Below are 50,988 nucleotides of genomic sequence, written 5' to 3' on the forward strand. Positions count from 1 at the left end.
AAACTATTCTGACAGCTTGTCATTCCTCATGGCATGTCCACAAAGTCCCAAGAGAAAGAAAGGATGCAATTTCAGAGCGAGGGGAGGGCAACGATGAACAGATTTTTTGAAGGGGAGAAAAAGAAACTGGGATGCAATGATCACAAACTTCAGTACTGAAGGCATCATGGACCTGAAAAGGCTCTTGGGAGAAGTCAGGGGGGAGAATATTTTAAGGTTGTGCAGGGAGGATGTGTCAGGCAAAGGACGCTGGCCCGCGCCCACCCCGGTTTCCTGTTCGGACTCCCCAGAACCCTCCCTGAACCCCTCCACCCGAACACAAGTAGCCCACACCAAGAGACTGAAAATTTTCTAAACTTTATGGAAAAATCAACAACGACAGTGTTTTAGGGTCGCCACGGTCACAGTTCTCAGGGGTCCTGGTCATCTCCCCAGCGCTGTGCTCCAAGGGTCCACGTGACGGCAGGTCGGGAGAGCCCCCCGGACGAAGCACTTCTGCGCAGGGACGGCACGAGAGCCCGGGGCCGCGGAGAACCGGTCCACCGGGTCGGGGGCACGCGGGAACGCCGGCAAGCTGCAGGCACGCGGGGCGGCACCGCGGCTCTCCCGCACGGCGCCGACGCGGCCGGATCTCAGTTCTCCTCGGGCTTGTCGGCCGGCGGGCCGCACGGCTGCAGCATCTTCTCCATCAAGTTGAAGCGCACTCGAGCTTTGCTCTCATTCTCCGCAATGGCGAAGTAGTTGAGAAGGTCGAAGTGGCCCATGTAGGAGCAGTAGGAGTCGCGGTGCTGGTTCACCAGCCACTCCCACTTGGTGGTGTCGGCGTGGCCCGTGCCGATGTACTTGGACTGCAGGTGCTCCAGCTGGCTGTGGATGGTGTAGCGGTCCGTCATGTCGCCGCTTGCCTCGCAGCGCTCGGGTCAGGGGCCGCGGCCGAGAAGGAGCCGGCTCTGGAGAGTAACGCGGCAGGGGGACCGCACCGCCGAACCTCCGGACCGGCAGAGTCGCTGGCGAATGACGTCACCGCCACCTCCTCGCGGTTCGAGGACTCGGAGACGGAAGCGGAAGTGTATTCTGTCACCTAATTGGAGCTGCCTAGGCGACGCTATAAGTCGGCGGCCCCTATCGTGAGCCCCGCCCCCTTCCGGAGAGCGTTGCATGATGGTCCACTTAGCGGCCCTTTATCTCACAGGGAGGGTTGCATGCTGGGACTTGTGGTCTCCGAAGCTTCCTGCGTGCGAGCTCCCGGGAGCCCTGGCCTAGTCGTACGAGGCCTCGGGCGGCCTAACGGAGGGGGCTGTCAGGGCGGCGGGTAATGTCCATAGGCGGTTTGGGGCCGACAGGAAAGGGGAAACTCTAGTGGCACACCACGGGCAACTTGGAAAAGGAACTCGCTATAGTTTTGATGTCGGGGCTGACGTGGCTGCACGGTAGCCCCTTCCCAGTGGGCGGTAGGTCACCCTGAAGTCGGCGGGCTCGGGTTCCGGTGCTTGCTAGTCGCGTGCGGGGCCGTGGCCTGCCTGCCGACCTAACGGGTACCAGTTCCCGCGCGGCCGCGCTCCCGCCTCTAGCGCCTCCTTCCTCGGGAGCCTCCGAGCGGGAGGCCCCGCCTCCGGCCGCCCGGCCCGCGCTTCCGGAGGCTCGCGCTCGCCCCCCCGGCCCAGCGCCGCTCCCGGGCCGGGAGCGCCTGTGGACCACCCTCGCCAGGCCGCGCCCTTGATGTCAGCTCTAAAGCATCTCCTTGAAATCGGCTTTGGCTGCCCCAGGCAGATGTAAATTCTCCTTCCTCTTTGCAACGTGTATGTCATCTCTTCATTTTGATCGCTTTACACGCCCCCACCCCCTCTTTTCTTGGTTTAACAACTTTCTCACGCGAATGCAAACTACTTGAGAAAGTTTACTTTTTTGATAGCTTTTATCATATGCTGCTTTTATGATCTCCTCGTGGCCTCGCAGAGATCGGATTCGCGAAAAACATCCGATGAATGGATGAACAATTGTATGACAGCCAAACAGAAAGAACTCTTTACTGGGAGAAAGATAACTTTAAAATAGTTTTATTCTGAAACAAAGGTGCAGATTATAGTTAATACTGTATTGAAAACGAAATTTTCTAAGTAGACACACACAAAAAGGTAATTATGTGAGGAAATGGATGTACTAATTACCTTGACTGTAGTAGTAATCATTTCATTATGTTGCACACTTTAAATATAAAGTTTTTATTTTAAAAAGAGATCAAAAAAAGAAAACAAAAATATTCTTTATGAGATCAGATGCCTGTACCAAAAATGAAAAGGTTTTTATCCTTCGGATTGTCAAACCTTGTTATAAGAAGCGTTTCATTCCTAAAACGTAGAGACTGTTAATGAGGCATACCTGTGGATTCACCATCCAGACATGGCAGACCTTGCCGTCTTCCCATTTTTGTTTCCAACTTTGTTTTTTTGTTTTGGGCTTTTTAAAGAAATAAAACTATGGAAACAAACTTGAAGTTCTCTGTGTTCCCCTCCCTAAATTATTCACTTCAGGATACTACCTTGAATTGAGAGTTAATCATTCCTGAGCCTGTTGATTGATTGCTGATAGTTTATGCATCCATAAACAATAGTGTTGGTGTTATGCACGTTTTAAAGCTTTATATAAATGACATCCTGTATGTATTGTTATGAAAGTTATTTTTTCCCCTCATTGTATCCATGTTGATATATGTAGCTTTAGTTCATTTTTACCTTTGTGTAGTATGCTGCTGAATTAGTTTACCGTTGCATGCCCATTTTCTCAAAAATGGACATTTAATTTTACATTTTTATGGTAAGAAACAATGTTGTAAGAAATATTCTTCTATATGTATCTTATACATGTGAAGAAGTTTCTTTGGAGAATATATAAACGAATAAAGTTGAGATTCAGGGATGAGTGTCTTCAGGCTTTGCTAGATATTGCCAAATTGCTCTCCAATTCCACCAGTTGGCTCTCCCGCCAGCGAAATGAGAATTCATTTTGATCCATATCCCTCTCAAAACTTGGTGTCCTGAGACATTTTAAAAGTTTTTAGATCAGATGAGTGAATGGAATTTCATTGTGCCTTTAATTTGCATATCTCTGCTTACTAGGGAGTATCTTTTTTATGTGCTAATTGACCTATTATATTTCTACTCTGTGAATTGCATACTCGTATCCTTTGCTCATTTTCTTATTGGGAATTTTTTTTAGTAATTTTTAAAGAAGATATTTATATATTCAAGACACTTGGGTTATCAGTTATAATGCAATGAAAATATTTATTTATTTATTTATAAAGCTTCTATCTCCTTAGGAAACAGAGCTCTAATGAATGTCTATTACAGCTTACAGAGAACTTTAGTCTTAGGTCACAGCGTTCAGAGCTCCTGGTTTTGATTCCACAGACTCTTTGAAATGGCCTATATGAAAATAATTTTCCAATCAGTGGGTCATCTGTCCCTTTTTTTGTGGCATCATCTGTTGTACAGAAGTTAACTTTAAAGGAGTCAAATGTATCAGCCTTTATGTTTCGTGCTTTTTGCATTTGTTTTAAAAAATGAAATCAAGTAAAACTCTTTTCTGTCCTTGGGCCATAAAAAAGAGTTTTTTCATTGTCTTCTAAAAGTTCTACAATTTTGTTTTTTTTTTAATATTTATTGTTTTAATCCACCTATAAGTTCTTGTTTTGCTTTGTTTTGCTTTAGGGCAGCTATTTTCAGCCGGAACACTGGCAGGAATTTTTAACACATGCAGTACCTGACTATTTAGTCAGGGGCACTGACCTCTTTTCCCTTAGATTGTTAAATAAAAAAATGACAACAGCCAGCACAACAATAGCCATCTGGTGAGAATGAATCAAAATTACACTTTTTTTTTTTTCAGAACAGCAAAAAATATTTTTTTGGTGTCCCATAGAATTTTAGTGATTAGTTTATGTGTGCCAGGAGATGAAAAAGGTTGAAAATTGCTGCTGCAGGAATCTAATTTTTTAATACTTCCCTCTATGGTTAACTAGTCCAGTGATAATCAGTCATTCACTAGATGGTACATCCTTTCCCTACTCATCCTTTCGGCTTCTGTTGTTTAGGGATAGGCCTGTCTCTGGGCATTCTGTTTCATTAGTTTCTTAGCCTGCGCCCCCAGTAGTACCCCAGGACCTTAACTTCTTAATTATTGTACCTTTATAATAGGTCTCGATATCCAACAGGGTGAAAGCCTATACAGTTTTCTTCTTTCATAAATGTTTTAACATTTTTGATTCTTTGCTCTTCTACGTGAATTTAGAATTTTCAGTAAAGTTCTTATGGAAATTGCGATTGACCAGTTAAACAAAGCCATGAAAATTAATATTATTTCCATATCATTACAAATGATTCTAAGGATATGAGCGAATTCCTCAAATTCAAAACAATACATATATGTGTATTAATTAAGAGCCAAGGTGTATTAGTTTGTTTGTGCTTCCAAAACAAACTGTCACACAGAGTGGCTTAAACAACAGAAATTTATTTCCTCACAGTTCTAGAGGCTGCTAGAAGTACAAAATCAAGGTCAGGGTGGGGTTGATTTTATTTTGAGACCTGTCTCCTTGGCTTCCTGATGGCCATTTTTTCTCTGCATCTTCACATGGCTTTTCCTCTGTGTGTGTCTATGTCTTAGCCTTCTCTTATCTCCAAATGTAGTCACATTTTGAGTTACTGGTGGTCAGGACTTCAACATACGGATTGTGAGGTGACATAGTTCAGCTGTGGAATATATGATAACTTGTTTCTTTTTACAAAATTTAAATTTTATTAATTAGCTTTGTAAAAATAATTTAGGTATGCGAAAGGATTTTATTTGTTAAAACAGACAATCCCAATATTTACAAGAAAATGTAATATATTACATTAACAAGTGTGATTTTAAATGTTTAAGAGTTGAAATTGGGAGTAGAACTAAATTTTACCCAAAGGCCCCTTAAAAGTGATTGTGAAAATGTGCTAGATTTACAGTATAGGATTTTTAACTGAACTTAAAAGCTTAAGGAGAGAGGCAGTTTTTCGATTTATAACTTTAATAAATTGAATATTAATTTTACAACCCTAAATAAATCTATGAATAGTACTTTCTGCATTCCTTCAAATGATTCCCCCAAAGTGATACTCAAAGGCACCAAAAAACAAAGCAAAACAAAACAAACCACCCAGCAACAACAGCAGACTGCTTCAATTTCAATTGTAATTACATTGAATTTATAGGCCTTTTGGGGAGAATTGTCATCTTAACTATATTGACATTTCTCACCTGCGCACATAGCATGTATTTCCATTTACTTACATCTACCTTTTTGACTTTAAATAAAGCTTGTATAGTTTTCATATGGGTCTTTCACATCGTCTCTTAGATTTATTCCTGGGTATCTGCTATGTACAGTGCGGGGCAAAAGTAGATTTACAGTTGTGAGTACACAAAACAGAGTTTACTCTTGTATTATTATTTATTAATTATTGTATGATTTTCCTTACGAACAATTGTAAGCCTACTTTTTTACAACCCTGGTTACTTAAAGATACTCCTTATGAGTCTTAAATTGTGACCTAGTAAGAAATATCACAATTCTTTACACTATGGACAATAAAGAATTTCAGTCTGGAACCAGCGGACGTGCTATCAAGACATGCCAGAGCAGCTGTTACGGTTTCCTGCTCCAAGATATACCCTCAAGTTAATCCTGTCCGTTGGGCTGCTTCTGCGTAACTATCAGATGCTGCCTCCCTGCTTGGCATTTGAGTAAGAAAAAAATATGCAAGAAAAGATTCCATGGGAAAAGATACAGAATTAAAGATTTATAATGAAAAGTGTGTTTTAGACAGAAAATTATATATTGTCTAGTCTGTTTTTTAAGTCTGGAAATGCAAGGCAACATTTTCTCTCTTTCTTGTGCTGCTGCTGTCTTTAACTTTTTAAAAAAAGTCATTTAATATTTTTGAGTAGCCAAAGCACCTTTCAAAATACAAAAGTATACAAAGGAATGCAGTGCCTGACATCTGTTCATTCCCATCCCATTGCTACATGTATCTTGCGTATTCTTGCAGAGATACTTCATGGATGAATGAGCTAATACAAATATATGTGATATTTTACGCCTTCTAAAATTCAGATAGCAGCCAAATGCTCAGTACAGTTTTCTACTAGGTTTTTTGTTCTTCACTCTTTGACATATAATAGAGATGATCCCCTATGAGTACGTGAAGAGCTGCCTCATTTTGTGTCCTGTTTTACAGCCGTGTAATATTGCATTGCATAGGTGTAGCATACTCTCTACTGTCCACCCTCCTGTTGATTGTCAAATGCCTGTGCATCCAGAAATTATGCTTAAAATTTATTATAATTGCAGAAAAAGATGAACTCCAAGCTGAAGTGAGCTAAAGTTACATTTCCTTTGGTGAAATATTATTTTAGATGCCACTTTTGTCTGTAAACAAGTTTTAAAATATTAAAAGGATTTTCTACATTACAGGTACTGGTACCATGTTTCACACTAGAGGTCGCCCAAACAGTATTTAACACCAACGAATACACAAGTGGTTGAGAACGTTTTCTAATTAGGCGCCTTGAAGAGCAATTAAGACTTTCGTAAGTTAGGAGAAAAGCAAACAACCTTTCCCTTTTCAATATAAATTTTATATTTTGGGGTTTTATATTTAGTTAGCTTCAGCAGTGCTGTGGAATTTAGGTGATATTAAATTTAGGGAACTTATTTTAAAAATGTTTGCTACACATGTCATTTTTCTGTGGTTAAAAATATCTTCAGCTTCAGTGTTTTCCCATCCATCATGAGTTTCATATCTCTGAGCAGATCTAGAATCCTCAATTTTTGGAGGAACTTGCCTCCAATTGGGCATATACTTCAAAAGAACAAAGGGTTCTGCACCTTTTATAATCTCTCCCAGGGCAGGTATGATTGTCACAGGCATGCACTCTACAACTCATTTGAGGTTAAGTAAGCTGGTCCGTCTCTGTCCTTTAGAGATAACATTAAATCACAAGCCTGTCCAATTGTTGAAAAAAGATTTCTCACAGGAGAAATTTCACAAAGAAGCTTTGAAGTTTTATAAACATGTTCCATTTGTTACAGTGATATGAAATCTTGCAGCACTAAGATGAATGATTGACATATCATAGGTCCTAAATAGTTATTGAATAAATGAATAAATGTTTCCCTGATAGCATCTTGAGTGATAATGAAGGATTGGAAACAACTTTAGTGCCAACGATAAAGAAGTAATTACATAAATTACCATGTAATCTGGCTCTATATGGCATATCTCGTTTGAACGTAAGTTCCTTTGAAATATGTAACTTTTTTCTTTATTAATTTAGCATAATGACTTACCCATCATCAGCACTCAATAAATACTTGCTGAATTAGAATATTGTTCTCACACTGGATTAGGCGGGGAGATAGCCAGCATCTTAGAGCATCCCCCAGTAGTTGGAACTGGCCACCTCAAAGTCATGACCACCTTTTCCCCTAAGCCTAAGAGATGTGGATCACATCAGCAATTACAGGTTAGAAAATGAAATCTTAAAAACAAGAAGTGAAATGGATGGGACTCGCCTTCTATGCAACATTTCAAGCATCGAATGAGCCATGTGGTCTACCTAGAGTAGAAGTCACAGGTGAACTTAAAGGTTAGGAAACCCGAAGCATCTGTGTTGATATGCTGTGCATAGTGGCCCCCAAAGAAAATGACACAGAAGCAGACCTAATAATTTTAATGCTGTTAATTTGTTTATGATTGTTTCAGGCAGAAAAAGAATTTGGGGGTGGAACAGACTGGCACACATAGCCGTGGCAAAGTACCAATGGTGCCATCTCCCACCTGTTTTTCCCACATTTTCTTCAGCTTACTTAAACCACTGTGCAAATGCAGTTTCAAGTCTCCCCATTTCCAACGAGATTACCTGCCTCTAAGTCTCTCTTATAAAGAAATTCTAGCATGACGGCTGCTGAGGATTGCTTTAATAATAAATTTCAGCAAGTTAACTGCTTTAGTTGTTTGAGGAACTGATATGTTCTGTAGAGCTATAAAAAATATTCCAGTTAAAGTTCCATCTATGGGGCCCTCAAGATAGCAAAATGCTGTTGGCATACCCTCTCATCTCTACTTTGTGTCCCTTAACTTGCTAGGATAATCTTTATATTTGGCTTAATTACTTTATTTAAAGATGTAAGAAAAGCACTTGTTCTTAGTTTTAGTGCAATTTTGCCCCTAGACCAAGACAAGAGTGGACCTTGCCCTGGGCCCCCTCACTTTAGAAGGTCCTGCTATGTCTCCCCACTAGCTACACCCTCCCACGAGCTGGAAAGTTCATGGGTCAAGGAGACATACCCATCCATGCTCCCACTCCCCCAACTGCTGGCTCAAACACAGACAGACTGAGCTTTGAAACACAAATTCTAAGTACAGTGGGCCCCAAGCCCACTTCCGGGGCCTGTGCAGGCTTCTTTCCTGGGTCTGCCCTCCCAGAGCTGACCTTGCTGCTGATGTGCACCCCCCCCCCCCCTGGGCCTACCGGGTGCCCAAGGAACGGCCCTGGCTGGTGCTTACCTCGTGAACTCAGACAGGCAGGTTGAGAAATTCCAGATGAAGAGGTTGGGCTTGGAGGATGCTCTTAACTTAGAAATGATATTTAGAAGCACCCAAAAAAGGTTACCCTGTTCTTAAATTCCCCCCAAGTCCCCATCCAGTCTCAAATTTCTTACTGGTAAGTAATCTTAAAGTCATAAACTATATATAAGTAGTAATAATGGCTTGTTCTGGGTAGTAACCTCAGTTATCCTGAAATGGAAATTTTGATCACCTTCATATTAAAGCTGCTTTATTTAAAGGGTGAGTGACTTTTCAATCACAGGAAGATTTATAATTAAATATGAAGGTGATAAGTTAAATCACACCATTAGTATTAAACCTCAAGTTTCACTTGAGGTTTAGGAATAATCTACTTATGTATTTAAGGTGTTTGTAATACTTAAAATATTTGGACATTTTAGTCTACTGGATAGATTAATGTTGTGATTCTGTTTATTTAAAATTTGTAATTGACCTGTAATTTCAAATGAAAAGAAGTAAGAATGTGAGCAAGTGTGTGAGTGGTATTCTAATATTTAAGGGAAATGGATTTACCTGATTTATAAGTTAAAATTAGATTTACAAGAGCCTTTGAGATGCTTTGGAAGCTTTTTCTTACTAGGAACATGGACTTGCTTGGTCAGGCATTTGAAATGCTTAAAATTAAACATATTAAACCCACTAACGCAGTTTAAAATACTTATGGGAGGTTGCTGGATACAAAATCAATATAAAAACAATAATGGTATTTCTATATCCCAGCAACAAGAAAAAAAAAAGGCCCACACACAAACCGATACTTGATACATGACAGAGGCATACATACTGCAGGGAAGTGGGAGGAAAGACAATCTTTCCAATAAGGGGAGCCAGGACAACTGTGCACCATGTGGAAATAATGAAATTGGATTCCTAATTCACATTATACACAACAGTCAGTTCCAGGTGGATATGACATCTAATTATAAAGTCACTCGGTGATTAATATAGAATATCTTTATGACTTTGCAACAGAGAAGGGTTTCTTAAATGAGACCCAAAATGCACTAACCAAAAAGTAAAGATTAGGAGAGCTGAGGAAGGCTCCCAGCAGCAGGCAACACTTCAAGGGCTAGTTCCAGGGTCATTTTAAGTCCAGAAGAAGCTGTTTCTTCAAGCAGGCCCAATAGGATGGCATCTACTTTTTTTAAACCAACTGAAGTACCTCAGACATACCTCAAAGGACAAATTCCCCAGAGGGAGAGGAAATAGTATTTTACAAATCAGTGACACCTGAACCCACCTGGTGGGAAGACCAGTGATGTTTTGGGTCCCCAGTCTCTGCCACTTCACCCTTGTGACACCCAAAAAAAAAAAGGTCATGAAGGAGAAGACCCAAAATCAGACAGGAAAGCTGCAGTGGCTGAAGAGAGCAGACCAGGCCCAGGGGCAGAGCCCACGCCCAAGACTGACAGCCTTAATGCATTTCACAGTCGAGGAAACCCAGACGACCAGTAAACCTGGAAATGTTCTCAACACAATTAGTAAGCACAGAAATGATAATGAAAATAATCAGATGCCACTGCATACCCACCACATGAGCAAACTTTTAAAAGTTTTATAATACTACACATTGGAGAGGAGTTCTAATTTTTGGTGGGCACATACTATAACTTGTACAGCCACTTAGGAAGACAGTTGGGATTATCTAAGTTGAAGATAGCCATGCCCTGCGTCCAAGCAGTTCCACTCCCACTCCTGGAGATGTCCTTCAGAGAAGTGGTTCTCAAAGTAGGTGCCTGGATCAACAGCAGCAGCAGCACCTGAGCACAATTAATTAATTAATTAATTTTTAATATACATCTTTATTGATTTCAGAGAGAGGAAGGGAGAAGGAGACAGAGAGACAGTAACATCAATGATGAGAGCATTGTCATTGATCGGCTGCCTCCTGCACACCCCTGACTGGGGATCAAACCCACAACCGGGGCATGTGCCCTGACCGGGAATTTAATCACCATCTCCTGGATCCTATGTCGATGCTCAACCGCTGAGCCACGCCCAGCTGGGCAACTGAGAACATTTTAAAAATGCAAACTTCGTGCTCATTATTGAAATTATACCTGTGTTGAGTTGGGTAGTAAATAGCTTCTGTTATTCTGGGATCCTATCATCTCCAGGGTTATTAGGAGTCCTAGTTAGGTAGCGGCATCTCTCATCATCAACTCGGGCCTACAGAGGAGAGTCACCAAGGAGCTTTTCAATGGCACTGGTGCCCTCTTCCTCCGGTAATTTTCTTATTGCTCGATACATAGAGCCGTTTATGCTCTTTCAATGATCTTAGTTATCTGCAAGCTTTCCAGTCTCATATAGCAGACCCCCTTTACCATACTCACATGTCTTGACCTTTCAGTCCCTTCCTACATGGTCTGACAGTTCTGGCATCTCTATGTGATCTTACTGCTTTTCAGATCTCCCAGAGAAAATCCCAGTTATGCCTTAGAACCATCTCTGGGGGCCCATACAAGGATATTGAATCCTGTATCATGGGAGAGTGCCTCCATGTTGATAAATTTTCCCTTTTATTCTGCCTCCTTGATCCAGGACCCTCTAATTACTTTAAGGCATCCTCCACAGGCTCCTGGCAGCACATGTTAGTAAGATTGTGCAGTGACTTGGGTGTGTAAGCCCTCTCCTTCCCTAGCAGGCTCTGCACTCCAGTGAGGTCATGCTGAAATGTGGCCCTAGTTATCAGTTTGGTGAACAGAAAGACAGGTGGGTACAGACCCTGAGGGAGTGCAAGCATTGTCTTATAAGGTACCTGTCTTTCTTGAGGCATTTGCAAAATCTTCAAGAGATGACCTCTATCTTCCAGCCAAGTGCAGTTGCCCACTTCTAGAGGTCCAGAGAGTTCAGGAGGGTTTAGGGACTCAAGGAACTTGAGGGAGGCCACCCAGAAATCTCCATCCTGAGTCTCAGGGTCCTGTTCCTCTCTGATGAGGACCCTGAGTCTGGAGTAGGAGATTGGACCAGGCTGTGAATTCAGCCTTCTCTGAACTTTTTTCTGATTGCAGGTGAAGATCTCTCTAAATGCTGCCAAGGAGGGCCTCTGAAGTTCACGCTTTGCTCTAAATTGCTGATTAATATATTAGACCTGCTATTTTCTCTCTGCAGTGTATCAGTGTCACTTAGCAACAGGCTCCCGATTCCAGAGTTTATAGTTACTGTTTGTTTCCCCCAGGAATCTCATACTACAGAGACAGTGCACTAGCTGTTGTACCTCTGTCCTTTCACAGGCCATCAAATTCACCACAGGTGAAAGCCTTAGCAATCTCACCTCTACAGCATGCCAGGAGCCGACAGCACTCCTCCTCCAACTAGCAATGGGGTTCTTGCTGCTGTCTGGCCAGCAAGTGAATCAACTCCGGAAACTCATTCCAGAATCTCCTTAGAATTAATTCCAGGACCAGTCGTCTTAGGTTGAGATCCCTAGTACCAGAGCTTCAGACTAGGACTCTCCTGCAAGTGATGTATTGAAAGAGTGCTCTCAGCAGAAAGGGAGTGAGGACAGGTGGACAGGGCAGGGGAAGGGCTAAACAAGGTTGTGGGCTCAGTTGGAGGTGCGCTTCAGCCTGATCCCGGGGGAGCTCAGCAGCACTCACTGCACCTGAATGAGTCCATGAGTCACCACCCGAATGATTTGTCTTTTCTTTTGTCTTCCCCTGCCCTAGAAAGCTAACTGTGTCTTCTTGTATTAAAAAATGACTCAGCATTGGATATGGAGTCAGAAAGAAAAGTATTAGCCTTATAGTTTATTTTCGGCCCACCCATATGCTTCCCTAAATCTTCTTTTAGCTGGAGTGATGTGTGCTCCTGAGCTCTGGTCGGTGTCCCAATTCTTCCCATACTACCAGGGTTAATACAAAGTGCACGAAATAGTTTTAATCAGATCAGAAATGATAACTATGAACACGAAAAGAGGCCAGAGAGGGCACAGAGGGACAAATAATATAAAATTACAAAAAGGTTAACATGAAAACCTATATTTTAGGACCAGGTGTCCTTTTAAGTCTAATGTGGGGTTGATTTTTAAATAATTTATTAATCATAATTACAAATTTATTGTTTACTTCAAATTCTATAGCCGTACTTTTCCTGCCTGAACCTAATAAAGAGCTAATGAAATTGGCCAACATGGACAAGATTAATATGAAATAGATCTTGTCATATTTTAACACACAGACAATTCAATGTTGAAACTATTTTCATTTCTACCTTCAGTCACAAGAAAATTAGCAGCAAGCAAAATCAGAATTTTCTTTTATTATTTCTGAATAGGCCTGAGGGTTAATAAAAGAGAGTAAAGTAACATAAGTGACACACGAAATGACCTAGCAGTGTTCGACGGAGATAAGTTGTAACACTTCTGCTAACGGTCACTTCCTTGTTAGAGCTGAAAATAGCTCTTACAAGTCCTGATGCAAGTCCATGTGAAGTTCTGTATGTAACACAGATCACTCAGAACAATCCCAAACGAGTACGTATAGACTCAGAGAATTACATAATGAATAATACTAGTTGTGGATAAAGCATTTAAATGAGGCCTTTGTCTAAAGAGAGCTGACCTGAAGTTTTTCTCTTTCCTTCGATAAATTCAGCGCTTATGTAACAATCCCATTGAACAAATATGTGTTATGCAGCTGTTAGGTAAAAAGTCAGAGACTAGGGGCTCCCAGGGCTATAAAGGTGAATAATAGTATGTAATTTGCAATATAGTCATGGTCACAAATAAGAAAATTTACAATTTATTAATAATGTAAGAAAGTGACTATTCAAAGAATGGGTAGGTTATTTTTAATAGAAACGATGAAAAATGAGTTGGTAAAAGAAGTTCCATTGGGGATAGGTTTGGAAGCCTGTGCTGTGTTTCAAAAGTTGGTGATGGGCTTTTAGGAAGATGGTCCTGGTAGAGGGTCTGCTGGGGAGACATCAAGAGAGCTGAAAGTTCACAGTGCATTCGGGTAATGTCCAGTTGGGGGGAGAAGGAAGGTATTGTGGGAGACACTCATCTCATGGTGAGTAAGAGGGTTGGAACTTGATCTGTAAGTAATAGGGACACCCTGACCAGTATGGGACAAGGGAGTCGTTTAATTAAACCGGGGCTTTGGATTGATGACTAATGACAGTGACTCAGGAGAATTTGAAAGTGGAGACAGATGGACTAGTTAGGCTGTGATGATAATCTAGGCCAACGACAAGGTCCAGTTTTGAGGAGCCTTGGGATGTTAGGCACTCGTGACAAGGACAGCTTGTTGTCTTCCAGTACCCATTTCCCCCCTGCCTTTGAGTCAAGATTAATCCCTGTCTTCCTTGCGGTGAGACGGGGGCATGCGTTTAAGGTTTGGCCAACAGGTATAAGTGGAAACAGCCTGTGCAGCTTCTGCGAATGATATTGAAGGAAGGGGTTTCTCCTTTCCATGGTGAGAGTGTGTTGCTATAGACTGAATGTTTGTCCCCCCAAGATTCACATATTAAATCCTAATACTCCTTTTTGGTGAAATAGTTGTTCATGTCCTTTGCCTGTTTTGTAACTGGGTTGTTTACAGTTGAGCTTTGAGAGTTCTTTATATATTTGAGATATAAGGCCTTTGCCAGAGACATGGCTTGCAAATCCTGCATTCTCTTTGAAAGGCCTTCAACAGGAAAAATGCTTTTAATTTTTGTAATTCATTCATTTCCTCTTTTATGGCTCATGACTTTGGGGTCCTATCTAAGAATTTCTTGCCATCATAATCAACCTATTGAGAGTTAGTGATACAAAGAAAAATCTTAAAAAGAGCTTAGAAGAAAAGTATATTAAATTCAGAGTTTAAAGTACTGAAAGGGAAGGCACAAAAGGAATAATGAACATTTTAATTTTCATGTCTCTACCTACACACACACACACGCGAGCACACGGAGTTGACCTTACACAATTGGATTGCTGGTTATGCAAACTCTGTAGGGCTGATGCTGGACCTTGAGGTCAGAGGACAGGCAGACAGGACAGGAAGATGGATGGAAAGTAGGGGAGAGTGAGAACAAGCTGGAGCTTACAAGGACAGGCTGGAACACCTGTCCATTCCCATTGCCTCAGATCTTGAGGGGATGGGGGTCCTGCAGAATCTGAGGCCCCTCATGAAAGAACTAATCACGCTTGCTTGGCTCAAGAGTTGGAAAAGGGGATACTGGGTCAGCTGGAGTGCTGGGAGGCCTGGCTATGCCTCACACCAACAGGGTCATCCCACAGATCAACAACAACGGTGTGGGCTACAAAAGTTTTCTCCAAATCTCACTCAAGATGATCGCCCATGGAACCTTCCTAATTAGAAACATACAGGAAGAGGCATTCTGGGAACAGAATTGAGCCTCGCCACCACATGGGACAGTTCAGTTTATTTTAGCAATATTTTAATGAAGTGGACCTGGTGATGAAGATGTCTGAAAATCACCTGGAAAAAGCAGCATGCATGTTGGTAGGTTGAGATCTAGTTTACTGCGGGGCCCACACTCCAGAAGAGTTTCATAAACTTTGCTTCATGGAGAATATATCCGAGTAGGCCCCAGCAGAACACAAGTCCCTTTATGGTGGGATTTTGATAAGAATCTATTAAAATAACATAGTGAAGGTAGGGTGAAGAGAACCAAAAAGGGAAACTGAGGCATGCAGAGCAAGCAGTGGCAGGAAGCCTTTCCTTCCCACACCCATGGGAGCTGTGGTGGTGAGGGACGCGACTACTGTCAGGGCCTCGGTGTCACCTGCAAGGAGTTGAGAAGAAATACTCAGACCCGGCCTCATCCTGCCAAAGCCTCCTGAGGCTCAGAGCAGTGGGTAGAAAGGCTGAAGATGGATCTGGCAGGACACACGATGAAGAACTAATGGTATCTAATTCAGCCAAACTTCCTAACATTTTACCAAAGAGCCTGAAATAGTTATGGAGATAGATAATCTGGTGTAGGGTTTACATTTTTGTCAAACTTGCTTTTTTCCACTGGTGTTGACAAATGCCATTAATTTTTGTCTTAAAAATAAAGAGAATCATATAGATAACAAGTGAAATACAAAATATCCCAATGCACTTTTCAACTTTTAGAACACACATTTTTGGTTTCACTTCTTCAAAACAACATTAAGTCAATGTTTATTTTAATATTATTAATTTTATACTTTTAATGTGTAGATTGGTTTGGAGTTTATAGTCTGTAGCCATAGGAATTTATACCATATTTATGTAAGTAACATTGTATTTACAGTATTTATATTTGGGTAACATTGGAGTAGAAATAATCTGTCAACACTGGGTGCCATAGATTCCTTTCCCTGAAGAAGGGTCTACTCATTACTTAAGTTGGAGAGATGATGTACCAGGACCATGAAACAAGGCATGAATAGTGTACGTCCCCCACTTACATTTTCGTTGTAATCAATTCCGATTTGCATGGGGGCATTTGTTTTGTAACTGTTTCTTTGTGACTAGGGATGTAGAGTTGTGGCAAAAGTTCCTGTTTCATAAATCACTTTTGCCCATCACCAACCTGTAGAAAATAGGGTTTAAAGAAATTAGCTGGAGTGGCCTGCTTTCAACACCCCGAGCGAGTGATGCAAGGCCATGTCAGCCTACCAAAGGTCCCTCCTCACCTTCGGGTTGTACAGCACAGTAAGGAGCTGCCGACCGAGAGGAACATCTGTCAGCTTCTCCAAGGTCTCCCCAAGATCATCACCCCAAAGGCAGGGATTCTCAAGGAAAGACTTTGCCCCCTGAATTTGTGAGTTCACTGCTCAGATTTCAATCTGTTTTCACTATTACTTTTAGTAAATTCGTTTTTTTTAAGTGTCTTTATTGATTTCAGAGCAAGGAAGGGAGAGGGAGACAGAGAGATCGAAACATCAATGATGAGAGAGTCATTGACCAGCTGCCTCCTGCACGCCCCCGACTGGGGATCGAACCCGCAACCCGGGCACATGCCCTGACTGGGAATCGAACCATGATCTCCTGGTTCACTGGTTGATGCACAACCGTTGAGCCACGAGGGCCAGGCTGGTAAGTTCATCTTTAAAACATATTCATCTTCTGAAACATCTTTGTTTTGTGTGGTGCCAATATTATACTTTACAATTTTCTTTAGGGTCACAAAGGGATGCTGGCTACGATCCATGAACTCAGAGAAATTATAAACCATCCAGAAGGAAGGAATCGGTCCATCTGAAGGTGCGTTAAAGGAAGACTGGTAACGACATGGAGCTGCAGCAAGGGGCTGAGCTGGATGAAGAGGAGGGAGAAGGGAAGAAGCCCGCCTCTCAGCCCCACAGTAAGGCTTTGTGGTGTAGAAATACATCGTTTCTAAACAGACGGCACAAATTCATGCCAGTGAACAAAATATGGATGTAAAAATGTTTAGCCTATTTGTGAAAATTACATTTGCTGAGAACTAACTTAATTATCAAACTCAAAACCAATATTTAAAGGCTTATGACTAAACTGTTGTCTAGAAAAGGCATGGCTTATTTGTTGTTTTGTTTTTCCCTTTGTTTCACTTTTATTAGTTCCGCAGGACAGGGCCATGGTGCAAAAGGGGTTTTTACCAGAAATGACTGTTGAGTAACAGCCTCATCTTAAAATACTTTTGCAACATGTTATGCAAAATCACAGTTGCAGAAAAATTGGTTTCCCTTAAGAGCTATTCAGTAGATCAGCCCTCCTAACTCTAGACCAGAATTTTTAAGCTCATTCTCTTTGGTTGTATGCATATAACAGGCAATACGTGCTAAACTTCAGGCCTCTTACAAGTATGCCAGTATATCAGAGGAAAGTTTTCACTTAATTGCAATTTGGGTTAAAATAAGAATATAACAGTGTCATTTAAGGAATTATAGGCAGGGAAAATAATGCAATTTCCACCACTTGATTTCTGCCCCTCCAAGTGTACCAGACACGGAAAAATAAGCCCACAGAAGATCAAGAAATTTGCTTTTGTATAAGAGTTATCTGTTGCATTGGATTTTTTTTTAAAGTAAAATTTCTAAGCTTACTTCATAACCAGCACTAGTCCAACAACAGCAACCACTCCAAAGGTAGTTATTCAGACAATCCCTACTGTGATGCCAGGTCTGTCCTGTTTCCATAGCCCATGGCACACCTGTAATGAGACGATCAGTGTCTCCTCAACAGGCACCTGGCCAGACACCTGCCCGAGTTAGTCAGTGTGGTCAGAGGTTAAATCAGAGGCAGTGGCAAAAGAGCAGGAATGTGTTGTGAAAACGTCGCAGCTGGTACAAAGAGAAAAACCGGCAGGTGGAAATAGGACAGTGATCCACTGATAACCATTAGTTATGGGGCCTATGATGCACCTGAAATGTCACTAGTGAGACTGAGGAACTGCATTTAAAATTTTGTTTAATTTTAATTAGTCTAAATTTAAATATAGCCACATGTGGTTACAGTAATAGACAGTGCAGATGTAGAACAAGGGGTACAAGGTGGAGCTTGCTGAGTACAAGTTGATTTAACCTCATTTCCCGTTTGGTAGGGTTGATAACAGCTATTCATCCATTCACACAACAAAAGCATGTGCCCAGCAAGGTGTCAAATAGAGAGTAGATCAAAGATAGGTTATATGAAAATAGCACGTGTTGGCAAGGAGGTGGAGAAACTGGAACGCTTGTGTGTTGCTGGTATAATATAAAACAGTGCAGCCGCTGTGGAAAACGGTATGGTGATACCACAGAAAATTACACATAGAATTACAGTGTGATCCAGCAATTCCACTTCTGGGTATACATCCCAGAAAAATAAAAGCAGCGACTGAAAGAGGAATATTTTCCAGCCTTAAAAAGGAAGGATATCTGACACATGCTACGTATAACATGGGGAAACCTCGAAGCCATAATGCTGAGTGAAATGAGTTACAAAAAGACAAATATTGTACGATTCCACTTATATAAGGTATCTAGAGTAGTCAAATTCACAGAGACAGAAAGTAGAACCGTGGTTGCCAGGGGCTGGGGAAGGGGAAATGGGAGTTCGTGTTCAGTGGGTACAGAGTTGTCGTTTGGGGAAGATGGAAAAATTCTGGAAATGGATGGTGATGGCTGCACTACGGTGTGAATGTACTTAGAACTTTATGCTATAAAGTGGTTACAATGGTGAATTTTGTGTCACATATATTTTATCACAATTAAAAATGATAAGGTAGACACATGTCCTCAAGCAGTTCGCAGACTAGCGTGGGAAAGAGAGAGAGTGGCTGGCGACTACTACCTTGTGTGGGGCTCTACAGTGACTAGCTGAGGGTGATGGACGGTTGCACCTGGGAGGGGCGGCTGGGCCCGATGACCTTCCAACGCTGAGACTCAATGGGCTTATGAGCCCTTCACATTAGGGATGGCAGTGGTATACAAGTGGTATACAAATGTATACAAGGGGATACATTTTTACGTGCCCATCTCCAAATGCTCACCCTGCTTTACCTGGGTTTTCCCTTAAAGTCCTCCTAAGTCCTCATGGCTCAAAAAACCCGGACTGGACGTGGGGGCCAACCTCTCCAGAAAGATGTATAAAACATAGAGGACCTACTGGGGAGTGTAAGTGAAGGTGGGCAGATCAGTTCGAGAGAACCAATGTCGATCTAGACCTTGCCATTACCTGGATCTGCATCCTCTCCTAATCCAAGTCTCAAAGGTCCCATTCTCTGACAACCGACGTGTATTTTCTTTTTAATGGAACCTCTCTAACCACTTAAATGCAACATTTTCTTGGTGTGCTGGTGCCTCCAATCCGTTTACCTAACACCTTTTACTTGTCCTCAACACCATTCATGTTCTCTCCCCTCTCCTTATTGGTTCAGATGCCATGCTCCTTCTTTATAATCATTCCCTTGCAAAGACCCTCAGTGTGCTTGTCTCCCTCCCTTCCAGCACATCCACCAGGAAACTCCAACATCTGGTTATCTCTGGACCTTGGCCTAGTTTTATTTGCACCCACATAGGCAAAGGAGGTTGGTGAAAACAAACAACTGTACTGACTGGCCTCCCATTATATTCATAATTCCTGACTTCAAATGAACCCTTAGTCCTAACCAACAATTTGAATATATTTTCAAGTCCATTTAATCTCTCACTGCCCCTAGATGCTATTTCATACCTTGTCCTCTCTTCTCAAACTTCCTCTGCCCCTCACAGCTGATGGCCTGGCCCAGTCGATGATACGTCACGTTCCTGTACATTCACCAGCCTCTGCGTTCATACATTCTGCCTCCCCTCCTATTGTTACAAGGGAAGAAGTCTATGTCTTACTTCACCCCAACTTTCCATTTGTGCATTGGATCCCACTTTTGCTCACCTACTCAAGAGCATTGTTCCAGCCATGTTCCCTTTTTCTCTCCTGCGTCATCACTTCTTCCTTTCCTTTCTGTTCATTCCTGTAGGATGCAAATATGTATATCTTCTAATTAAAAAACAAATCTCTTCCTTGACCATACATTACTTCCCAGCTATGGTCACATTTCTCTGAATATTTACTCTCTTTGTGTTCTGTTTGGGCCCACTCCAAAGAGGCTGTGATCACCCCATGCCACCAAAACTCTCCTTATCAAGTTCTCCACTGACCTCCACATGGTCCAGACCATTGTTCAAGTTTGGGTCCCGGTTTTATCCACTTTAGCAGCATTTGATAGCTGATCATAATTGAAACACTTTTCATTGGGCTTCTGGAACCCCATCCTTGTTAGTTCACCTATCTCACCAATTATTCATTCTTGTTTCCTTTCTTGATAGATCTTCCCGATTTCTGAACTTTGGAGTAACCCCAGAGCTCCACATTCTATCTGCAAACATCTAAATTCTATCTGCAAACCATCCATATGCTAAAGACTTCCAGATTGATATCATCACCCCAGGTTCATCCATCCCACAGCCTGAGAACTCCAAACCTAGTGTCCAAAAGGGAACTCTTACTCCCAAGCAACCCTCCCTCACCCCTCTACAACTTGCTTCTCAGGCAGTCTTCCCCATCTCAGCATGAGGAACCTCTTTCCTTGTAGTTGCTCTGCATAAACACCTTGGCTTATCCTTGATTTCTCTTTTTCTCACACCCTACAGCCAATGAATCAGCCAGTCCTGTCAGACCTTCCTTGTGAACACAGAACCTGCCCACTTCTCACCAGCTCCATTGCTATGTCTTTGTATCAGTCAGGCATCTCCAGAGAAACAGAGCCAATAGGATGTATTTCTATCCACCAGTCAGTAAATAAATATGGAGGGAGGGGGAGAGAGAAAGAGAGAGAGGGAATTACATGGGGTTGGCTCACTCAATTGTGGAGGCCGAGAAGTCCCAAGATCTGTAGTTGGCAAACTGGGGACCTAGGAAAATTGGTGATCCAGTTCCAGTCTGAGTCTGAAGGCCTGAGAAGCAGGAGAGCAAATGGTCTAAGTTCCAGTTGGAAGGCAAGTCAAAAGCAGGAGCAAACTGATGTCCCAGATAAAAGACAGTCAAGCCAAGGGAGAAAAACTTCTCCCCTGCCTGCCACCTTGCCTTTTGCTCTCTTCAGGCTTTCGGTAGATGAGGCCCACCCACACTGGGAGGGCAACCTGTTTTACTCAGCCTACCCACTCAACTTTAATCGCAGCCAGAAGAGCCTTTACGGACACATCCAGAGTAAGGTTGGACAAAGCCCCTGGAACCCCACGGCCCCGGCCGGCTGACACAGGAAATTAACCATCACAGCTTCCTCACTGGTTGGCCTGCTCCATCTTTGTCCCCTAATCTACCCTCCACACAACCGTTGACCAAAGAAGGAAAAAAGCCACATCATACGACTCCTCAGCTAAAAAGTGTTGCCTGCCCCTCAGCCCACCACCGCACATCGCTCCTCCTGGACTCATCCTGTCCCACCCGCACAGATATTCCCCCAAGAAGCCAGGCTTGCCCTTGCCTCAGGGCCTTTGCCTCCCAGACCCTTCAGCTTGAAATGGCCTGAACCTGAAGAGCCACATTGTCTCCTCCCTCAAGTGTTTTCTTACCTTAGAAGACTTTGTAATAGACGTACATATATATAAATTTATTCTAATCCCTCATCCATTTTATTTTGCTTTATTTTAAAAACAAAGCTTTTTTTGGGGAATAGTATTAGATTTACATAAAAATTGCAAAGATACTATAGAGAGTTCCCATAAACCCCATTCCCATCCCCCCCATTACCATCTTACAGTAGTGCGGTAGGTACATCATCACAACTCAGGAATCAGATTTCCTGTTTCTGTGCCAGGCTCTCGCCCCAGATGCCACATTACGATGAACTGTCCTGTCTCCTTGGGCTCCGCTGGGCTAAGGGTTTTTCAGACTTCCCTTGTTTTTGAGGATGCTGACAGCTTTGGGGAGTGCTGGCCTGGTGTTTCGTAGAATGGCGCAGGGTTGGAATTTGTCTGATGTTCTTCCCATGGTGAGACTAGGGTTATGGGTCTGGGGAGAGGAAGACCCCAAAGGAAAAGAGACATTTTTATCGCGTCCCATCAAGAGGACACACTATCAGCATGATTCCCGACTTAATGTTGACGTGGGTCACCTGGCCGAGGTCGTGTTCTTCAGGTGTCTGTTGTAAAGCTACTGTTTTCCCTCGCCACGTACTTTCGGGAAGAAAGCGGGTGTGGGCAAGCCATGCTGAAGGAGAGGGAAGGTTTGCTCCCTGAGGTGGACACTGCACAAAAACTACCAGGAATTCTTCCGCAGGGGAGATTTCTCTCTTCCCCGCCATTTATTTATTTGTTTAACCATTTATTTATAACCTGATGAACCTGTGGACTTCTTTATTTACTTTGGGGTGCAATCCAACACTATTTATTTTGTAGTTCAGATTGTTTCAGATTTGGCCTTTGGGGGCTCCTGCATTTCCTTGACGTCAGGGCAGGGTTTTTAATTCTCCGAGCACTTACAACTTCTAAGCCTCAGCCTTATTCTCCAGGGTACCACATAATACACCTGGCATATCACACCTCCCATGACATGCACTTTATCTGTCTCTCATTCCCGCTGGCAGCCGGGTCCTCGAGGGCAGTGGCCTCGGTGCTGGGGGGACGCTCAGCTGGCAGCGAATGAATGAACCCCGGCTGGTGTCAGGCCCCCGAGGGCGCGCGCCGGGCGGGCGCTGGGAAGCCGGCGCCCAGCCTCCGGTGACCCGCACCCTCCCTTCCTGTGCCCGAGTCGCGGCAGGTGCAGGGCCGCCCAGCCCCGCGCGCTCACGCCCACGCTGAGACAGAGGCCGGCGGCAGGCGTCCGCGCCGCGGGAAATCCACGGACGCGCCAACGTCACCGGCGCAGCGGGGATTCCCACGGAAAGTCCAGCGCCTCCAGGTCACCTTCCCGCCCTGGGGGCGCGGAAAAGGGGAAGTGGGGAGGGGGGAGGCGCCTCCGGGGCAGCCCCGAGCGCGCGGGCGGGGGGCGCGCGCTCCGCGGGCAGGGGCGCACCGACTCCGGGCGGGGCGCGGACGCGCGCGGGGCCCGGCGCTGTCCCCCGGGGCGGGGCCTGCGCCCCAGCTGTGGGCGCTTCCGACGCCGAGGGCCCGGCGGGCGGCGCCCGATGCGGCGGCGCAGGAGGCGCGGGAGGCGCGGGGCGGCGCCGGGAGGCGCAGCAGGTTCCCTCGCTCCGGCTGCGCCCCGCGCGGGACGGCGGTCCGCGCGGGACAGGGCGTCTCGGTTCGCACGCTCCGGCCCGGTCCTGGTTCGTTGTTTTTTTTCTTTCTCTCTCCTTAGACCTCCGCGGGGGGTGGGGACCGGCTGGCGCGGGGACGCGAGGGATGCGCGGCGGGGGAGGGGGGAGGGGGGACCTGTCGCGCCGGACCCCGGGGCTCCCGCCGCCTCTTGGCACCTCCGGGAACGGGGCACTGGGTTTCTCATACAGAAAAGAGTGATTTTTGTTTTCCTCCCAGTGGGCAAGGGGCTGCGCATCTAGGGCTTCTAGAAATTATTCCAGAGGCACCTGTTGACAGGCTTCCCTAAGACAAGGATTCGCCTAATGCTACTTTTGCTTGAAGTCCACAGGCTGGAGTATTCTGGTTTTTGTTTAATGGGGGGGGGGGGGGGGGAGGCATTACGTCGGTTTCATCACCTCTTCACTTCCTATTAGGTTACACTTGCTCAGAAATACCAGAGTGGTTACTTTCTGACTTCACCATATAAAAGTCAGGAGCCAGGAAATACAGGCACCTTGATAGGGCTTTGAAACAGCGCCTCAGCCCCCAGGAGACTTTTTTCAGAAGACTGAAGACAAGAAGTGGTGGCAGCGCCTAGTGGACCGCACCGTCCCGGAGGGAATTCCAGGGCCCAGGCCACCAGCTGATCGGCGTGACTTCCTGCGGCTCTCACACACTTGTTGAAGCCATTTCTCAGCAAAGGGAGGAGCTGTTATTTCCACACAAATATCCAAAAATGACTCACCGGGCAGCTCTTTTAACTGTGAGACTTTGTTAATGAACTTTTGAGAAGTGAGGTTTGCTTCGGGCTGTGTATGAGGTCAGACTAAGGTGTGAAGTGGTTACACTGCTCAACCGGGGCAGGTGGTGTAGGAAGTAACAGTTCAAGTGTTCAGTTTCCTGAAACTGAAAATGGTACCAGCTAGGGTCACTAGGCTGATGTAAGATAACCATTGAAATCACATGCTTTGCCCCAGACGCCAAACAGAAAATTAATTTCATAATTCAGTAGCCGAGTTGTCATTACTTTCGCTGGTATGGTATGGCAGGGAACGGTCATTGTACGTCCTGATGGTGTGTCACTCTCTGCATCAAAGTATTTAGATGGTTTGTCTTTAGCAAATTAGTGTTAAAACCACGTGAAAATTGTTGAAGAAGGTGGGTACCAGTTGGAGCCGAGAAATTAAAGCGTTGGAACTGATAGGCCTTGTTGCAGCTGGGTAGTAGCCCTTAGGAAGGACTGTGCATTATCTCAAAAGACAGCAGAGGCGGGAACAGCATCTCTGTTGGAGCTGAGCTGAGCTGAGGGCGCCCAGCACATAGTTACTGGGTGCCCTGTCTGTGCCAGACTCTTCCCTGAGCTCATGAATAAGACAAGATCCTGCCCACGAGGGCCCTAAGGACTAGTGTGGAAGGTTGGAAATGCACTGGGAAGTTCAATAGAAGGAGATGAGCACTGTGACAAATCTATGCCCAGAGCAGGGCTTCTGTTCCAATGTGACTGACATCTCTGCAGGTCTGGGATTTTTGAATGAACTGGGTCGTCATGGCTGGAAAAATGAGGAAGGTTGTGAGTTTAATCATCTGCTTGTCTTATGGCTGTATGTATGCGTCAAAATGAGCACATCCACTGCGTCACTTTACTGTTGGGATTGAAATCTGCTGAAGTACTTTTGGACTTGATGCCTAAACCTATTCAATTTCTCTAATTCTGTAAGAGTCCCAACAGGTGAGGGTAGCAGCGTTAAATATGAGACAACTTTACCTGACTTCTCATACTTCATTTCCCCCTCGAGAGCCTCAAAGTCACTTTTTCTATGAGGAATAAAGGGTTGAGTGTGTTCTTCATCATCACAGTCCCTGAACTAGGCACAGACTTTACTCCGGGTAAGTGTTAGGAAGTATTTATTGATTGAGGAATGAACCTTAATGTAAGAGAAGGGGCTGTGATGCGGGGAAGGACAGACGACTCAGCAGCAGGATCAGCAGCATCAATCAGGGACTCCAACCTGTTTAGCATGGGCACAGGGTGAGGGCTAGAGAAAGGGCTGGAGAGACAGGCCGGGCCAGATCACAAAGGCCTGTGTGCCAGGCAGGAGCCGTGAGTTTTTCAATAGAGGACTTTAAGCTAGTGAATGAAGTTGCCAGATACGTGTTTTCAGAAGGCAGTTTAGAATCAAGATGGAGAGTAGATTGGGTGAGAGTGACACTCCCCTTAGGGAGATGCGGAGGAGATGACGATCGTGTTTGAGAAGAGAAATTAAAGAAGGCTTGAGTCAGGCAGTGATAGTGAGGAACAGAAAAGAGCTGACGGGTGTTTAACAGGTAGAACCTGGCCCTCTTTCGAAGCCGTCAGTGAGGGCAAGGGAGGAGTTTAGGATGACCCCGCGTTCCTAGTTACGGACTAAGTAGGAACACACATTGAAGAGTGGGGTAATGAGCTGCAGGTAGTGAGGGCCACATACAGAGCTTCACACATAATCAGTATTCATTAACAATTTTTGGTGAATGAATAATAATAACAGCTAAAATCTATTGAGTGCTTAATAGTGCCAGGCACTATTCTAGGCTCATTACGTGAATCTTATGAAGTAGGTACTAAAACAGACTGCTTTTCACAGGTGAAGAAAATGCAGTGTTAGTAATAGATAAAGCTAGAAATTGATCCCAAACACTTGGCTCCAGAGCTTGTATTCTGAACCATAGTGCTATGATATGCCAACTCCATGAATGAATGAATGAATGAATGAATGAATGAATGAATGAATGAATGAACGAACGAACTCTCGGACACTGTGGTAAACTCAAACTGGAGTTACTGTTCTGATCCCAGCAATTCTCCCTCATCCAGGAATAGCCCAGTACATAAGATGGGCCCCCAGTGACCCTACTGTACTGCATGGCCACCCTGCCCCTCCCTCCACCCCAAGCTATACCTGGTTGATCTAGGCATGAGCCTAGAGTAATTAGAAAATTTCTCCTGGGAATTTTAAACATTTTAATGGAGACTCACAGTGACTGAAGGTTCCCAGAGTTTCAACAACTGTGTCCTTAGACCTGCCTTGGTTACCTCGCATCTCAAGCACTGAAGTTGAGTGCTTTGTGTTTCTTACAGGCACTCAAAGTATTGTTGCTAAGACCTGTCATAGCCCTCCTGAGGGGAAGCAGAAAGGCTGGCCTGAGGGAATTAATTAATAGAGCATGGCCTGATGGTGGAAGAATCACTAACAAATGCAGGCAGGTCCGTAACAAGTCCAGATCTTACACTCTTGGTTTGTGACCTGCCTTCTGGGTCCTATTTTGTTCTCGCTTTACCCTAAAGCAGGTGCTTACCTGCCGCCTCCTGCCTTTAACTTCCAGAATCTTATTAAGGGAAGCTGGCCTGCTGTGTCCTCTGTCCTCTTGAGTTTGACTGGGCCAAATGGCTCAGGCTCCCTGGGTTTAGGCCCGGCTTTCTGTTTGCAGCTACAGGAAGATTCCTTTGGTCCTGATAAAGGTATTTTTAACTCACAACCCCACCTCCTTTTTCCCCCCAAAACTGGCCCCAACTCTTCACTGTTCTCATGGTCTCATGACTCAGCCTACTTTGACTCTGATTTTTGTTCAGCAAGCAGGGTCTAATTACCTTTTCCTTAGAGGCCTCTACTTTGGACCACTTATAGATTGTAAGCACTGAATGAATGTTGTGCCTAAACTGAATCAGCAACCTCATTTTAAGTGTGAAGTTTTAAAATGGTCAAATGTCTAAAACTTGAAGTTCTTACATGTTTTCTCCACACGTGAATATGTTTCATTCAGCATTTCTTCAGCTTTATTAGGAAATCAAGATATTTCTTTATAGTTTCCCATTATTTGAGACTGACATGAAGCCTTCTGGGATGATCCAGCTCACATGTTGACCCCTGAGTCTGAATTCCTATACCCCTGCCTGATAATTCATTCACTGCTCAGATAATGAGGAAGGGAAAGGTTTTGGTTACTATTTCATGTGGGTTTGTCTTGCCTCTTCTATTTGACTGTGATTTTCCTGAGGGCAGAGAGCAGAGTTGGGGGCTCTGGTAGGTCTCTAAGGCCCTCACAGTTCTAACCATTTTATGACTTTTACTGATAATGAAACCATCTGTCAGAGCAGGTCATTTGTTGGTCACTCCTTCTGGGTCTGTGGATACCGGATGTTATTTGCATATCTCATTCAAGTTCTTCGTAAGGCTTAACAATTTGGTAATTTTAATATGAAACAGAGTTTTAGAATTGGCAGTTTCCAAGTATTCCATCTTGATCTAATCAAATGTTTTCAACTTCACTTGTGTGCTATTTCTTTTTCTCTTTTCAGTGAATACAGTATCAAGGTAATCCAGAAAATACTAAATTGCCCACAAAAGTCAGCCCCATTTTATATAACCATTTTACTTGTTTCTCTGTTCAAAATGACATTCCATTACTCATTGCTTAACTTGTTGAGTAATAATGTGAATTCTGACTTTACAGAGTAGTGGAAATTGCTCTGTTGCTATCTTCAGATGGAAACAGTGAACAAATATTGTTCTGTCTTGTTTCAGTTTCAGCATTGTAGCAATGCACATCTCACCTCCTGATTTTATTTCTAATTTTCTATTATGTGCATGCCTGTCTTGATTAGTGACACAAGCCTGTTGACTTGAGATAAATTAGAACACAATGTGTAAGCCAAATTGTATAATATCATTACATATCCCACTTCCTCTTCCCCTTTTCTCTGATTATGCAGGATAAACCAAAGTATAGTATGATTAACTGACAATGTGATATAGCTCTTTGTTATTTACAAAGTATCTCATGTATATTTTCTCTTTTTAAAAATTTTAAATTTTTTAAAATTACGGCTTACATTCAATATTATTTTGTATTAGTTTCAGGTGTATGGCATAGTGGTTAGACAATCATATTCACAAAGTGTTCCCCCTGATGTTTCCAGTACCCACCTGGCACCATACAGAGTTATTACAATATTATTGACTACATTTCCTATGCTGTACTTTACATCCCCATGACTACTTTGTAACTACCAATCCGTACTTCTCAATCCCTTTGCCTTTTTCCCTCAATCTCCCAAACCCCCTCCCCTCTGGGAACCACCAGTCTGTTCTCTACCTATGAGCCTGTTTCTCTTTTGTTTGTTCTTTTATATTGTTCTTTGGATTCCACATGTAAGTGAAATCATATGGTATTTGTCTTTCTCTGACTGACTTATTTCACTTAGCATAATAGCCTTTAGGTCCATCCATGCTGCCACAAATGATAAGAATTTCATTCTTTTTTATGGCTGAATAATATTCCATTGTATACATGTTCCACAGCTCTATTATCCACTCATCTATTGATAGGCACTTGGGTTGTTTCTATAGCTTGGCTATTGTAAATAATGCTGCAGTGAACTTAGGATGCATATGTTCTTTTTAATTATTGTTTTAGGTTTCTTCAGATATATACCCAGAAGTGGAATCGCTGGGTCATAAGGCAGTTCCATTTTTAATTTTTTTAGGAACCTCCATACTGTTTTCTATAGTGGCTGCACTAATCTGTATTCCCACCAACAGTACACAAGGTATCCCTTTTCTCTACATTCTCTCCAACAGTTATTTGTTGATTTATTGATGACGGCCATTCTTACACGTGTGAGGTGATAGCTCGTTGTGGTTTTATTTTGCATCTCTCTGATGATTAGTGATGTTGAGTACTTTCCATATGTCTCTTGGCCATGTGTATGTCCTCTTTGGAGAAGTGTCTCTTCAGGTCCACTGCCCATTTTTTAACTGAGTTGTTTTTTTCGTGTTGAGTTGTATGAGTTCTTTATAAGTTTTGGATATTAAACCCTTATCAGATGCATCATTGGCAAACATGTTTTCATTCAGTGGGCTGTCTTTTCATTTTGTTGATGGTTTCCTTTGCCATGTCATTCTTTATAACTATATTCTCTTTTTTCTTCTTTCTTCTTCATAAAGAAGACCCTTTAACATTTCTCGTAATACTGGTTTGGTAGTAATGAACTCCTTGAACCCATTTAGCTTTTTTTCCCCTTTTGATCTGGAAGCTTTTTATTTCTCTTTCAATTTTAAATGATAACCTTGTTGGGTAAAGTCACCTTGGTTGTAGGTCCTTGCTTTTCATCATTTTGAATATTTTGTGCCAATCCCTTCTGACCTGAAATGTTTCTTTTGAGAAATCAGTTTATAGTCTTATAGGAGCTCCCTTGTAGGTAACTAACTGTCCTTCTCTTGTTGCTTTTAAGGTTCTCTCTTTGTCTTTAACCTTTGCCATTTTAATTGTGGTGTGTATTGGTGTTGGCCTCTTTGGGTTCATTTTGTTTGGGATTCTCTACGCTTCCAGGACTTGTGTGTCTTTTTCCTTTACCAGGCTAGGGGAATTTTCAGTTATTATTTCCTCAAATAGGTTCTCAGTGCCTTGCCCTTTCTAGTCTTCTGGTACCCCTTTGGTGAGGATGTTTTTATGCTTCGCATTGTCCCAAAGGTCCCTTAACTATTCTCATTTTTAAAAAATTGGTTTTTTTCATTTTGCTTCTCTGATTCGGTGTTTTCTGCGACCTTGTCTTCCAAATCACTGCTTTGATCCTCTACTTCATCTTACCTACTGTTTATTTCTTCTAGTGTGTTCTTCATTTCAGATATCGTGTTCTTCATTTGTGACTGGTTCCTTTTTAGGATTTCTGTGTTCTTTTTCCTGCTGTTGAAGTTCTTGCTAAGTTTCTTGAGCTTTCTTATAACCATTTTTTTGAATGCTGTATCTGGTAGATTGCTTGCCTCTATTTCATGTAGTTCTTTTCCTGGATATTTCTCTTCTTCTTTCATTTGGGGCATGTTTTTCTGTCTCCCCATTTTGGCTGCCTCTCTGTGTTTGTTTCTTTTGCTATGTTTCCCAGTCTTGGGCTTACGTAGAAGGTGTCCTGTGGGACCCATTGGCATAGTCTCCTTGATCCCCTGAGCTGGGTGCTCCAGGAATGTCCCTTGTGTGGGTTATGTGAGCCTTTCTGTTGTAATTTATTGCTGTTGGTCTATTCATGCGTGAGTCAACCCTCAGGCTGGCTGACTGTGAGGACTGTCCCCAACCACAGTGTATAAACTTCTGTGTGGGTGCTGACCACACAAAGTAGAATTTACTTCAGTAGGGTCTGGCACCTGTCAAGATCTCCCTTTGGATGTGCCACTTGTAGAGCTAATTGAATCCTGCTCTGGTATTTATCTGAAGCTGGCCGCTGGATGTGTTGGCTCTGGGGCCTCTTGGGAGGTACTACACTGCAGGTCAATGTCAGGTACTGCTTGTGAATTGCCCTGGGCAACCTGTTTGGAGCTATAAAGCAAATCACAATTTATGGCTTCCTCTACTAGGCCTGGGTGTGCATGTTAAGGGCCAAGCTGCACACCAAGGCTGGCTTCCACCAATGCCGAGCCCCAGGGGAGGTCAGCAAAAGGCCCAAAGTACCCTGAGATCCACCTCTTCCTGCCTCCACATGCTGGTTGCCTATTAGGCTTGGTCACTGAAAGAGCCTCTGGCGGTACATGAATTGTATGAGGTAGGTTCTCAATGAGTCACCAGGTAGGGGCGAGTGGTATTCACCAGACTGATACAGATTCAAACTCAGAGCCAATGCGGGTGCCCGCAGACCTTTGTAGTGGGGCGGGGTCTCAGGCAGTCATCTGGGTGAGCCATCACAGTTCATCAGACCCAAACAGACCAAGATTTGTCGTGTGAAGAGAGGGTTTTGCACAGGAACGGTGGTACCAGTCAGGCGTGTAAGGGGAAAATGTCCCCCTTCCTAGAGCCACACAACTCAGTTTGTGTTGGATTCTACCAGCACCTCTTGGAGATCCTGAACTCAGAATGGGGTTGGGGTACCTGGAGTTGGGTGGATGGAGCTAGCAGATCTCCTGTGTTAAGGGGGACAGAACCAATCAGACTCCTGGGAAGTTGTCTCCTTTCCCAGAGGCACACAAATCAGTCTCTGACAACTTCTGAGTCTGCCTGGACCTCTACACTCTGGGGCCAGACAGCTGACTCTTTCATAGCATGTGACTGCCACAGGGCGGGGCTACAGGGAGTTGAGAAGGTGGGGCTATTGCATTTCCCCAAACTGGTGATTTACGGAAGGGAATGTTCCACCCAGGAAAGATGGCATCTGTGGTGTGGTAGAGGGACTCAGCACAGTGGCTCTGGTGGCTGTTCCTTCAGCTCTCTTTCCAGAGCCACACAAACCAGTGTCTCCTCACACGACTCTAGTCTGCTCTGAGCCACCCTCCCTCTGCCAGAGCCCAGGGTAAGTAGCTGTGAATGAGATTGTGTGCGCCGGAACTTTAAAAGGGCACCTGGGTTTCTAGCACACCCCTCTCTGTCCCTGGTGGACAGAATTCCTGCTGACTTTCACTGCCTGATGTTATATGGGCTCCTCTACCTGGCTCTAGTGACCTGGGCTGGGGAGCCTGGCATGGGGTTGAGACCCCATGCTCCTCAGGTGGGACCTTTGCTGCTGAGATAGCCCTCCAGATGCTCAGCCACTGCACATGGGTGCAAGGCCAGCCCTTTTCACATCTTCACCCTTCCTACCAGTCTCTATGTGGCTTCTTGTGTAAATCCTTGGTTATAGTCTTCTCTCTGTTCAGCCAGTCTTCAGTTGGTTATTCAGGTTGATTGTTCTATATTTTAGTTGTAATTCCAATTTAGTCCTGGGAGGAGGTGAGTGTAACTTCTACCTACTACACTGCCATCTTGGATCCCCTCATATTTTCTCTTTTAATTCCTATAAAAGCCTCATAAAATAGAAATAATATGTATTATTATTGTTGTTGTCTGCATTAGAATTTTATAGATGAAGGAGACACTTGGAAAGATTGAGTGACCACCCAATATTACCCAAGAAGTAAGGTGCAGAGGCCGACCACACTGTGTTGTCAGTACTTGACTGAAGGAGGCAAGTTCAGCTCCATAGGTCAATGATGTTCCCTGGAAATAGACTCTGAGATTTTCGTACAGGAAGTTTCTTGGTAGATGCTCTGGGAACAACAGTTGGCAGTGAGAGGAGTCAGCAGGTTTACCCAGAGGGAGAAATTGAACCATAGTGCATGTACCATGGTGGCCTCAACAGAAGGGAACTTTGGAGCTGGGGTGGCCCTTCTAAATTATTCTGTCACCTCAAAGCAAGGGAGCTGGTCATTGTATCCCTCAACTGGGATGTGGCTACACCCAAGCTGAAGGCATAATCTTGGGTTAACAGCTTCCTTCAGTCAAGGGCAATTCCTGGAGCTAGAGCCCTTGGCAACCAATATTTCTGGCAACTGGGGAAAAGAGAGCCTTGGTCTTAAAGGGGATCTGAGAATCACATCATCCACAACATTCATGTGGAAGAGAGCATTCTCCTTTGCAAGAACTTGCTTGTGTATTTCCAACCTAGACAATCACCCTGCTGGGTGGAGCCAGAAAGTTGCCATTTTGTCCAAGGTCCTTAAGAATTTAGAATAGCTGACCAGACAGCAAGAAGACGGTAATCTTAACCCTAGGAAGACTAGGAGCAGAAGAACCAGGAGAGGGTAGACCAGGACAAGTGGAGTGGTGGTGTGTAATAGACAAGACTAATACCCTCGGCTGTCCAGATAACTAAAGTGTAATGCATACTGGTCTTCACTATAATTCTAGAGTTTAACATTATTAAATTGTAAACAGTTTTGTGATATTAGGCTACATTTTTTCTCTCTTTTCTCCCTTCTTCTTTCTTGTCTTCTTACGCCTTTGAAAGGCCCCAAAGCAGTTTATTGAATCTCACTAAAGCCTGTAGATTATAAGCATCAGAATTAACTGGGATATTTAAAAACCCCCCCTCCCCCAACAACAACAAAGAAAACAGAAAGGAAAGTCCAGGCCCATATTCAGGAACTACTGGAACAGAATCTTTAAGAGTGGAGCCCATGAATTGACATTTTTACTAATTTTCCCTAGATGATTTTGATATGTGCCAGAGTTCCAGAACCATTGCCCTAAACTGTTATGCCCTCAGTGGTGACCAAGCCTGCTGGGATTTTCAAATTAGCAAGAAGCCATGGGAACCGTGGGACAACCCAGTAATACCTCAGCCTTAATCCCAGCAGGCTTGACACAGTGACATTCGTCCCTTATCTTTCATAGCACTTCCCTGGTGTGGCCAATAGAGAGCCCAGCCTGAATTCCTTGGCTGGCTTCTGACCAAGATTCCTGGAGAGAGAGGGAGATATCTCTGGCTGGGCCCTTTAATAACTTAGATACCTGGGTGAGAGATGCCAAATACCTTGAATAGTTTTAGATAAGGGGAGTTAGGGGGATGGGGAATCAGAGAATTATAGGAATCAGTACATTTTCTAGGTGTCAGGAAATCTTATGCCAGATGAAGTTTTGAGGTGCTGCCTTAAAATCTTAAATGACCATCCAACAGGGTGAAAGAGAGAACTATGACCGGAAAATGTGTTATTTGATTTATTGACACAGGGAATAATTTCTTTCTTTAAAAGGAAAAGTACTTTAAACTTACCGATTTTGAGTCAGGTCATTGCAGGAAATACTAGTCACCTAAAGAACAATCTAATAGCCCAGCTGGCGTGGCTCAGCGGTTGAGCATCGACCTAGGATCCAGGAGATCGGGGTTCGATTCCCATTCAGGGCACATGCCTGGGTTGCAGGCTCGATCCCCAGTAGGGGGTGTTGTGCAGGAGGCAGCTGATCAATGACTCTCTCATCACTGATGTTTCTCTCTCTCTCTCTCTCTCCCTTCCTCTCTCTGAAATCAATAAAGACATATTTAAAAAAATAAAAATTAATTAATTAAAAAAAAAGAATGATCTGATAAACTCCTAGGACCTTTTGTTATGTTTTGTTCCTGCCTTAAACATCAGATTGCTGTAGTTCCTGCAATGCTTTGTGCCTTTGCTCGGGTGTCTATATTTGTTTTACCTTCCCCCCCCTTGCTCATCTAACTCCTGTTAAACTATTTAGAATCAGCTCACACACTATCTTCTCTAAGAAGCCTTCCCTCCCCTCACCCAGATTGAGTTCACCACCCTCCACTGGGCTCAGAAAGTACTCTCCTGTGTCTCTCTATTGTTATACGTATTATCATTTTTAACTCTACCAGCCTGTTGGGCGCCTTGAGGGCCAGGACCATCTTTTTCATCTTTGAGTACAGGAGACCTAGCTCATAAAAAATGATTGCAAGAAATAATCATTGTGGTAAACATAGTTATTCAACAAATATTTATTCGAGGCTCCCTATATCCTGGATGCTCCGGGATGCATGACAAACAAGTACAGAACCTGACCCCATGGAGTTTATGGGCAAACAGAGAAGAAGACAGGCAGTAAAGCAATTGATAGAATATGGTGAGTATTTGGAGAGAGAAAGCACTGGAAAGTGTGAGTATAAGGTCAGAGAAAGTTACCCATTCTCATGAAACATAATTTATATAAAAATAGAAGCTAGAAGGCTGGCTTTGGTTACAAGACATTGGACCACTTTGTAATGAAGGAAGATCTTTTGGTCTGTTCAGATCAAAACTAACCAATCCTGTGTGTGCGTGCGTGTGCGTGCGTGTATGTGCGTGCCTGCGCACACACGCCTCCAGTGTGTGAGCACATGCATTGGCGAAGACAGGACCAGAAAATGACTTCTTCATTTACTGATTAAAATAAATAGCAAGGAACAGGAAATTTCTGTGCGTCTCCTTCAATGTGCCATTGCTAAAAGTTACTTTGTTCATGTTATAATATGTAATGAACAGCAAAAGAAGATAAACTTAAAGCTCTGAAAATCATGAGATGATCTCACAGCTTTTTAAAAGTGAATTTTAAGAATCTGAGGATCCTGGCATAGGGGGGTGTTGGCAGATTTACTTTTACGTTGTTGCAGTCCAAGTTTGAAGCCCATTTGCTCAGAGGTGAGTGTCTGTACTTTCCACCTTTCCGCTTCTCTCTGGTGGCCCGGGTGCGAGAGGACAGAGCACTAGGTGGTGGTTTGCAGCTTCCACCCTGCCTAGAAGCTCATGCTGGATTCCTCTTTCTCTTTTTCTGGCCAGTTCTTGCTCTTTTATTATTTCAGTATCTGCTCATTTCTCCCTCTAAGTTGTAAGCTGGTTGAGAGCAGGTATTGTGTTTTCTTGATTTTTAATATTGGAATCTCCTGCAGCTCTTCTACGGCAATTTATTTACACTTATTACATAAATAACCTGACATATAGTATCTGAATTACGAGGCAGTTCTTGGGTTGAGAAAGTGATTCATTTGGTTCTCTACTGAGAACCTATTTCTTGTTTAACCTGACATCACAAGGCAAATATGCCAAGTGCTAACATGTACATATTTAACCTGTAAAAGTCTATTTTAGTTACTAAGAATACCACCTATTTGGCTGATTCCAGGAAGGTGGGTTAAGTCATCAGGGAGCAGCAAGTATTAGATGTAGATGGAGGCATACAGTAGGGTCTCATTCAAGTCAACTTAAACACGTCAGCACCATACAGCATCTTAAAACAACACTGATACTAAAAAAGTGGAATTAAAAATTATAGTACAAGTGAAAATAAAACTCAGGCTTGAAGTGTGACTTTGAGTAGACATGTGATGTCTTCAAATGACTATTTGTCATGCTTTATTGCATCTTTCCTTGTTTGCTTTGTCATGTTCCTTGGTTTATTTCAAGTATAACTTAATTTATGTTCAATTTTTTTTGTCTTGCTTTTACTGTAAATATTGTATATAAGGAATAGATGAATGGCAAGGGAAATAACTCTGGATACACTCTATTTCGTGTAGTTTGAGCTTGGTTTATTAAACTGAGGTAATGAGTTTAGCCACTGTGAATGCGGCTGAATATTTTGTTAATTGTAAGTTAGTTCAACTTTTATATTTTCATTAAGAATTGGAATTTTTAATAAAAGGCCATGGTGGTTAAGTGAAATGTTTTCTTCTTTTAAAAATTGTGGAACCCCTTAGAGGATGAAGCTTGTTCCCTAAAGAATCAAAATGATAATAGTGTCAATTCATGTGAAAAGATCAAGAGTTGATAGAGGAAAATCCAGTTTCATCAGCATGTTTTTGTTGTTGTTTAATTGGAAAATTTGTCAAGTTGTTAATCACTCCTTTGCTGAAACTTGGAATGCTATGGACATTTTCTCCTTTCTGACTGTATCTAAGAAGTCACATATCTAGATATCAGCATAAACACACAATAAGTATTTTAATCTTTGTTCTTTCCATTTAGTCTAGTAACTAAAGGATAGATAAATCTGACTTCCCCCTCATTTTAGCTAAGTTAATAAGCCTAAAAAGTATTATTTTAAGTTCATATTTTTTGCTAAATAGCAGACAGTGGGTATTGTTTTATATTTTTATTGAGCATATTTTGTCTCCCATGAATTGTCTTTCTATATATTTTGCTCAGTAATTTATGGTCATGTTTTCTTATCAGTTGGGTTGTTTCTTCACATCATTTTGAGTGCCTATATAATGTCTGTTATGTTTTGTGAAAAAATTTTCTTCCAGTGCCTTGCTTTAATTCTTAATATTTGTTATTCTTCTTATTGCACAGAGATTTCAAATCTTATTTACTCAAATTTGGTTATCTTTCCTTTGAAAATTTTCCAGTCTAAAATCTCATAGAAAGTTACCATTATCCTAGAGTACTGATAACTATTTAGCTTTACTTTCAATTAGTATTTCTGTTATTCATTTTTCAGTTTTAATTCTTTGATATCCCTGAGGCATATTATGGGATCTACGGTAAGGATTAGAGATAAATTAGAATTTGTCTATTTGCTTGTACCAGCCTGGTCACTTAAATTTTTTTCTCCCCTATTATTTTTTATTGGCTGCTTCTTCATATACTAACATTTTATATAGAATTGCTCTGTTTCTCAGTATTTTATTAATGTCCATTTATCTGATTTTTATGTTTCTAAAAATATCAATCTTTTAATTATTGTCTTATGATAAATGTTCATGTCTGCTGGGGCTTCCCCCACATCCACTGTTGCTATTTAGAAGTCCAAAGAGTTTGCCTGTGCTCTGTAGGTGATATGTCTCTCCTCTGTCTCTCTGCCTCTCTTCCCTTTCCTCTCTGTCTCTCTGTCTCTCTTTCTCTCTAAGCTTCTATGATGTCCTCCCTCTGAATAACAGGAATTCCTGTTATTCAGAATTTGAACTTAAAGGACTAGACCTCTAAGTTTCTTACATTTTCTGTTATATTTGACTCTCTTTTCTTTCTTTTTTCCATTCTACTTTATGGAAAAAGATCGTCCATTCTCCTGCCTATAGGATATAGGTCAGTGTGTTGGACAGTAGATGAAGGAAGAGGGCTTGGAGGCCCAGCATTCCTTAAAATCATTCACTTAACTCAACCCCTTTCAGTTGGGTATCTCTAGCCCAGTCTAGATTCAGAGTCTAGCCTCTCTACCCTCCTGCCAGGGTAGGACAGGGGATGGTGGATATTCTCACTTCTTAAAAAGGCTTCTTAAGAGGCTTCTCCATGCTTCTATGTCCCTAGATCTGTTTTGTTCATGAGTTTATTTTGTTTATTACATTCCACGTATGAGTGAGATCATGTGGTGCTTGTCTTTCTCTGACTGGCTTATTTTGCTTAGCATAATACTCTCCAGTTCCCTCCAAGCTGTCCCAAAGGGTAAGAGATCCTTCTTTTTTACCGCTGCACAGTATTTCATGGTGTAAATGTCCCACAGCTTTTGAGGGATCTCAGAGGGAGGGTGGGGATGGGGGAGTGGGTGGGGAGAGATTAATCAAAGAACTTACATGCATAACCTATGGACACAGACATTGGTATGGGGAAGGCCTGGGGGTGGAGTGGATGTGGGATGGAGGAGATTAACAGGGGGAAAAAGGGACATATGTAATACTTTCAACAATAAAAATTTGAAAAAAAAAGGCTTCTAACCAAATCCTATTTGTTGTCACCCCACTATCACCTTCTTTTCCGTAGGTACTCAGCCTTCATCTCTGATTTCAGAGCCTTTGGGTATTTATTTTATGATGCAACTTAGATTGTTTCTTGGCCTTTTCCACTGTTCGCTTAGGATTCAGCTTTCTTATCTCTGCAGGCTAATTATCATTTGTCCATTTGCTTTACAGCTTCCACAATTTCGTTGCCGCTCTCTTGCCTCCTGTTCTTTGTCCTTACCCGCACATGCCTTTTTGAAAGTTCCTCTAGTGGGATTTTGAAAGGGAGCAAAAGTAATGTTCACTTTGCCACAAGTGTGTTTTCTGGATTGAGTAGTATCTTAGGCTACCAGCATATAAGAGTACACATACTCGCCAAAATGTGCTGCCTTAAAAAGCAGAGGCTGGACCACAGCACTGGGCTGTCTGAATTTGGGCAAGCCTGAGTGTGGCCGGGGGAGGCTGAGGCATGTCCGGTCGGAGGGCGTGTCTGGGAGGAAGGCGGGATAGGATGGCCACGGTGGCGTTTATTGCGGCCAGGACAGACTGAGGGCAGTAAGTAAAAAGGGAATAACCATCACCTGCAGATTTCCTCGCTGATGTTACGGAGCGCGTGTCTGTTTACCACCGTGAGTAAAATCAGGAGGGTTGCGGGGGTTGAGAATTCACTCCCTCTGCACCAGGCACCTGGCCCAGCACCCTTGCGGTTGACGGTTACTCCAGTTTGCTCAGAGCTGGGAGCCCAGTGCAGGTTTATTCGGCTTTGCAGCCTCTTTTAAACACTAAGTTGTTATGTCTTTGTGTCATAGGTGACACCAGTTACTAAAATTAAGAAATTTTTGTAATTACACAGAAAACTGAAGGTGTAGTTCCCTTATTTTCTTGATAGTTTTGTCTTTAAGTGTGTTGAGATCAGGAAGCTGCATAAGTCAGTTTTGGTTTTAGCTATGTCTCTGTTTTAAATATTTCAGAATTCTTTCACATTTCTGAAATTTTCATTTCTTTCTTTAAAAATGCTCTCTATAAGCTTTTTTTTTTTTCTTATCTAACTAATATATTTTGAGGGACTGAGACCATGTCCGCTTTGCTCACTGAGCTAATGTCATCCTCTTGTATTGCTGGGCACATAGTAGGTACTCACTAAATACTTGTTGGATAAAGAAGTCAGAATCAGAAAAATGCCCAGATTGGATATAGTAACAAATGGCTCTTTTAATGATGAAACAATACCAGAAAATAAAGAAATATCTCAAGAAAATGAAATTGGGAAGAAATGTGAGATCAAGAAAGAATTACTCTAGTTAACTAAAGAAGAGCCATGTAACAGTGCCAGGCTGCAGGATGGTGAGCCGCCTCCAGGGCTGGGTGATCACTGGTGGGCAGTAACCCTGCCTCCAGAAGTGCACCCAGTGTACATGACGGTCATAGTCGACTGAAGACTTTCAAGAAACTCAGAAAGGTCCCATTTCCTGGAGTGGGAAGACTTCCACAGGTCATCGGAGGATCAGAGTATAGCCCGCTGTGCTCGAAAGAATACAGAATATAGAATAAGGCGGGAAGCGGAGGTGCCGAGTCAGCAGGCCACAGGAGAGTCTCCTGTTGATGATCTCTTTAGCTACAACCCTAATGTAAAAAAGAGAAGATAACTGAGGATTTTATAAGGAAGTCACGAAAACGCATTTTCTGTCTAGCACTACTTCCTGTTTCCTCTGGGATACATGCATATAGTAGATGCAAGGGATTTAAGTTACGGATATTCCGTGGCCTGAATCTTTAAATAAAATGCACAAAACCAAAAGATCAGCTAATGAATTTCCTTCCCCTATCTAGGCTCTTTTTAAACTGCTGCTTTTGCACGGGTCCTGGCCTGAGTGAGTCTGTGTGCCAACCCTTGGAGGGAGGAATTTCCATTCCCCACCGCCTTCTGGGTCTCCTGGCTGTAAGCCCCGTTGCTTTTCAAAGCCGGGTGTTTTGAGGGCCCTCCTTAATTGTGGGTCATCCCATGGGGGGTGGGGTGGGCAAGACCACATCTCTGCCTCACCTACGCATGTCATTGTGGCCCTTTTATCCTATGTTGGAGGGGAGCTGTTCAGATAGCTGTCAGGTCTTTTTCAGATGGAACTGATTCATGTGTAGTTGTAGATTTGGGGTGTGTGTGTGTGGGGGGGCTTCAGGATCTTCCTGCATCACCAAACCACATTCATGAGATATTCACTTTGAAATAAAAATTTTCATTATGATAATTTTCATTATGAGAATTCATTATGAATTCTCTCCCCCATCCAAAGCAGTAGGTATTATACTTGGGGAAGAGAAGGGACAGAGAAGGTGATTACAGAGAAGTGTGACAAGCAGAGGCCCTCTTTTATAGAGTAAATGCAAGGCATTAACAACTCATGCTTTCCTGAGGTTCTGAGTGAATATAGGGCATTAGTATTCTGTCCCTTGAGTTACAGGAATAAGGTAGAAGCTGACCGTAGAATAGTTGTTTGGTTTTCAGGGTCATTTTAGATCCTACGATCTGCACGTGGTTCTTGAGTGACAGCACTTTTTCCAGCACCAGGTTTGCTTTTGGGAACCATGTCAGTTAACTGAGGAGCAAGACTTCTTCCCTGTATCTCCCTGTGTCCGACTAGAAAACAAAACAACTCCCCCCCCCAACAGCAAAATCTAACTAGTGGGGTGGGGTGGGGAATGGGGCTTACCTTTGTGAGACATTGATGAGGGAAATGTTCGACGGGTGCTTATTGAATTAAAATTGTCAACCTGCTCCCCAGAGAAACCCTAGGCACTGACTTTATAAACACTAAGCCTTGAAGACAGCTGTCCTCAGGCTGGCCTAGGGACCTCCAGACTCTCACAATCCCTGGGACATGTGGAATTGGGGAAACCACCTTGAGATCCTTAAACATAAAAGTAAAACACGAAGATTCCCTTCCAGTTTAAAATTCCCTTTCGCATTCCAGGTTCCCTCTGATGCTCCCTGGTACCTGATTTCACCTGTGCACAAATGTCGGTGGTGGGAACGTACAGGGGACCTGTCCCATGGCCCCGCATCCCTGAGATGCCCCTACCAGGAGAAATGCCAGAGAACTCCTGTGGTTTACCAGGAAACGTTCTATATTTCACGTTATCAGGGTCAGGCCTTCTGAATACTGTCTCTTAAGAATTCACAAACCTTAGGATAGAAAAACATCCAGAAGAATATATAACAGACGTGGTCATTGGTTAATATACATAGTTAATGTATATAGTAGTATTAGATCATGTGAAATTTTTGCTTTTTATGTAAAACCATTCTGTATCATTTAATTTCATCTCCTTCTCCCTCCTTTTTATTTTTTTCCAGAGATCATGGGTTGCTTTCATACTCAGCAAAAGAGAGATTTTACAGTAACAGAATTAGAACAAAAGTAATTTAAAACCCCAAATAATATAGTAATGCACAGGTGTTAGTGTTCACTTGTGCTTGTAGATGAGACGGGTAATAAACTGCTAGTAGTATATTAATTAGCAAATGCGCTATTTATACAATAGTTCCTGGATCCGCATTAGTCTTCTGAGCGAGTGAGAATCCCGAACAGACGGTGATGGGCCGTGTATACAGAGCGCCTGCTCTGTCGGGCACTGTTCTAAGAGCTCCGCGTGGATTATCTCACTGAATTCTCTCCCCCATCCTAAGCAGTAGGTATTATACATGGGGAAGAGGAGGGACAGAGAAGGTGATTACAGAGAAGTGTGACAAGCAGAGGTTTGAAAAGCACTCATCCATTAGGAACTGGCCTCTCTGACTGTGGGAACGCTGAAACCAGCGAGGAAGCCCAGGCCGGGTCCGGGGCGGCAGAGCTGGGATTTGAGTATCTCCCCGGACTCAGCACTTGGCCACTCTCTTCCAGCTCCGAGTAGATGGGGAATTCTGAGCGGAGTCTACGACTCTGAAAAGAAGTATCCTGCTCGCCTTTCACCTTCTGAGCGATTAAAAGGGCCATAAATCAACTTCTTAGCAACTTAATTCACATTCCACTAATTCGTATTCTCTTTAGAATAGTAGCAAGAAACAGGCGCGTCCGGTCTTGGATGACGAAGGAAGGTTTGGAGCCTGGCAGTGGAGCGGTGTTTGGAAGTTGCATTTCGCTAGCCCGGTGTTCTTTATTTTGGGGATCTGAACTGTAGACTTGTGATACACTTAGAACTATCCACCTTCACTTCAAAACTGGCTCTTCCAGTTTTCAGAAGCTTTATCAGACTGAAACTCAGCCAAGGTTGAAGCCGCCGGCGTCTCTGTGCTGTCCTGCCCCGCTGCCCAAGGCCTCCTGTTTCGCACGCTGCTTTGCACACCGCCTTCTCTAGCACTGTCTGCAGAGCCCCTGCAGCGCCTGCCTGGCTGTGAGAGCGTCTTTTTTTATTTCTTGCCTTGGTTATGACCACAATCCTCAAAAGGAAAGGAAGGCTGTCCTCAGACCTGTTAAGAAACAGAGGCCCTTTTCTGTGTGTGCTTTATTGTAACGTTTGTATACAACATGGGTAGGGGACTGTAAACATAACACTGCATCAGAATCAAGATCTGTGATTAGGCCGTGATCATAAAGTGGGTGACACATATGCTGCTTATGTTTGTGTTTTAAGATTGTAGCAATTAACTTTTGTTTACTTTCCAAAATTATGATTTATCCATGACCCAAGCCATTCTCCTAGGTTCTCCTTAAAGAACACACAGTATGGGGAATACAGTAACCTAACCTCAGGGGGGTGTATCAGCTTTGTCAGTATAACAAACCCCCCCCAAGTCATGATGTTATTTCTCCTGGTCGTGAGGATTAAGTGAGATAAATCATATGGAGCTTCTACAACAGTATGCGGCAGAGAGTAAACGCCGGGCGGTCCTTTCTCTCGGTTCCTCTGGGCTCAAACAGCTGCAGCGGTGGGTCGCTTGGGTGCTGGCCTCTCTTCCCCTGTGGCTGTCACCCCCCAGGAGGCTGGCCTGAGCTTCCTCCCGTCGCAGTTCCAGTGTTCCCACTAGGAAGAGAGGGCAAGCCCAGATGTGCTGGTGCTGTTCAAGCCTCTGCTTGTATCATGTTTGCTACCATCCTCTTGGTCAAAGCAAGCCTCATGGCCAAACCCAGCGTCAAAGGGTAGGGTAACTGGCACAACTTGTTGATCAGAGGTACTACTAAGAATTTCTGGTTATTCTTTTTGTAATCAAGTATAGTCTGCCTCTGGCAAAATTTATTCACATTTCTCTTATAAGAAAAATATGCTGACCCTCATCCTAGTGTTCCCAGAAGTCTCGTCCTATCCCGTCATGGGATCAGCCTCTAAGTCCAGAGGCTTACCCATGATTTGCATCATTCTGGATCCAGATGGGACACCTCAGACACAGCTCTTCCGATGTGCAGCCTCTTCATCCTGAGACAGTGGACTAGAAATAAATGCTCTCACACACACTCAACATAAATTGTGAAATAGGGCAACGATAACTAAAATATGTGAAACAAAGGCACATGGACAGGATACAAATAGCAACCACTGGTCCACAGCCACCCCAACCCCCCAGGTGATGGTATCGGGAGGTAGGGTCTTTGGGAAATGATAGGTCATGAGGGTAGAGCCCTCCCAAGTGGGATTAGTGTCCTTATAAAAGAGGCCCCAAGAGCTTGCTTGCCTCTTCTGCCACGTGAGGACACGTGAAGAAGATGGACATTTATGAACCAGGAAGCGGGTCCTCACTAGGTGACACAGAACCTGACCATGCCGGCACCCTTGATCTCAGACTTCCAGCCTCAAGAAATGTGGGAAATAAATTTCTGTTTCTAAGCTGCCCGATCTGTGGTATGTTGTTACAGCAGCTTGAATGGACTTAGACGGTAATAAGTTCCCTGTAAGATGAAAGACTTCAGGAACCTTTTTTTAGGAAGGTTCAGGAAAAGAAGCTAGCATAGCTTTGTGGTTTACAGATGGGCTCTCACATTAGACTTTCTGGATTCACAGCTCAGCTTCACATTTATTAACTGTGGGACTTTAGGCAAGTTGTTTAAACTCACTAGGCCTCAAATGTCCTCACCTATAAAATGACATGAGGCTAATTTCCCAAATAGGGGCTGCACGGCACTTAGCTGTAGAGCAGAATGTATGGGTCAAGTACTGGAACAGCTGCTTCGATTTATAGTGCATTTCTGCAGAATGCATCCAAAAGCATGTTGCTATAAGTAAAATCCCGGCTGCCCACTGGCTGTTTATTAACTATGGGTATTGAACTTCCTTCTTCTTTTGAGTCATTGGCAGAAAGTTCTGATTGAGGGGGCTGAAAAGTGAAAGTGTCAGGGAGCAACAAATGAGTAAAAGGGATTGAAATGTGGAGGCTGCTCTTAGATTAGGTGCTCCCCCAAATGCTTTGGAGGGCCTTCTTCCTGCTTTTTGCTTTAGAAGAGAGAGGAAACAAGACACATTTTTAAAAATTATTCCTTCTGTCTTCGTGCTTTTATAATTACAATCCACCTCAATGAACACTCTTCAAATTCTCAAGTTGCATTTTGAGTAAACCCCAAGAAATTAAACTATTATATGTGTTCTTGCCAACACACTTTAGATCCAACACAAGTTTTTGGTTTTGGTTTTTAATTCACTATAGAGCAGCAAGAAAATACCTTTTTTTTAGCCTATAATTTTTAGAGATTCAAAGAATGCTTTTTTTCCTTTTAGATGTGTCATTTTTCAAAATCACAAAATGGAGATCACCAGATTTTACTCAGTTGAATGAAATTTGTCATTTACTTATGGACCAGAATCCAACTGTTGGGGAAAGTACACTTGCCCTTTAAAGGTTGTATTACTATGGCATGTCCTAAAAAGTAACCACTAAATTATTGTGACACAGAACCTGTGGGGATTTCCTGGCCCCTACCAGATATTTGTGGTGATGGTTGGGCCACAGGGACTGGATGAGGTGGTGGAGAAAGGTGTATTCAGGGTGACCACAGGGGGCTGTGCATGTTGTGCCAGCACAAGGGTGCCTGGCCGCATGGCTGAGAGGGTCTGGAGAGCCATCTAGGCCCAGTTCACCAGGCTCTGTGCAGGAGTGCATCCACCCAGCCCTCTGGCTTTCACAAAGATGTCATATGGTCCCTAGACAAAGGCTCATTAAGGTGCCAGATGGACCAGTGGTGAACCTGGGCATAAAGACATTCCGATTTGTAATCATCATTTTCTTTTAACAAGACTTTAAAAATTGGAACAAAATCAGGACATAGGAGAGATAGATGATAAAATCTGAAAATCAGAACATGGTAACTTCATTACTGAGGTAGGGGAGACATTGCTCGAAAGTCCTCGCGGGGAGAGTATATCTTGGAGCAAGATCTCTTTAGTTTCACTAATGGGGTGTGTGTGTGTGTGTGTGTGTAAATGTGTACTTTAGTTCCTAAATGAAACAAAAGTCTTAAGCCTTCTGAACTCACATTACAGAGGAGTAGTCTCCAATAGATTTCTTTGTCCTAACTACAAAAAGAAGGCCCTTCCATGTTTTTGGATTTGTTTCCCTCTTGTAATTCTATAAGTTCATCTCTATAAGAAACTTCACGTGACTTACACATTGCCCTGCTCTGCATTGTGTATCCCCATGTCTGAAGTTTCTTATGACTTGTAAAAATACTTTAATATGTTGCTGTGAAACAAGGGAAAGGTTTTGTTTCCTGGTAGTAGGAAAAACTTGCTTAAGGCATCTATTGCTTAATGCATATTAATGTATGCATTATATAAAGAACTCCTTTTAATTTAATTCTCTCTTCAAAGATCTTATCTCTAAACACCATTACATTCTGAGTTACTGGGGTTAGGGCTTCAACATGAATTTGGGGGGTGAGGGGTACAATTCAGTTCATAACTATATTTACATTTTTTCCTTGTTTGCCTTAAGGTACAGAGGTGCGAAGCCTCTCTTATGATCAGAGATATGTCTATGTATTGTGTTTATACCTGGTTCCCTTGGAAACAATTAGGGAACAGTGACTTTCATGGTCGATCTTTGTAAATAAAGATTGACCCAGGTTTGGGTTATTTATGTAGTTATCACCCCCACTCATTGGTCTTCTGAAGTAGGTACAAAGCTGCTTTCTGAACCTCTCTTTCCCTATCTTTGTGAATCTTCCCCTGTCAGTTGTTTGCTCATCAAGTTGGCCCTAACCTGGGGACTACTATCAGTTGTCTGGAACTGCATGGTGTTTGTAAATAAGAAGCTGCCACAATAAGTATCTGTGGAGTGGGTCACAAATTTCAGTGTGCATTTGAATCACCAGGAGATCATCCTAGACCCACTGAATCAGAAGCTCTAAAGGGCCCAGACATCTGTAATGTTTGCAGCTGCCCAGAAGATGCTGTTGCTTCCTGAAGTCTGAGAGCCACGAGCTACCACCATTTGTCTGTTTTTACATTTTCTCTTACAGGAAATCTCATTGCCCAATGAGAGAAGGGCTGTGCAGTGTGCCCTTCCTTCCCTGCGGGGTCTAGTTGTCAGGACAGACGACATGCATGCCTGAAAAGGGAATTGGAAAGCAGAGGCAGATTTCTGGTAGTTGGTTCTAAATTTTCTTTTGAATATTCATCTCTGTGTGAATCAAAGCGGGGTTTATTTTAGCAACTTTATGAACACAGTTTACTCAAGTTTATTACATTACTCTTTATCACAGTGAGATAGGAAGGTCAATAGAATTGTTCAATTTTTCTAAGTTATCATAGTTCCCATTTTAGAATCTCACCGTGCAGAGTGAGCCTACAGGTTGTGTAGGTTAATTTGATGTTCTTTCTCTGCCTACTTCTATATTTTGATATAGCTGCTGCAAGGAATATATCTGACTCTTTCGGGGGACATTCTTAGAAACAGCAGCCTCTTGGCTGACTTTGTGTTGTAGTTTCCCTAATGCTTGCTCCTTGGCAACTGGGAGACTTTCTAGGTCAATGGGACCAACTCATCTGGGGCTGGACTGGGCCAGGAAAGGTGGCCAGGAAGGCAAGGTGAAAGCTACTTTCTTACCTACACCTCCATAGGGAATCTTTAATTCCACACACTGCTCCTTTCTCTCTCCTTACCAGGTTATGGAATGTGCCTTCAAATATGTTTAGGCCTTCACCTTATTTAGGACCCATGACTTTATGGTTGTTAGGTCTTGAGAAAGAACGACTGTCTCTGAACATCACCCAAGGCCATTTTCTATATGATTGAAGTATGCTTTGCTCTTCATGTTATGAATGAGACGATTCATGGCTTTAGGAGAGAAATACAGAGCATGGGAGCTGTTAAGACTAGTGGAAGATCAATAAGCAGATCCTTAATGTTCTGGTGTGTGGCACTGTCTCTTAACCACCCATTTCCTTCCATTGTAGTGCCTCCTAAGTCTTGGCCAAGATGCAAGGAAGGCATGTATCACCTTTTCTTGCCTTGTTCATCAACATTTACCCATTCTCTCTCCCATCTGCCCCTTGCATAGTAGAATAAATTGGATGCTAACTTAAACAGGTGGATACAGCTCAACTGCATACTAGCTAGCTAACACCATTTGCCCTGGCATGGCATTCTTCAGTGGTCCTCCCCTGCCCAACCTGCTTGCCCTGGCCAGAGTTAACACCAAGTACACTACTCACCCTCCACAAAGGCGGAGGCCAGCCTTGGCTCACAGCACAGTCTTTCCCAAGCAGCTCCATGGCCAACACAAGTGGCAGCCAGCCGCAGCTCAAACTGTGGCCTTCCCCAAGCAGCCACAAGCCTGGTACATGTGGCAGCCGGCCTCGGCTTGCTTTGTAGCTCCCACCAAGCGGTTCCAAGCGCAACCACAAGGGGCCCAGCCTCAGCCTACACTGGAGCCCCTCCCAAGAGGCTCCAGGTGGAACATTTCCTTGTTTAATAGTATAGTCTTTCATGACTCACCTTTGGTACGTTCGCTGAAGATAGTTGCGTATGGTGGTTAAGTGGGGTACTCTGGAGCCCAAATGTTCACCTACTGGTGACCTTGGGTAAGGTCTTTAATCATCCTGTGCTCAGTTTACCAGCTCTGATAATGACAATGCCTACTTCATGGAGTCTCTATGAAGATTAAAGAGGGTGTCACACGAAAAGTGCCTAGAAATTGTTTACTGGCCCCATGTAAGCACGTGATACTCTAATGGAACAAATATGGACATAGAGAAGATTATTTTGCCTTGCCAAGCAGGGAAATGCTCACAACCACCCTTATAAAAACATGGAAATGCTACTTGAGCTGCCAACTTGTTTCAAAAAGCCATTAGAAATGGGCAAATGTTGCTACTACGTGATTGATAAATGGGAATAGGTTTTATTATTGCTACTAAGCTTGTGTATGATTGAAATTTTCCATGTTCCATGTACTTTTAAAAAATAAAGCAGCTTTGTTAATGATGCTTACTACTAGAGACCTTGGGGAAAACCATTCGTCTTTCATTACTGATTCTTTATGTGGCTTGTGCTATGTGATTCCTGCCTAAATATATATCTTATTTCTGCTCACTTCTCCTACTAATTAAAATCACATTAAACACTTAACTATTTCCTTAGCTCCTTTACTTTTAATATCTTCCACTAGAATATATCTTGGTTTTCTGCCTCAGACATTTGTAAGCACTGGGTATTGAACAGGCACACAAACTGAAGTATGTGTCAATGACATTGGACAGAGGGACAAGGAAATGGCAACTTCCAAAGTTTTTACTTCCTTATTAGATTTTTGTCTTTGTGTATTTTGCTGTTTTTTTACTTAAGGCACGTTTTACTTTTACAACATTTTTAAAAGAAAAACATATTTAAGCCATGATTTATATGGTCACTATTTGAAGAATTGTTATGATGCACAGGACTGAGATGCTAGCTGGTGCTGAAATGGACATGAAGTAGACATTTAGACTTGGCCCCAAAATCTTGTAAATTGACTCTCTTTATTAAAAATCAGGATCTTTGCAAGTATTTCCCTCCTATTTTTCCTTTTTCTGTGTTTGTTTTGATTTGCCATTATTGGAGAACTTAAAATCAAGAACAATACTGGTTCCAAATGAAATCTACGTTTTTCAATGCTGATTGAATCCTGGGCACCTGTAATACTGAGGCCTGCAGGCTCTAAAATACAACCGTGTTCGTGACTCAGGCACATTAATCCTTTACTTGTGAGCAAAATGTCACAGAACTTTTAGCTCCTTCTAGCGCATGTATTACACCCAGGAATAAAGCATTGGGAGTGCTGGGCAGATTGTTCGTTTATTTTTTTAAAAAGGTTTTTTAAATTGAGTTTTAGAGAGAGAGGAAGGGAGAAGCATCGGTGCAACCGTGGCCTGTGCCCTTCCTGGGAATCCAGCGGCCACCTTTCCGTGCAGGGGATGACGCCCCGCGACTGACCCCAGCGGCCGGGCAGGACGCTGCTTGCCTTTCAGCTCCAGCTCCGTCGGGTGCGCACATTCGCCCCTCACGACAGGAATTTAACGCCGGTGTCTCTACTTGCAGGCAAAATGAAGGACCGGCTGGCAGAGCTTCTGGAGGTAACCAAGCAGTACGACCAGCAGTTCCCAGACGGGGACGATGACTTCGACTCGCCCCACGAGGACATCGTGTTCGAGACGGACCACATCCTGGAGTCCTTGTACCGAGACATCAGGGTTCTCCAGGACGAGAACCAGCAGCTGATGGTGGACGTGAAGCGCCTGGGCAAGCAGAACGCCCGCTTCCTCACGTCCATGCGGCGCCTCAGCAGCATCAAGCGCGACACCAACTCCATCGCCAAGGACATCAAGGCCCGCGGCGAGAGCGTCCACCGCAAGCTGCGCGCCATGAAGGCGCTGAGCGAGGCGGCCGAGGCGCAGCACGGCCCCGACTCGGCGGTGGCGCGCATCTCGCGCGCGCAGTACAGCGCGCTCACGCGCGGCTTCCAGCGCGCCATGCACGAGTACAACCTGGCCGAGATGAAGCAGCGCGACAACTGCAAGATCCGCATCCAGCGCCAGCTGGAGATCATGGGCAAGGACGTCTCGGGCGACCAGATCGAGGACATGTTCGAGCAGGGCAAGTGGGACGTGTTCTCCGAGAACCTGCTGGCCGACGTGAAGGGCGCGCGGGCGGCGCTCAACGAGATCGAGAGCCGCCACCGCGAGCTGCTGCGGCTGGAGAGCCGCATCCGCGACGTGCACGAGCTCTTCCTGCAGATGGCCCTGCTCGTGGAGGAGCAGGCCGACACCCTGAACGTCATCGAGCTCAACGTGGAGAAGACGCTGGACTACACGGGCCAGGCCAAGGCGCAGGTGCGCAAGGCCGTGCAGTACAAGAAGAAGAACCCCTGCAGGGCCGTCTGCTGCTGCTGCTGTCCCTGCCTCAACTAGCCTCGCCGCGGGGGCGCGCTGGCCAAGCTCGGGGGCTCCCCCCCCCGGGCCGAGCCGCCCCGACTCCGGGGGACCTCAGTCTTTAGAGGAGGAGGAAACTCGAGGTCCCAGACTTCCAGCCCAGCCCACGCGGGGGCGGTCGGCGATGCCATCGATGTTTCTTCGGGGAGCGCAGAGGAGGCCCCCGCAGCTGTGCGAGGGCGTCGCGGGGCGCGCTGCCGCCGGGCCCCCCCCACGGAAGCCGAGTCAGGCGCTGACCGCTGTAGGGTGGTGTAGGGTCCGTGTCCCCAGCCGTGTTTTGCAGTGAAACCCCGGGGGACGTCAGCCCCGCATTGGCTAAG

General features: G+C 43.7%; 2 protein-coding genes across 3 annotated transcripts; one reads left to right on the forward strand and one right to left on the reverse strand.

Annotated features, from left to right (window-relative positions):
* Window positions 1–338: 338 nt before the first annotated feature.
* On the reverse strand, window positions 339–998 carry SF3B5 (splicing factor 3b subunit 5). The gene has a single exon (XM_016223921.2). The coding sequence runs from the start codon at window positions 891–893 to the stop codon at window positions 633–635; it is 261 nt and encodes an 86-aa protein (XP_016079407.1). The 5' UTR covers window positions 894–998; the 3' UTR covers window positions 339–632.
* Window positions 999–22,908: 21,910 nt separating this feature from the next.
* Window positions 22,909–50,647, forward strand: STX11 (syntaxin 11). Of its 2 annotated transcripts, none has more exons than XM_087817193.1 (2): window positions 22,909–22,987; window positions 49,779–50,647. In XM_087817193.1, exon 2 carries the CDS (start codon window positions 49,784–49,786, stop codon window positions 50,645–50,647), a length of 864 nt encoding a protein of 287 aa, XP_087673319.1. In that variant the 5' UTR covers window positions 22,909–22,987; window positions 49,779–49,783. The 2 variants fall into 2 exon arrangements, with proteins under 2 accessions (XP_087673319.1, XP_087673317.1); XM_087817191.1 differs by lacking the exon at window positions 22,909–22,987 and adding an exon at window positions 23,294–23,354.
* Window positions 50,648–50,988: the final 341 nt, after the last annotated feature.

Source organism: Miniopterus natalensis, chromosome 5 (genome assembly GCF_054644295.1).
Source record: "Miniopterus natalensis isolate mMinNat1 chromosome 5, mMinNat1.hap1, whole genome shotgun sequence".
NCBI classification, from domain to species: Eukaryota; Metazoa; Chordata; class Mammalia; order Chiroptera; family Miniopteridae; genus Miniopterus; species Miniopterus natalensis.

Bases quoted from the DNA above. Each gene is read 5' to 3' on its own strand.
- SF3B5 (XM_016223921.2), bottom strand. From the start codon at position 893: ATGACGGACCGCTACACCATCCACAGCCAGCTGGAGCACCTGCAGTCC.
- STX11 (XM_087817193.1), top strand. From the start codon at position 49,784: ATGAAGGACCGGCTGGCAGAGCTTCTGGAGGTAACCAAGCAGTACGAC.